This window comes from Arachis hypogaea, chromosome 14 (assembly GCF_003086295.3).
Source record: "Arachis hypogaea cultivar Tifrunner chromosome 14, arahy.Tifrunner.gnm2.J5K5, whole genome shotgun sequence".
In the NCBI taxonomy this organism is placed as follows: Eukaryota; Viridiplantae; Streptophyta; class Magnoliopsida; order Fabales; family Fabaceae; genus Arachis; species Arachis hypogaea.
The window spans coordinates 28,169,274-28,241,362 of record NC_092049.1 but is presented as its reverse complement, the minus strand read 5'-3'; the positions used below and the strand labels follow the sequence as shown (position 1 = coordinate 28,241,362).

The 72,089-nt window shown below is 35.0% G+C and overlaps 2 protein-coding genes, 1 long non-coding RNA gene and 1 other non-coding gene across 16 annotated transcripts; 2 read left to right on the top strand and 2 right to left on the bottom strand.

Annotated features, from left to right (window-relative positions):
• Positions 1–38,410: 38,410 nt before the first annotated feature.
• On the bottom strand, positions 38,411–38,518 carry LOC112746641 (small nucleolar RNA R71). The gene has a single exon (XR_003174512.1). It is a non-coding gene; the product is annotated as a small nucleolar RNA R71 (small nucleolar RNA).
• Positions 38,519–42,264: 3,746 nt separating this feature from the next.
• LOC112741877 (uncharacterized) lies at positions 42,265–49,500 on the top strand. 13 transcript variants are annotated; one of them, XR_011870836.1, is made up of 12 exons: positions 42,265–42,729; positions 42,897–43,057; positions 43,493–43,515; positions 44,909–44,979; positions 45,100–45,256; positions 46,748–46,830; positions 46,914–47,026; positions 47,543–47,661; positions 47,743–47,809; positions 48,000–48,232; positions 48,823–48,954; positions 49,158–49,500. It is a non-coding gene; the product is annotated as an uncharacterized lncRNA (long non-coding RNA). The 13 variants fall into 13 exon arrangements; XR_011870833.1 differs by lacking the exon at positions 44,909–44,979 and adding an exon at positions 44,569–44,623; XR_011870838.1 differs by having other exon boundaries at positions 43,476–43,515.
• Positions 49,501–66,293: 16,793 nt separating this feature from the next.
• LOC112741876 (uncharacterized) lies at positions 66,294–69,399 on the top strand. The gene is made up of 8 exons (XM_025791043.3): positions 66,294–66,823; positions 66,896–67,005; positions 67,468–67,679; positions 67,767–67,858; positions 68,119–68,221; positions 68,367–68,509; positions 68,705–68,809; positions 68,893–69,399. The coding sequence occupies exons 1-7, from the start codon at positions 66,614–66,616 to the stop codon at positions 68,807–68,809; spliced, it is 975 nt and encodes a 324-aa protein (XP_025646828.1). The 5' UTR covers positions 66,294–66,613; the 3' UTR covers positions 68,893–69,399.
• A 1,253-nt stretch (positions 69,400–70,652) lies between these two features.
• Positions 70,653–71,449, bottom strand: LOC112742460 (protein ALP1-like). The gene is made up of 3 exons (XM_025791696.1): positions 71,434–71,449; positions 71,126–71,338; positions 70,653–70,999 (listed from the first exon to the last, which is right to left on the bottom strand). The coding sequence occupies exons 1-3, from the start codon at positions 71,447–71,449 to the stop codon at positions 70,653–70,655; spliced, it is 576 nt and encodes a 191-aa protein (XP_025647481.1).
• Positions 71,450–72,089: the final 640 nt, after the last annotated feature.

Here is a 72,089-nt window from a genome sequence, read left to right as displayed (position 1 = left end):
GTAGTCTAAGTTTGGTGGGTAGCCTTTCCAAAGTTCATAAGGGGTTTTCTTCAAAAATTTCCTTATGATTGTTCTATTCAAAATGTGGCAAGCCGTGTTAACCGCTTCAGCCCAAAGGAATTTTGGAACATTACTTTCACAAAGCATAGCTCTTGTCATCTCTTGTATGCTTCTATTTCTTCTTTCAACAACTCTATTTTGTTGTGGTGTTCTTGGACAAGAGAAGTTGTGAGATATTCCAAATTCCTCACAAAAGGATTCAAATAAATTATTTTCAAATTCAGTTCCATGATCGCTTCTTATAGAAGAGATTTTCAAATCCTTTTCATTTTGAATTTTCTTGCAAAAAGGTTCAAAGGCCTAAAAGGCTTCATTTTTGTGTGCAAGAAATAAAACCCAACCAAACCTAGTATAGTCATCCACAATTACTAAACCATAATGTTTACCACCTAGGCTTTGAGTTCTTGTTGGACCAAATAAATCAATGTGTAGCAACTCAAGTGGTCTTTTAGTAGAGATGTCTTCCTTTGGTTTAAAAGAACTTTTTGTTTGTTTTTTCCATTTGGCAAGCATCACAAGTGATGTCTTTGTCAAACTTTATCAAAGGAAGACCCCTTACTAATTCTTTCTTTACAAGTTTGTTTATTTGAAACATACTTGCATGGCCCAATCTCTTGTGCCATAACCACTTTTCAGATTCTTTATAGTGAAGACAAGCTACATTTTGATCTTTTAGTTCATCAAGAGTAAGTCCATACATATTATTAAAATGCTTGGCAACAAACATCACTTCATTTGTTTTTTCATTAACAACACAACATTCAAATCTTTTGAAAATCACTAAATATCCTAAATCACACAGCTGACTTATACTCAAAAGATTGTGCTTCAAACCACATACCAAAAGTACATCATCAATGAAAGTAGATTTTTCATTACCTACTTTTCCAACAGCAATGATTTTACCTTTACCAGCATCTCCAAAGGTCACAAAACCTCCATCATACTTATTTAGTTTGATGAAGTAAGTTGACCTCCCAGTCATGTGCCTTGAACATCCACTATCCATGTACCATATGTCCTTTTTGTTCTTGGATGCTAGGCAAATCTCATCAAGATTGTTGTTTCCAGCCATGAAGCAGTCTTTGTCATCTCCTTCAGATTCTTCTTCTTCATTTGAGTCATTCTCAAGATCCTCCCAAGCTGCCATGAGTACTCTCTTCCTTTCCTTCTTTCCTTTGTCCTCCTTTTTGAGCTTTGGACAGTTTAGCTTGAAGTGTCCAGCCTCCTTGCAATGATGGCATGTCACTTTGCTCAAGTCGATTTTGTACTCCTTTGAACTTGAACCTTTGTATTTGCCCTTGTTCTTCATCATCCTTCTAAATCTCCTAGCAAAAAACAAAAGCTCGTCATCTGAAATACCATCACTAGACTCACTCTCTTTTGGTTCTATTTGTGACTTGAGGGATATTCCCTTTTTTTTTGAGTCTGTGTTTGTGTGTGTGGCTTCATAGGCAAGGAGTTTTCCTCTCAGCTCATCATAGGTTATGGGACTTAGGTTGTTATTTTCGGTTAGGACAATAGTAGTGGTTTCCCATTCTTTTGTGGGGCTTCTAAGGAGTTTTCTCACCAAGGTTTGTTCTGCATAGTTTGTACCCATAGCATCAAGGTTGTTGATTATGATTGAGAATCTCTCAAATGCTTCATCAATGTTTTCTCCATCCTTCATGCTAAACATCTCGTACTCTTTTCGCAGCATATCAATCCTCGTTTCTTTGACTTGTTTAGTGCCTTCGTGTGTAACCTGAAGTTTTTCACAGATTTCTTTGGCTGTCTTGCATCTAGACACCTTCCGGTACTCTTCAAAGCTGATAGCACAGTGAAGAAGGTTGATTGCTTTAGCATTCAGTTCTATCTTCTTCTTGTCATCTTCATTCCATTCAACTTCTTCTTTTGGAGTCACCACTCCATCAGCACTTGTTTTTGTTGGGATCTTGGGACCGCTCACAACAATCTTTTATATGTTGTAGTCAATGAATTGGATGAAAATTCTTATCCTTTCCTTCCAGTAGGAGTAGTTCTTCCCGTTGAAAAAAGGTGGCCGGTTGTTTGACTGGCCTTCAGTGAGGGTGTAGGCAACTGTGGTTGTGCCTAAGTTGTTCGCCATTGGATCTTTGCTCCAAGCGGTTAAGCTTGATTCTTGAGACTTTAGCTCTTGATACCAATTGAAGGTTGTGGTAGGCTTAGAGAAGGGGGGTTGAATCTATGCCTTCCTTTTAAGTTGCTGTTATTATCCTTTTTAAATAAACTTTCAATTCTGATTCTGTTTGTACTCAGCAGCAGAAATTTATGAGACAATTTAGTTTTGTCTCATGAATATCAGAAAACAGAACACAGGAGAGAAGAGAAAAGATAACACCAGCATGTATCCTGGTTCGGTTGCCTTGTGCTATGCAACCTACGTCCAGTCTCCTCCACAACTATGGAAGAATTTCACTATAGTTAACAATATTACATACACCAATTTCACAGGATTGACTCAATCCTTTCACACTCAAGTTCTAACCTAACTTGACATTGGCTATGCTAATACCTAACTATTCCTCTTAGTACTAACCCAACTAAGAAAGGGATACCTTACAGGTACAAGATACATGACACTTAATCAACCTAAAGAAATTTGAAATAAACTCTAGGCTTCTCTCTCAAGTGTTTCTCTCAGCCTTTTTCCACTCATGGCTTTTTCATAATCTTTCTCACAATGCCTTTTCTCATAAGAAATTACAGAAAGATAAACTTAGAAAAGCACATTACAATCAGTAAAACACGAAGGAGATTGACTTCATCAACAGCCTCTTTGCTATGTGCAAAACCAGATTCGCAAACCTCAGATGCAGTTCTTCAGTATTGGCCAAATGCTTCTTTGAAAGAAAGCATTATCCAAGTAGAGGAACTTCTTAACAGAACACTGTTCTCACACTCTGGTTTTCTCTCCTTAGTTTCTGAATGGACAGCAAACCTCTTTTATCTCCTTGCATGTTGCTTGGTTCTTCTTCCGAGGTCAACACCTTGAGCCTTGAGCTTCACCAACCCACAGAATCACTTTTTTCTCCTTAATCCTCAGAGTAGAAACTTTCCTTCTGACTTCTTCATCTTGACCGAAAGCCATAAAGCAGCAACCATAGAGATCTTCTCATGGTCAACTTGATCTGAGCCCTTGAAAACCAACTTAGTCCCCAAGTCTTGTTTAAGACCGTAGATACATAGCAGAGAAGAACATAAATCCTCTTTCCCTTGTATCCCATTTCGGATAGAGCAGAGAATTGGGAAGAAGAGATGAAACCAAGTTGCATGTATGAGGAAAAGATTTACCTATAACCTAAGCTTGATTTGGTTTGGATTTGTTGAGATAACTTCTACCTTTCAAGCTTAGTTTCTCTTTCTTGCTTCTTTGGTGACTATCTTGGTGAAGAAACTCTTTCTCCCTTTCTCTTTTTTACTTTTCTGAAGCTGATTTGACTTGGTTAGAGAGAGATGAACGTTGCTTTTGGTTAAGCAAAAGAGAGGGATTTGCATTTCTGAAACCAGATCAGGCTTGGATCGAGTATTGGTAAGCATGGCCCGATTTGATTTCTTTGGCTTCTTTCTTTGCTTTTCCTTGGGCTCTTAATTTTGCTTTCAGCCCAATATCCTTGCTGATTGCTTTCTATTCCATTTGGGCTATTAACATTTGGCCTGCAACAATAAACAATTAGTTAACAAGAAGATATAAATAATCAACACTAATTATTTATTTTGCCCAAAAATAATGTTTGTCATCACTAATTAATTTAGTTAATTTCTTAACTCAACACACTTTATTCATAGAATTTTAGGTTTAAATGTAGTTTTCTAGAGAGAGATGTAGTTTTCTAGAATTTTAGGGTTTTTAGCTTTATTTCTTCTCCAATTCAGATTTTTCATCTTACTTTATTTTAGTTTCTATTCTACATTCTATTATTCTAGCATCTTAGTTTATCTTCTCTTGTTGATTTATTTATTTTCCAATTTAGTTTATGAACTTTTGATGTTAGATTCAATTTCTATATTAATGCAATTTATATTTTTCATGGTTATTGTTACTCTCTTTAATTGTTGGTCATTGATGCTTGCAATTGGTTGTTTAGATTTAATATTCTTTGTGTAATTTTATGATGCTTTTATTTTGTTCCTACCAAGTATTTGGTAAAATTCTTGGTAGGATTTTAAATTAGATTTTTGGTATTCTTAGCTTAAGTTGATTAATTTGGAGACTCTTGAATTGTCAAAGTCTCTTGTTGGTTGGTGATTAAAAGTTGCTAGTTGGCTTGCATTTCACTAACTCTAGTATTTTATTAGGACTTGTGAACTCAAGTTGAATTGCTCACTTGACTTACCTTCAATTGTTAGAGGTTAACTAAGTGATAGAAAAAGGCAATTACCATCACAAGTGACTATGATAATGGGGATATGAATTCCAATTATCAATCCTTGCTAGGACTTTTTATTAATTGTTAGTTTACTTCCTTGTCATTTACATTCCTTGTTCAACATTTAAAAACCCCAAAAATACTTTTCTATAACCAATAGTAACATACTTTCCTGCAATTTCTTGAGAGACGACTTGAGGTTTAAATACTTCGGTTTATTTTTTATTGGGTTTGTATTATGACAAACAATTTAAATATTGATTGAGGATTAATTGTCGGTTTAGAACTATACTTGCAACGCGTTATTTTTGTGAAAATATTTACCGATATTTTTTCTCCGTCAACAGGGATGCAAATTCCTAGGCTTTTTGCTTACACATTGAGGTATAGAAGCCAATCTTGACAAGTGCCGAGCTATACTAGAGATGAAAAGCCCTCAAACAATCAAGGAAGTAAATGTTTAACAAGGGGACTTGCTGCCTTATCTAGATTTTTACCATGTTTAGCTTCTAAATCTTCTTATTTTTTCCAAACATTGAAAAAGAAAAATAATTTCGATTGGAATGATGAATGTGAAAATACTTTTTCCAATCTAAAGGCTACCTTTTCAAAATCCCCAATCTTACAAAATCCTATTCATGGGAAAGAACTTTATCTTTACTTATCCGTTACTGACTGGGCTATAAGCTCTGTTCTTATTACAAAAGGAGAAAAAGTGCAACGACCTATTTATTTTTTAAGCAAGCCACTGCAGCATGCCGAGCTTCATTACTCAGAGATAGAGAAGCTAGCTCTCGCTTTGGTATTCTCAGCTAGATGCCTTCGACCATACTTCCAGAGTCATGTCATCAATATCCGAACTGATCAACCACTATGACAAGTTCTCAATAAACCAGAGCAAGCTGGCCGACTTATAAAATGGTCATTTGAGCTTTCCAAATTTGATATTAGATATCAAAGCAGAGGTCTAATCAAATCACAATATTTAACAGACTTTGTCGCGAAAGTTCACCACTCCCAATTCAAACAAACATTCTATGGAGTGGACTTTTTGTGTGGTTGGAGCATCGAATCTACAAGGATGTGGTGCTGGATTCCTCCTTAAAGATGGTAATGGGTTTTTCCTTGAACACTCTTTACATCTCTCTTTCAAAGCAACTAACAACCAGACAGAGTACGAAGCTCTAATTGTGGAGTTAAGGTTAGCAACTAATCTACATATCTCAGAAGTTAAGGTATATTGTGACTCTTTACTAGTCGTACAATAGGTAAACGATCTCTTTCAAGTTAAATATCCTTTATTAGAAAAATACTTGGATATTGTAAAATCCCTCATTTCTAATTTCTCTAAGTTTGAAATCCATCACATACCCAGGGAACACAATCATTGAGACGATATTTTATCTAAACCCACAAGCATATAATTACACACTTCTCTCTATCAATCTACCTTGCTCGCACCAAGTATCAATCTAACCGAGGTTTTAAGTGTCACTCAAGAAGAAGATTGGAGATGGCCTTATATCTCTCAAAACTGAAACTATCCCTCTAGGAATCAATAATGTCCAGAAATTCTGATGACATGCATCCTTCTACACTACTGAATAATCTTCTATAAAAATGGGATTTTTCTCGTCCATTGTTAAAATTTCTTTCCAGGCCAGATGCCGACCTAGCTCTAGCAGAAGACCATGAAGGAATTTATGACACACACGTGGGAGCACGAAGCCTTGACGGAGGAAAAATGTCGGTAAAGATTTTCACAAAAATATCGCGTTGCAAGTATAGTTCTAAACCGACAATTAAATCTCAAGCAACGTTTAAATTGTTTGTCACTTAAGCAAACCTAATAAAATTAATCGAAGTATTTAAATCTTGGGTCGTCTCTCAAGGAATTACAGGGAATTATGTTTATTATTGGTTATGATGTTCTTCTTTTTGGGATTTTGAAATAGGAGACAAGAAATGTAAATAATGAGAAAATAAACTAATAACTAAGAAAGATCTTAACAAGGAAAGAGAATAAGAAGTCCTATCCTCATTATCATAATCAATTATGATGGTAATTGCCTTTTGCTTTCACTTAGTTAACCTCTAACAATGAAGGAAAGTCAAGTGAGCAAAATTAACTTAACTTCACAAGTCCTAATCAAAGACTAGTTTTAGTGAATCCTAAGCCAACTAGCAATTTTCAATCACCAATCAACAACAGTATTTTGATAACTCAAGAGTCTCTAATTGATCAATCCAAGTTAAGAACATAAAAATCTAAATTAAAATCCACCCAAGAATTTCATCAAACACTTGGAAGGTACAAAATAAAAACATAAAAAATTAACAAGGAATATTAAATCTAAACAATTAATCACAAGCATCAATGACTGACAATTAAAGAAAGCAACAATAAACATAGAAAACATAAATTGTATTAAAAAAATCAAACGTAACAAGAGCTCATAAACATAAAAAATGGCGAAAAAGGGAAATTAACAAGAGAAGAAGATGAACTAAAGTGCTTAAACAAATAAAAGTAAGGGAAAACTAAATTAAAGGAAGATTGAACTGAACCTAAGGAGAATTGAAAAGGAAACCCTAAACCTAGAGAGAGGTGATAGCCTCTCTCTCTAGAAACCTACATCTAAAACCTAAAATTGTGTATGAATGAAAAGTGAATTCATTCTCCCTTCCAGCTCTACTCTGCAGCCTCTAATCTGTATTTTCGAACCTGAAACTAGGTCCAAATCAGCCCAGAAATCGCCCCCAGCAAGTTCTGTTAAGTGTAGCACATGACGCTCGTCACGCGTACGTGTCAGCCATGCGTACGCGTCACTGAACTTTCACTGGCTACACGTAGGCATCAGCCACGCGTGCACGTCATCTGGTTATGTCTTGGTCATGCGTACGCGTTGTCCATGCGTACGCGTCGCTACCAGATTCTGAAATCCTTAATTTCTTGTGTTCTTTCTACTTTTGCATGCTTCTTTTCCATTCTCTAAGTCATTCCTGCCCTATAAACTCTGAAAACGCTTAACACACATATCACGGCATCGAATGGTAATAAGAGGAGATTACAAATTTTCAATTTTAAGGCCAAAGAAGCATGTTTTCAATCATAGCACAAAATTAGGAAGGAAACTTAAAAACATGCAATTTACATGAATAAGTGTGAGAATAGTTAACAAAATATACTCAATTCAATACAAAATAAACCATAAAATAGTGGTTTATCAATCTCCCCACACTTAAACATTTGCATGTCCTCATGCTAAGTTCAAGAGAACCAAAAGAGTGAAGGGGGTGGTAGGAATTATTAAATGTAACCTATCTATATGAATGCAACTACATGCAAAAATGCTTCTACCTACTTGGTTAAAAGTAAATAAATCTTCCAAGAACAAATATGAACTGCATTCCACTAATTCAAATCTCAAAATGAAGTACAAGTAGAACTTGCAAGAAGAAAGCTCGTGAAAGCCGAGAACAAGGAATCGAGCATCGAACCCTCATTGGAAGTGTATACACTCTAATCACTCAAGTGTTTGAGGGTCGATTCTCTCAATTCTCTACTAATCTTGTTTTCTAAGGCTTGCTCTTCTTCTACCAATCAACAAAAATTTAATGCACAAATACACATATCAAGAGGTCTTTTCAAGGGTTGTAATGGGGTTAGGGTCAAGGTAGGAATGTATTTGGTTAAGTGGACTAAAATCCGAATCCTTGATTAACCTAAACTTCCCACCTAACCTAAGACATTCCATGTCATCACAATGCAAAATCTAACTACCCATTAACTATGTTTTCCACATATTCATGCATCCAAAATTTGAGTACAGTACATATGCATTGCTACCACTGTTTATTTTGGGGTATTTTGTCCCCTTTTTATTATTTTCTCCTTTTCTTTTTCTTTTTTCTCTTTTTTTTGGTTTTTCTTTTTCTTTTGTTTTTCTCAATGCATACGATTAAGATATTAAATGCATGAACATGTCCTCAATATTCTTTTCACATTTTTACAAAAAGTATAACATATCCAATTCTCAAACCAAATGTTACCATACCCAATTTTCCCACACTTAAATCATGCACTTCACTAGTCTAAGCTAACCAAGGATTCAAATTAGGGACATTATTTTCCTCTTAGTGTTAATGATGTGCTAAAATAAAGAATGAATGGGGTAAAATAGGCTCAACATTGGGTTTCAAAGGGTAATGAAAGGGTAAGCCTATATGGGTATGCGAGCTATAGTGAAACAAGGCCTCAATCACGTAAGTGCATGCATACATCAAACAATGGAAATATAGAATCAAGCAAGACAAAGATCACAATTTTAGAGAGAACAACACACACCAAAATAAAATATTGGTTGATGAGATACAACCAATCAAATAGGTTCAAAAAATCTCACTAGGTTTTGTGTGTTCGAGCTCAAAAACTATGTTTCAAAATAGATTTCTTCAAGCAAGTTCAACAAAAAAATTTAATTCAAATTAGTGAAATGCTATAAAATAGTTTCTTGGAAAAGAATTCAACCAAATAGGACTTAAATGCAAGCAACTAACTACACATGCAATCTATTATGCAATGCAACAATTAACTAACAAAGAAAATTAAAAATTGGTGTTGGAACAAGAAGTAGTTACCCACGGAAGTCGGTCTTCGACCTCCCCACACTTAAAGATTGCACCGTCCTCGGTGCATGCAAAGATGTGCAAGTGGACAGGTTACTACAACTGATGCGTTTTCTCTAAAGATTGTGCGGCGGAACTTAATTTGTTGCCCCATTTAGAAGTTATCAGTTTCTCTTCTTGGTTGCCATCCTGAAAGAAGAGAAAAAGGAAGAAGAATAACCCACAAACAAAGATATGAAAACAAATAAAATATGGGTGGGCTAATACCAATTAATAATGAGGTTCTCAACTACATGGTAGCTACAACATGCAAGTGAGAAAATAGTATAGGCGATTGGAATATGAATAGTGCAAAAATTGTAACAATGAGGGAGAGAAAGTGGGTCACGAAAGACAATATAAGTTCATATCAATGCAAAAGGAATACAAGTGTCATAAAAGATTAGCATTGACTTATAAATAATATCACCCAACAATATAAAACAAGTCACTAAGCACCAAAACAATGGAAGAAATATTTGACAGATGAGTAAGAAAATTTAACACCAATGTGAAAACAACAAATATAGAAAAGAAAAAAAGAACAAACAATAAAGTTAAAATGCAATGAATGCAAGTATGCAAATGTAATAAGTAAAAGAAAAGAAAGATAAGAAAAAATGAGAAGTGAAATTTTGAAAAGTAAGAGAAGAATAAAGTAAGAAAGGAAGAAGAAAAAGAAGAAGAAAGGAAAGAGGAAAGAAGGAGAAAGGAAAAGAAGAAGCGACGCGTAAGCGTCGTCCACGCGTACGCGTGGCTAGCAAAATGAGGATTTGATACTTACGCGTCGATCACGTATACGCGTGAAGAGCAGAAAAGAGAAGGTGACGTGTACGCGTCAGGCACGCGTACGCGTCGGTGTGAATTGTGCTCCTCGCACAACACTCGCACAGTTCCCGCGTAAGTCTCTGTTTTTTGTACTAGGGATGGCAATATGAAGACACGACACATGCGCATCTTCCACGCTCACGCATGGGAGGCAAAAAAATGCAAATGACGCGTACGCGTCAGTGACGCGCACGCGGGAGTTGGATTGTGCGCCTGACACCCCACCCGCACAGTTCTAGCATAACTCTCTGGTTTTTTTACCAGAGAGCAACATTGGCATCGACGCATACGCGTCGCCCATGCGCACCCATAGGTTGCCATTTTTTTAGAATTTTATATAATAAACTAAAAAGTTTAAACACAACTTAAACTAAATAATCCTAATTAAAATTGAAAATTCAACTTATTACTAATATAAATAAAAGAGAAAATAGGAAGAATTTACCACGGTGGGGTGTCTCCCACCTAACACTTTTAGTTAAAGTCCTTAAGTTAGACATTTGGTGAGCTCCTTGTCATGGTGGCTTGTGCTTGAACTCATCTTGAAACTTCCACCAACGCTTCGACTTCCAATAAGCTCCAACATTCCAAGTGATTTCACCAAGCCTTGATGAAGTTCTTCACAAGTTTTGAGCTCCCAAAGTTGATCCTCTTGTATGCCGGGATCCCAAATCTTGTTTCTACACCCGTCTTTAAGTGAATCATCATTGTTCCAATCGGGTGGCAAGCAATCCGAATTCTCAATGAAGTATCAAACTCTTCTTTTAGATCCAACCAATTGATCACTAGTCCAACCCTTGCATCTTGCTCTTGAAATCTCAACCTTGATGAGTCTTAATTTGCAACTCCAACCACTAAGCATCCTTCTCTTATGCTTAATTCCACAAAGCCTCCTAAGTTGGCCATCCGTTTTAAGCATACCATATGCAAGTGGGACAATAAAGCTAATAGAGATAAGTTTTACCCACTCAAATAAAGGAGTAGATGGCAACCTAGGTGGAGAAGTCTCCAACGATCTTGACAAAGCATATTCAACTCCCGTCCAACTTTGCCGAAGGACTTCCACCTCAATGTTGCTTTTAATTTCATCGGGAGAAGGCTCTTCAAACTCAAGGGGTTCATTTGCGGATGCAAATTCATTACTCGGATAGCTTGATTCATGATCATCATCATCAAGGGAACTTGCCTCTTGATCTATTCCGTCCAATTCTTCATAGGGAACATGCCTTGGAGGTTGTGCACTACCCTCCTCAACATTAATTTCAAGCTTTCTGGAGGAATACTCTACAACTCTAGATTCCCATGGAGGTTTAGCATCTCCTAAGTCTTCTACCATTTCTTCCTCTTCAACAGTTACGGCTTCCTCCAATTGTTCCAATACAAAGCCACATTCCTTATTTTTCACTGGAGTTTCTAATCTCTCCTTCATGCTACGCTCCTCATTAGATTCTCTACATACGGCCATGGGGTACTTTGAGTATCGAAGCGCAGGGAGGCTAAATTATCTACTACGTCGGTCAGGGTAGCTATGAACTCTAGTGTCGTCCTTTGCATCTCTCTTTGCCCTTGAAGAAGAACACCAAGGGTGTCATCCATTGGAGACTGGAGTGGATATGAGGGTTCATTGCTTGGGAGGAAGGGTTCATGATAGGAAGGTTGTTCATCCTGATAAGGATATGGAGATAGTGTATAGTGAGGTGGTTCTTGGGAGTAATTGCGTTGGAATTGGGGTGGTTCTATATATGGTTCATATGGCTTATAAGGTGGTTAGTATGGTAGATATGGGTTAGGGTCATATGGAAGTGTTTGATTGTAGGGGGCTTATGAGTATGGTGGTTGAGGGTTATATTGAGGAGGGGGTTCATAGGTATATGGTGGTGGTTGTTGATTGTCACAAAGAGGTCCACCATAACCATTGTCTTGGTATGCATCATGGAGTGGTTGTTGCTCATAGTACAATGGAGGATGTTGTTACCAAGAGGGTTGATCAAATCTTTGTGGCTCCTCCCATCTTTAATTGTCCCGTCTTTGATGCAAGCCTTCATTGTAATCTCCACTTCCTACAACATAATTGTAACCATACTCATAGCCAAAGGAGTGAGAATTCATGATACTGAGAGAAAATAAAAACAAATACTAACAAAAACTAATGAAAATAAACTCCTAAAACTAGCAAAAACTAACAAAGAAACAAAAAGCAAACATATTCACAATATTCACAATAACCAATAATAAGGCACACATTTGCAATTCCCCAGCAACGGCGCTAAAAACTTGATGGAGGAAAAAATGGTAAAGATTTTCACAAAAATATCGCGTTGCAAGTATAGTTCTAAACTGACAATTAAACCTCAATCAACGTTTAAATTGTTTGTCACCTAAGCAAACCCAATAAAATTAACCGAAGTATTTAAACCTCGGGTCGTCTCTCAAGGAATTGCAGGGAAGTATGTTTATTATTGGTTATGATGTTCTTTTTTTTGGGGATTTGAAATAGGAGACAAGAAATATAAATAACGAGAAAATTAACTAATAACTAAGAAAGCTCTTAACAAGGAAAGAGAATTAGAAGTCCTATCCTCATTATCATCATCAATGTGATGCTAATTGTCTTTTGCTTTCACTTAGTTAACCTCTAACAATGAAGGAAAGTCAAGTGAGCAAAATCAACTTAACTTCACAAGTCCTAATCAAAGACTATATTTAGTGAAGACTAAGCCAATCAACAACAGAATTTTGATAACTCAAGAGTCTCTAATTGATCAATCCAAGTTAAGAACATAAAAATCTAAATTAAAATCCACCCAAGCATTTCATCAAACACTTGGAAGGCACAAAATAAAAATATAGAAAATTAACAAGGAATATTAAATCTAAACAACCAATCACAAGCATCAATAACTGACAATTAAAGAGAGCAACAATAAACATAGAAAATATAAATTGTATTAAAAAAAATCAAACATAACAAGAGCTCATAAACATAAAAATGGTAAAAAAGGGAAATTAGCAAGACAAGAAGATGAACTAAAGTGCTTAAACAAATAAAAGTAAGAGAAAACTAAATTAAAGGAAGATTGAACCTAAACCTAAGGAGAAATTGAAAAAAAAAACCCTAAACCTAGAGAGAGGAGAGAGCCTCTCTCTCTAGAATCCTACATCTAAAACCTAAAATTGTGTATAAATGGAAAGTGAATTCATTCTCCCTTCCAGCTCCACTTTGCAGCCTCTAATCTCTATTTTCAGGCTTGAAACTAGGTCTAAATCAGCCCAGAAATCGCCCCCAGCGAGTTCTTTTAAGTGCAGCACGTGACACTCGTCACGCGTACACGTCACTGAACTTTCACTGGCTACACGTAGGCATCAGCCACGCGTGCGCGTCATCTGGTTATGTCTTGGTCACGCGTACGCATCGTCCATGTGTGTTCATCGCTACCAGATTCTGAAATCCTTAATTTCTTGTGTTCTTTCCACTTTTGCATGCTTTTTTTCTATCCTCTAAGGCATTCCTGCCCAATAAACTCTAAAAACACTTAACACATATATCGCGGCATCGAATGGTAATAAGAGGAGATTACAAATTAGCAATTTTAAGGCCAAAGAAGCATGTTTTCAATCATAGCACAAAATTAGGAAGGAAACTTAAAAACATGCAATTTACATGAATAAGTGTGAGAATAGTTGACAAAATCCACTCAATTCAATACAAAATAACCCATAAAATAGTGGTTTATCAAGCATATCCTCCAAAATACTCCGTGCCAGATTCTTTTAGTAGACTTTACAGCAAGATTGCAATGCTAAAGTGAAAACTTTCCCCAATTGTCAAAAACACTCTCTGATTATATACATTCCAGCAGGTCTTGCATAATTCTGAAGCAAGTTGGCTTTTTAATCAATGAGGGCTTGATATCTTCAGCCCTTTCCCATTAGCACCAGGTCAGGTAAAATTTCTAGTGGTTGCTATTGATTCTTTTTCCAAATGGATTAAGGCTCAACCCTTAGCTAAAATAACATCTCAGCAAATGATTTCCTTTGTTTGTAAATATATTATATGTTGATTTGGTATACCTCGGCACATTATCACTGACAATGGTCGCCAGTTTGTCAATCAAAAGTTCATGTCTTTTTTTGCAGAACTTAAAGATAACACAACATTTTTCTTTAGTGGAACACCAACAAACAAATGTCTTAGCAGAAGTCGCTAATAAGGTCATTCTACATGCTTTATGAAAAAAGTTAGATGATGCTAAAGGATTTTGGGCTGAGCTCATACCATAAATTATATGGGGATACAACACTTCTATTCATTAAACAAAAAAGGAAACACCTTTCTAATTAGTGTATGAATCTGAAGCCATGATTCCTCTAGAGATCTCTCAGTCATCAATCTAAACTCAATTTACTGATTCTCGTATGCAAGATACAGCTCGACAGCTTGACTTAGACACTGTTGAAGAAATTTGGGGTATAGCAAAACTATGTTACCGAGCTACGCAACAACATATAGCTCGGTGATACAACCAAAAGGTCCACCCTCGTTCCTTTCGGGTCAATGACTTAGTACTAAAAAAATGAACAAGCCAGATGACCTCCAGTACATGAAAAATTAGCAGCAAATTGGGAAGGCCCTTTCCAAGTTATTGAAATATTAGGAAACGGCGCATACCGTTTACAATCTTTAAATGGTGCAATTTTACCTAACACATGGAATATTTTCTCTTTAAAGCTTTATTATAGTTAAAAGACAGAGACATGCTTGTATTTTTCTTCCTACTCACAAGATTTTTTCAACACGGGTTTTGCTTGGAGAGGTTATAACGAGGCAAGCCTACCTGCACCTTTGTACTCGAAGGTCAATAATATTATATACTCATCTCTCCACATATCTGTGTTATCAATTGATGTATTTCTTTTCTATTTCGATCTATATCTCTCCAAGATATAACTGTCAAAACACAAATAATGACTTACGTCATACAAATTTTAATGCAAAATAAATGCTCAACGCGCATTACAATCTCATCCATTAATGATGACATTTTTGGAATCAAACTTCTTCAATCATAACTAATAGCTATCAATCAATCCTCTAAATACTTATTGATGGGTTGGAATGGGAATTTTCCAACACCTAAACTCACCGGCAAATGTACCGGGTCACATCAAGTAGTAATTACTCACTTAGAGTGAGGTCGATCCCACAGGGATTGATGGATCAAGCAACTTTAGTGGGTGATTATTTTAGTCAAGCTAACATTGAAGTGAAATTGAAGTGAAATTAAAGCAACAGAAAGTAAATTTGCAGGAATTATAAAGTGCAGAAAGTAAATTGCATTGAAGCTTAAATGACAAGGAAAGTAAAATAGCTAAAACTTAAATTGCAAGAAAAGCAAATTGCATGAAAAGTAAAGGGGGTTGGGTGCTGAAAATTAAAGAAAGCAATAGATCAAAGCTTAGAGCAATTGCAGAAAATGTAAAGTTGCAGGTAATGTAAATCAAGCTCACAGCAAGCATCAAATGTAAAGTACAGAGGAACAAGAAGATTTAAATTGCATAAAGTAAATTGGAAGCAATGAGAACAGAAAGCAATGGGAACCAAAGATCAAAATCAAACTCAATGTAAATTGAATTTTTAACTTGCAGCAAAAGGAAATTGTAGCAAAGGATTGCAGAAATTTAAATTGCAGAAGAGAGGAAATGAAAGTAGAACTCAAATCCAATTCCTCAATTCTCAGAATTATGCAGAAGAATATCAAAGATGAATTTCAGATCAAGACTTGAAACAAAATTCCTTCAATCTTAATCCAAAATTTAAAACAGAAAGTAGAAGTTGCTTGAAGCAAGAAAATGAAAACAGAAAACTAAACTCACATCCAATTCTTAGAACAATTGAGAAGAGAGGTAAAAGATGATTCTCAAACTTAGAATCAATGAAACTCTTCAATCTCAATTCAAATTCCAAGAACAAGTTGCAGCAGAAAATAAAATGAAAACTAGAGAGCAAGACTCAGATCCAATTTCAATTCTCAAATTCAAACAGAAAAATTAAAAGAGAGCTCTCTATTCTACTTGCTCCCTATTGGAGCCAGCCTTCTCATGAAATGAGAATGATGCCTTTATATAGGCTTCTTACAAAATGAAAATAAAATGAAATTGAAATTAAAAATAAATTACAATTTAAATGAAATTCCTAATCTAATTGATCCTTGTGCCTTTGAGTTAATGGGCTTTGCTTGCTTTGGATTTGAGGAAGAGTGGATCCGGATGGCCTTGGTTCAACTGGTTTGGAGGCATGGTTCAAGGTTGCTTGGTTCAAGTTGGTTGGAAAATGAACCAAGGTCACCTCCCAGGGCAATGCTCGGTTGGTGGGGTGAGCGCAGCATCCCCTTTGTTTTTGCCTTCCAATTTGCTTGACAAACTCCTTGGATAGCATCAGGATAGCGCTCAGTTAATGCCAAGAGCGCAGCATCCATGCTGCTTTGGCCTTGTCTTGTGTGCCAATTTGTTGGGCCAAATAAGGAAGGTAGCGCTCGGTTAATGCCAAGAGTGCAGCATCCCTTGTTATGTCATGAGGCTTCAGGTTCGAGCCTTGGGGGAAGCATTTTGGTGCCTTTTTCCTTGCATTTTCATGAGGAGACCCACAATAAAGCTCACAATGTTAACTTAGTGCTCTCTTTGAGAGCGCTACTTCCTAGGCTTGATGGGCTTCCCTTGGTCTCCCTCTTCGAATCCTAGTGAATGCATTTGTGCTTATTTTTGCTTGTTTTTGGTCCTTAAATATACTTTTCACTTGTGCCTCAATTTCATGCCAAATATGAATTGCCATATATCGTTGGAAAGCTCTGAATGGCAGCTTTCCAACGCAACTGGAAGCACATCAATTGGACATCTGTAGCTCAAGTTATGGCCCTTCGAAGGAGGCATGGTCATTCTTTGAGCGCCCAAGTTTAACTTAGCGAAAAATCTTGCTTCCAAGCTAAAGTTTCTTCACGATAAAGCTGTGCTCACTTAGTTAACCGAGCTTTGAGTGCTGATTGTCAAGCTTCCTTTATTTAGTCATGGGCCACGCTTTTAAAAGCGTGGCCTAAGGCTCCAAAGTGTGCTCCAACTTCAAAGTGTGCCCCAAAACTCTTTTTTTCTCCTTTTTAGCTTATTTTGTACTTTTTGCTTCTTTTTCTTCTTATTTCCTACAAAATTTATCAAATCAAAAGATCAAAAAAATATAACATTTAAGCACAAAAGTATTCAATATTTAAGCACAAATCATCAATTTCTTATATGAAAAAGCATAGAAAAACATGACATGGTGACATGTCATCACTTATCTATCAGGATCAATCAAATTTCTGAGCAATATCCAATATAACCAACCCATTTCAAAGTGGAAAAGCAAACAACTCAACAATTTCCGAAACACCCCATATGCAAGAAAGTCATATGAGTAACCAGCTACTCAAAAGCAAATATACTTTGCCAAATATACAGAGTTTTTATCATTATAAAAATAATGATAAGCAGGTTCAATCCAAAACACAAAATACAAAATAAAAATTCATACATCTAATAACATAAGCCATTATCCCAAATTTTCATCTGCTTCCTTAACTCCTTTTAAATCATCAACCAAAGCTCCATCACGAACAATTTTTCTAGGCTCCATTTGCGACAAATCTTTGTCCGAGACCAAAACTTTTGCTTGCATAACAGCACGCTTAAACCCCTCTCCAAAGGCATCCAAAATCTCAGACTGCTTACTTTTCTCCAAGTCCTTCAGTTTCACAATCACCTCAATCACATGATCTTTCATGCTAGACAAATCACTATCTTTCTTTTTCAGCAGCTTGGACTCCTTCTCTTAATTACTCTTCATAACCTTTCACTCTTTTTCTTTTTTAGCAAGTTTAGCCTTCGGATCATCAATTAGATTTTTCTTTAGATCAAACTCCTTTTTCAGCTTGTTAGGCTCTTTGGCTAACCCCAACAGTTTCTTATGTTTCACTTCCTAACTCCTACCTAAGCTGGCCAAGTGCAATCTGAGCACCTAAATCCACAAACAAACAATTATACACCATCAAATTTACTAATATACAAAAGTGACAAAGATCATACCTGCATATACTGGTCGATGGCAGCATCCCCGACTTCATTAGCTAAAGCCACATCGGTCGTTGCCTGACATGCCTCATCCGTAACGACCACAAAAGGGAAATCCTTACCCCAAATTGAAGAACCATCAATATCCTCGGCAAACCCATGAAGTCTCTTTTGATTCTCCACAAAAGCAGTAAGTTCCTTCAGTGGTATATCTTTTCCTTTCTCAGTCAAATCATCCGACAAATCAATGTCAATAAGGTCAGATTTTCTCTTCTTAAAGATAATTTTCTTCCGTCTTTGGTGGGTTTGGTTCACTTTGCCCTCTCCACCTTTCTTTATCAGGGTTCGATGACGAACCCTTCCTCTCCACATTCTTGCTCCTGAACCAAGCCCTCAAGCTTGTGGTAGAGACTCTAGGATACTTTCCTCCTAACACGCAAACAAAACAAAATCAACAAATTACTAAAAATAAATCATTCCTGACTACTATCTGTATTTATGTAAAATCTTACCCAAATAATCTACTACAGCTTGCCTATTGTCTTCTCACGAAAGCAAATCAAACACCGATATCAAATTTTTTCTATCCACAACTTCCATCGAGTATTCAATTATACACTCAATCCTCATGCTAATTTTTTCATGGCCCAAAATGTGTTGTGGCTGGGAACACCAAAATAAGGGAAACCTTTCACCCAAATTTTCATCCAAATAAAATGGAAACACATCCTCGACACTTTTCATTTTTAAAAACATTTCTTTGAACTCTTTGAATGAGGATTTATACAACTTGAAAACAGAAAACCCAGGTGTACTGTTTAAATTTACCCAACCCCCTTCTAAGCCTCTTTCGCCTGAAACATGGAGAAGAACAACTTCAACGAAGGTTTTAAATCCAAAAAATTCATCAAAATTTCAAAACATTGCAAAAAAGCCTAGCCATTTGGGTGAAGCTGTGATGGGGCATAGTTTAGTTGTTTTAACACAGTACATTCAAAATTGGTAAAAAGAAGTTTAACTCACAGTTCTTTAAGAACACAGCTATGCATGTAGAAAAATTTATAATCATTTTTCCAATGGAACACACGATCAGCCCTAGAACATAATAACAACTCAACACGAACTTCAGATCCTACCCTCACTATTTTTGTAACATCTATCTCACTAACACTCTCCTTATCTGCAAAGAGTGACCGTCGTATCTTCACATCCTCACTCACCCATTCATATGTACTATCTTCTCCTACTGTTTGTATCTTTTTTCCCTTTTCGTTATCCATTCTTATCATGAATAGGAACACAGAGTAGATGAAGAAAGCAAGATAAAGTGAAAAGAATAAAAGAAAGTACTTACCCCTTTTATTCATGTCTTTATAATTCCCCTTTAACACATTTTGATAGAAGAAAAGTTAATTTATAAAAACTATTTGGATTCCAAATTAAAAACTACATACAAAGTTAAAGAAAATGGTTGATGTCATTAATTTCATCTCTTACTTTTTATTAATTTAATTCATTACTTATTTATTGATTTTTTCTTATTTCATTTTAATAAAGTGTGTTGAACTAGGGGCTTCATACTCACAACACTCGCTGATTATAATTCATCCTCTAAAAGCTCAACCTGCTTTATCAAAATGTCACCAGGCCATGTTTAGGGGCTATGATAAGGCGGTTATAACTCGGTCAAATGTCATAACCCGGCTCCGTACGTTATAACTCGCTCAAGCGTTATAACTCGGTTCTACACATCAAAACGTATATCACAACGTTCTGATATGATATTATTCTCCTTTAATACAAATTATTCCTGAAACATAACTGTCAATATCTCATCTCACATATAAAGGAGGAAAGAGACTTTATCAAGTACATGATCATTTTTTACACATTGATTACTTGAGCGTCAGAGTGCCTTTTGCAGGTATCTCTTCCCTTTGTTCTTTCTGTACCAAGACATATCTCTTCTCAGACAAAAAGCTTGGAGTTAAGATAAGAAGCTCGGAGTTGACTGCCAAGAGGACGAGCTATACCCAGTTAATCTAAGCAAGAACAATAATAATTAATAATTATTAGAGAATCTAGTTAAAATACAGTGTATTTTATATTTTTTACTTGTTACAGTTTGATTTTATATCTCACTTTTTTTTTTATAATATTACAGTCACTATATATAAGAGTATTCCCACTAATAATACAAGAAGCTTTTGCATTGCTTCTTGTTGGCAATAATTGATAAATCAACTTGTATATTCACTACTAAACTAGAAGTATAATGAAATTGAAAGCTACAAAATTAACAAGTCAAAACTTATCTCCGAGATTTTAACTATTCAACCTATGCTGCAAGAAAGGAGATATAATATTATAGTCATCATTAACAAAGCAACAATTTGAACATATCATTGCAAGTTGTCCCCACCAAAGTTAACGCCACTTAATTTTGTTTAGGCAAGTTGATTATTATGGATTTGGTGTTAGAAATTTCTTACCACCATTAGAAGTTGATGTTGTTGTGGTTAACAATTATTATCTTCTCTGATGTTCTATGTTGTAATTGTGCTTGATGCATCTTCCTTAGCACCACAAGCTCTATTTATAGGCAAAGAGCTTTACCATGTTCCATGTTCATTTACCAATCATTTAACCACCTACCATCTAATTCATTTTATGAACAACTACTTTCAACATTTTAATTCAACAATCAATCAATCGATCGACCGCTAACCTACCTTAAATGATTGACGATCTGTTCTGTGATCGATACTGACCATTTATTCAACAGATAGACTGACCTATTCAACTGGCTGACCTTGATTGGCTGATCATCTGACCACTTGTTAACTTATTCTGATTGGCCAATCCCCGATTAATGATAGACATACCGACTACCCAGCAACATACTTCCACCCACCTTGATCAATCAACCACCAACCTTCCTCGAGTAGTTTCTGACCATTGATCGATCTTTCCTAATTGATCGACCACCGATCTATTTTGACTGAAAGACCATAAATCTACCCGAACCAAATAATTGCTGAACTACTTCGACTAACCGTCCACTAGTCTACCACTATTAACCTCTAATAGATTATCTGTCTAATGGCCTTGGCTGACCACCCGTTAGCCATCCCTAACCAACTACCAACTGATATTGGCAAATACATTCAACTAACCAATGAATAATCCTCTATTAACATATGCTGGTAGAATGACCCCGATCAACAGTCGAATAATGCTAGTTAACCGACCTCACCAAACCTATCAGATTGCTAGGCAACTCTAAAATACGTAGGCCAACTGCCATCGTCGATCCTTAGACGCCTGCCAACCGACCTTAGGCGACCTCCTTGCACTACATAAAAAAAAAGCTATGTCGGCATGCTTTTTTCTAGTCACACTTCAAAAGCATTGCCTAAAAAGGTCAATGGCTACGCTTTTATATGGGTGATATTTGATTAGAGATTTTGCTACATTTTAGATGTCAAGTTTATCAAAGCCTGACCAGAGAAAGAAATAGGCACGCTTTTGAAACGTGGCAAAATATTTTTATTATCGTCATTTTTTAAAGCATGCTGATTTCTTCTAACTCTTTCCGCACCCCAAAAAGTGTAGCCCTAAAGTTCCTACTAAAAAATTTAGATTTTCTACTATTTTTCTCCAAGACACTTTTGTGACTGTGAGTGAGAATGCAATAATGATAAATTTACTTTTATTCTCTTTAATCTAATAACAAAACCCTTATTCCCCATTCTCATAACCCTTATTCCAAGCTAAACTATATAAATTACCAAAATCAAAACCTAGGGTTCATAATATGAAAAATCACAAGCATATAGAGCTTTCTTACCTTACTCACTGTGAATTGGGACAAAATCCAACAATAACCTGTAACTAGATCACACCTAAACAACCAAAATCACAAAATCTACTCAAAACAATATACAAAAATGAAAAATATGTTAGTGCTGGAAACTGGAGCATGAATTTCAAGTTCTTACCTACTTTGTTTAGATAGAATTGAAGAGCTCGATAAGAGGTTCGCATGGCCGCAAATGGCTCGTTAATCAGAGTACCATAGCTCAAGTTATGGCTCCCGGAAGTTGATTGTGAATAGTATTTTATGAAACCCTCACTCCCTTCCTCTCATTCACGTTACTCAGCCCCTTTGGTGCTGGAAGTAGCTGTCTTGGCCACTTAAAGGTGTATTTATATATTGAGCTTGGGCCTAAATTGGGCTCGATCCGACCTGTCAACGTTTTTGGTCCGTTTGGCCCACTTTGGGCCAAAACCTTTAAGATTAGTACTTGGTTTTTAATTCTAAATGTCTTCCTAAATTTTTCTACAGTTTTTATTGCTCTCACGCAGTTCCGGACAGATTTAAGCCGGTATTTCCGGCTACTTTATCGGTACCCGTCTTTACAAAATTTTTCGCAGAAAATTACATTTTTCAAATCTCACTTCCAAATTTTAAAATTAAGACTTCTATATTTTTTACCTATTTTTGGACAATTAATTTATTATTATTTTACGTCAATTAATCAGTTAATTATTTTTAATTCTTACATCCTGCGTATGCGGCTGTTGGCATGCATACGCAGAAACCCTTTTTTGTTTCGAATGCTCGCATATGCGACATTGCCATTTTGACACTCATGCGTACGCAAGAATGGACATGCATATGCATGAACCCTGTTTTGCTGAAAATGTGATTTTTGTGTTTTTAAGCGCTTCTCTAGCTTTCTAAACCTCTGTAATTACTATTTAGGATCCCATAACTATTATTTAGGCTTTTGGGAGAAGAAAAAAACACATTAAGTGGACTTAGTTAGATAATTCTATTATGAAACTAAAGACCTTTGACTCATGCTTGTGATGTGCTGCGGATGTATATAACTTGAGTGAATTGGCAAAATGTTGAGATGATGATGAGTGAATTGGTGGAATGTTGAAATGGTGATGTATCGAGACAAATGGTAATTGAGATTGTTGGACACGATGAGAATGAGAGTGATCACTGAGATTGGATATGTTTTCTGATGTATTTGATTGGTAAGTCGCTATACGTCTGGCAAGGACGGTGGTTAATCCCGCTTGTCGAGGTTGCGGCGCTGGCATAAGGACGGTGGTTAATTCCGCTTACGTACAGATGTGAGGTCTGAGGCAGAGTATCCCACTTGCATCCTTTTGAGTCACAAGAGTGTGCCGGGCACTATATCCTTGGGGTACCAAATTTTCGTGACCAAAAGGAAACCATCCCAAGAAGATGTGTCGGGTTGGCAGTTGAACCAACAAGTGATATCACGGCCAATAGGATAGGCATTCATCATATGCATTCTTATGTGTTTGTATGCTTTTCTTACTTGTATTGTGCCAACCTGTATAACATGTTTAATTGCTAATTGAATTATCTATTGTATATGTATATTACTTTAGTTTTACTTGCTTACACTACTTGTGTTTTCTGCTGGGATTGAGGAGGGTCGGTAGGCAGTGGCGATGGGATCGCATGGAGGATAGGTTGACGAGGAATGTGGGACAGACGGTGATCTGTTAGTTTAGAAATTCCTTAAGTTAGATGACCTTTTATGGTTTAAGTTTTTATTATAAGTCGAATCTTTATATCGATTTGAAGTTCTAAGATTGCCTTTGGCTTCCCAAAACCTTATATCTTGTCTATTGGGCACTGTTACCATACTGAGAACCTCCGGTTCTCATACCATATGTTGTTGTTTTTCAGATGCAGGTCACAACTCACATCGGTAAGTTTGCGAATGGTAACAAAGTGGAGGATGGCTCTCTTTTGTATTTTGTTCATTTTGATGTAGTTATTTCTCTCACTTTTGTATTTTGTGCTTGTTGCCTTAGAGGCTTGAACTTTGAGAGATAGAATGTATCTGTTTTAACTTTTAAAATTCTGTTATATTCTGTTGTAACTAGCCGGCCTAAATTCTGTGGGCTTTGATTAGTTCTCCTTTTATTATTGTACATATATATAAGTACCTTATATCTTTTAGCTCTTTTCTTACCTTTGCGCTTTAGTTATCGTGTGTGAACGCTTTGCGCTTTTGTATCTCTATTTTCTACGTCTTTGAGCTTTTATTCCTTTATTGGGCTTCTAGTGTATTATATTTCTTGATTATATACTATTGTATGAGCCTTAGAACTGTTGTGACGTTTTGTCAGCCTTTGCTTTATGGCTAGAGGTAAGGCTTAAGGTGATAGGGTATTACAACACACGCACACATCTTTCTTCCAACCAAGTCATTTACGTTCACGCGCTACGTTTACGTTATCATTATCGACATCATCTTTGCGTATTTTCTTCTTATCGTCATTCTTTTGTTGCTGCTATTATTGCTGTTATTGTAGTAGAAGGTGAGGAGAAAGAGTTTTGAATTGTGTAGGATAACGAGTCCAAATACACCTTAATTCATTCATAAATGAACCGAAATTACATAATGGATTGCGACACAATTAACTCATAAATGAACTGAAATTACATAACAATTGCGACATAATTAACTCAGAAATGAACTGAAAATTTTCAAATGATTGTGATACATAAACTCAGTTAAAAAACAAGCACACAAACAAGATTGAATCATGAACAAAAACACATCCAAAATCAAATTTAGATCAGACAATGTCATTAATATATTTCTTTTTTTGTTGGATATTTTCTTCTTTTTTTCTTGGTTTTATTCTTCTTAAAAGAGTAAATCAAAAAGAATTTTGAGAAAATGAAGTGAGAATGTGAAGATGAAGAAGAAAAAGATGAAGAAGAAGAAGCAGTAGAAGATGAGGAGAAAGAGTTTTGAATTGAGCAGGACAACGAGTCCAAATACACCTTAATTCACTCATAAATGAATTGAATTATATAATGATTGTGACACAATTAACTCAGAAATGAACCGAAATTACATAATGAATTGCGATACAATTAACTCAAAAATGAACCGAAATTACATAATAATTGCGACATAATTAACTTAGAAATGAACCAAAATTACATACTGATTGCGACACATAAACTCAATTCGAAAATAAGCACACAAACAAGACTGAATCGTGAACAAAAACACATCAAAAATCAATTTTGGATCAGACAATAACATCACCATGGCAAAAATTTAATAATAACAATAATAATAACGACGATAATGATAACGACAATATGTATAAGAAGAAGGCGACAATGACGATAATGATGATGATAACGATGGAGGAGATGGATAAAAAGAAAGGAGGAGAAGAAATTTCAATGAGAAAATAAGAAGAAAGAGGAGGAGGAGGAGGAGGAGGAGGAGGAGGAGGAGGAGGAGGAGGTGGCGATGTTGGTGACGACGGTAATGAAAGTGAAAAATAATAAAGAAGAAGAAGAAGAAGAACACACGTGTGAATTTGAGTTAAGATTGTGTGACTCTAAATCATTAGGATGAACTTGAATGTTAAAATTGCTTGAATATAGAGAATAATTTATAATGATATAGGATGTGATACTCTACTTTTATTTTGAGTCAATTCACAAAAATTAAAAGGCAATTTACTTAAATAAAATAAATGGAGAAAGGTTTGCCCAAATACAACAATTGAGAAAGGGTTACTTGTGTGTCCTGTTACTACTTTATGTAAACAAGGTTGCGAAAACCGAACTGGTTACTAAACCGGTAGAGTGACTAGTTCAATGGTTCAAAAGTTCAATCGAAGTTTAACCGGAATTCAGCCGGTGTAATTAAATATAAAATAAAATTATTAAAAATTTAATATATAATTTTAAATATTTAAATTTAATACTTTTTAAACTAATAAAATTTAAAATTTTATAATTTTACATAATAAATTGTCCATAATTTATAATTAAAAGTTTATAAATAACTTCAAACATCAATCTTTATAACTAATAAAAATTAAAATGCACTTAAATGACAAAGAAATAATATTCAACCACAAACAATTATTCCAATTTCATAAAAATTATAAAAACAAAAAATATATCAATAGAATCAGAAAAATTAACAATAAGAATTAGAGAAAATTCTACTCCCCTCCCTTGCGAGATGCTAAAATGACATTTTCATCTCCTCTATTTTATAAATGTGCATTCTCCTCCCTTATAACTTTTAAAAAACCTCCTCTTTAATCCATTTTAAATTTTTTGTGTTAACTAATATTAACTTTATCTATTTTTTAAAAAAAAAAAATTATTTTAAAAAAAAATACCCATTAGCAAAAATTTCATTTTTTATCATTAAATTTTGCTTACCAAAATACCCTTTTAATAAATTATTTTTTATTGATTAAATTATATTTTTATTAAAATACTTTTTAAAAAATTAATAATTAAATTATTTTTTTCTAACATACCTACCCTTCAATACTTTTTTAATTATTAAATTATGATTTTACCAAAATTTTTGTTAACAATTATTTTTATTTTTACTGTTAATTTTTTATATCAATATATATTATTTTAACATTAAATAAAAAAATCTTACCACTGTTAATATATATAACAATTAATATATATTGATATTGAAAAATAATCTTACTAAAATTTTTTATTTAATGTTAAAATAATATATATAGATATAAAAAATTAATAGTAAAATATAAAAAAATTGTTAACGAAAATTTTGGTAAAATTATAATTTAATAATTAAAACTTATTGAAGGGTATTTTAGAAAAAAAATTATATAATTATTAAATTTTTTAAAAAATACAATTTAATCAATAAAAGAATAATTTATTAAAGGATATTTTGGTAAGCAAAATTTAATGATAAAAAATAAAATTTTTACTAATAGTTATTTTTTAAAAAAATAATTTATTTTTCTTAAAAAATGGATAAAGTTAACATTAGTTAACACAAAAAGTTTAAAATGGATTAAAGAAGAGATTTTTTAAAAGTTAGAAAAGAGGGGAATGTACATTTATAAAATAGAGGGGAGGACAGTGTCATTTTAACATCTTGCAGGGGAGGGGAGTATAATTTTCTCTAAGAATTATAATGTTCTACAATAGCAATATCAGATTTGTTGAATACAATTACTTGTGATGTTCTCCTTCTCATTCTCCTACAAATTTTTAAAGCACATCAATTGGGAAAATCAATACAAAAACAAAGAATAACAACAAATAAACTAAATATTCATAATCATAAATGATATAAAGCAAGAGTTATTATTATTATCATTATCCACTTACATTGAGAATTTTACCAACATTGAAACCAAAAACTTTGACAAACCCAATACAAAGAGACTTGCTTGAAATTTTCAATGCAAAATAATTTGAAACACTTTTTAGCATACTTCAAAGTTTAAAGAAGTGTATAAATTTGAACAAAAAATGTACAAGAAAGAAATGTAAGTTGTACTCCTGAAAGATGAGAAATGATGAAAAATAATTTTACCATACCACCATAAACAATTCAGATTCAGCAAAAATCAGCCACCAAAATTAACAACTCAGAATCAGAAAAACCAGCATAAACAACTCAGAATCATAAAAAATTCTAGCCTTAACAATGTTCATCAACAACGCAGCATCAGAAATATCAACGGCCAACAACTAAAAAATCAAAATAAATAAAATTAACAAAATAACCAAAAATAATTTGAGGCAATAGTGCTTACCGGCGACGAAGGAGGAAGGAAGGTGACGGCGCGGCGAAAACTCCAGAGCCGAGCAGAGAGACACATCGCAGAGAGAGAGAGAGAGAGGGAGACACAGAGAGCTCGGAGCCTCGAATAGAAAGAGAGAACTCAAAGAGAGGGATGGCCACCAACAAATCGAGCAGAGACGACGATGGAGAAGCCCTTCACAGCGGCATCGCCAACAGTTCTGAGCAAGCACTCGACGTCGAGGAGAAGAGGATCGAGAAGTGAGCAGACCTTCCACGAGCGAGGACGGCACCCAAGCCTATCTCTGCCGGCGGCGACAACACCGTCTATCGGAAGGGAAGAGCTTAGCGATGGGATGAGGCTGGGTTCCTACCGTCCTTAGGGTTTGGGTTTGTCCTGTGTGTGTGTGTGTGTGTGTGTGTGTGTGTGTGTGAGAGAGAGAGAGAGAGAGAGAGAGAGAGAGAGGGCAGGGGTGGGGTGAGGGGTTCTAATTTCTGAACGTTTGAATTTGTTTTTTACTTTTTTTTAACTGCCGATTTGACCGATTTGTATGCCAGTTTTTTGCAGGATGGTTCTTCATAGCAACCAAACCGAACAAATGATCAGTTCCCGGTTAATCCGGTCAAACCGACCGGTCCAGTTCGATTTTCAGAATAATGTTTGTAAACCAACCGTGGAATCCCTTCCACGTTTTTGAAAACACACAAACTGTGGTACTCCTTCCACGGTTTATGAATAGCTATATATCTATAACAATATATAAAACCAATACAAAGAGTTTACTTACCTAATCTATATTTTAAAGTCATTCTTCTGTCGTTTTAATTTATTCCCAACTTTTTACGTATAAAAATAGTAATACGTCTCCTTTTCTTCTCAATTTAATATAAAAAAAACAATTTTTTTATTTGATGTGTTTTTATTTTTTTATATGTCTTTACCTATTAGTGATTGAATGAAAAAATTTCATAAATATTTTGTTAACTTATTTTTTTAAATTGCTTTACAGTAATATTTTTTAAATTTTCTAAAATATTGATTATGTAGAGTATTATATTCAAAATTTGAGTACATAAATATTTACTTTGAAACTAAATTAAATTATTAATTTTGTCTACCACAATATTATTTGTTTTGCATATTGGCTAAGTTATTTGATTGGCATATATATAGGACGCAAGAAAGTTCACCTATCAAAGATTCGTTAAAAATATTAATATGTTAATTTCCTAAACTATCTAAACTATTAATTATGACTGAATTTGACATTTAATTATATAGAATACTAGATTTGACATTTATTAATTTTCTAAATTATATTATAAAAAATTAATTAATTTAATATTATTCATTTGTCACATTATTAACATATAAAAGATACAAAAAAATCTATACCTATCAATGGTAGAATGAAAAATTCTCACGCATATTTTGTTAATTTTTTTATTTGTAATCTATTTTACATCGGATAATTAAAATGGATTAAAGAGAAGGTTTTTTAAAAGTTATAAGGAAGGAGAATGTATATTTTAAAAATAGAGGGGAGGGGAGTGCCATTTTAACATCTCGCAAGGGAGGGGAGGGAAATTTTCTCTATCTTTTATTGATTATTAGTTCGACATATAACACAATAAATATAGCAATATAAGAACTTTGTAAATTGATTTTTCAAATAAACTGGGCGACCTAAGATAAGAAATTTGTTAATTGATTTTATTAACCTCTTTTTTATTTTTAATCTATTTTACATTAGACAATATTATTTTTTATTGATTATTAGATTAACATATAATATCTAAATATAACAAGATAAGAACTGTGTTATATATTTTTTATTGTTTCAACTTTTATGATTATTTTTTTTATTTTTCTATCTAAACATGGCTACTATTCATAAAGACATAAACCGTAAAAAGGGTACCACAATGTATATATTTTTTGCGTTGTTCATAAATCGTGAAAAGCGTACATTAGTTTATGTATGTTTTCAAAAAACGTGGTCCACCGTTTACATAAAGTAATAACAGGACACCTAGGTAAACCTTTTCCTCAAAATATTTGAAACATCATCATCTTGGTTGTGTCTACAAAAAAAATCTACCTTCTTATATGCCTCGTCTATAACTTGCTCAACAAAATTAGATGTTACTTCAAAATCTTATGATCGAGCAGCTAATTTGATTGCTTTAGAACATATATTCTTATACCGTGCTGTAGCATCCACTCTAGTATCACTTTGAACAACTTTTCCATCTGAGTCATGAACAATCATCTCTCTTGCTTCTCTAGTCCATCTCTTCATAATGTATTGAGCCGGAATTCGCTTCACATCCCAAACATTTAAAACTTTCAAACTATGACAACATAAGAATCCCATTGTTTCAAACATTTCACAACAACAAGAAATTATCATATCTTTCACATTGCTGGATACAATGTATTCTCCATCTTTTTCAAAAATGGCAACTTGATATTCAGATATTTGATTGTTCTCCTTACGAGAAACAATATATGCAGCAGAACTTCAATCAAACTCATTTTGAAATAAATCAAATGCACTAGGAGTATATACCTATGCAGCATACTTCAATAATGGCGAGTGAATCATCTTAAGTCTAGGAAGCTTTTGTCTTGCATTGTATTCAGCTTGTAGCTCCTTGTATCGCTTGCCACCAACAGCTCGCTCAAATTGTTTGAGAAAATGTATTATGTCTAATCTTGACTGCATAAAATCTTTCAAATCACTATTAAAACTTTCACTAAGTTGAGTACTTTGCATTCTAATAGTATACACCTTCTTCATATAGCAATGAGCCTATTTTTCCTTCACTTTATAAATACTCTTCAACCAAGAATTGTCTTCCACTTTGTATCTTTGAAGCAATGCATCTCATGCCTCTTAAAATTGAAACTGATCTTCAGAATTATACATACAAGCTTTGAAATTTCTCAAGATAAAAGAACCATCTTTCAACTTATTCCCTAAATGTCGAATAGTATTTTGCATAATATGCCAGACACATAATCCATGATATGTTTCAAGCATTTTTTCTACCAAAGCACTTGCCATAGTAGGATCTTGATCAGTGAAAATAGTTTTAGGCTTTTTTTGCATGTGAGCTTCCAAAAATTATTCAAATAACCACATAAAAGATTCTTTTGATTCGTCATACAAAAGAGAAGCGCCAAATATTACTATTTCTCGATGGTGATTAAATCCACAAAAAATACCCAATGGTCTATTTTCTTTGTTTGTGCAGTATGTAGTGTCAAATGTGATTACATCACCAAAGATAGCATAATCAATAACCATTCTTGCATCAGCCCAAAAAATATTTGTTATTTTCTCTTCATTATCTAACTGTATAGCATATTGAAATGAGGGATTATCAAGTAGTTGTCGATGAAAATACTTTAATAAACTACCTGCTTCACCATAGGTCGTTTGCTTCAAAAATAGTTCTTTTGGTCTTGTTTGGTATATCCAAGAACATCTTTACCACTAGCTTGTAAACTTGTTAGTTCATGTGTTTTCTTTGGTCTTATGCCAACTTCATCTGCCAAATCTATTTGCAATGCTTGTGCTTCTGAAATCTTTCTTTGTGATGGCATCATATGACTGGTTTCCGGAATTTGCAAAATATGATTGTGATTTAACTCAAGGTCACAAATCACATATTTTTTGATATCTCGAGCAAACTTAAGTGACATTCTTACTTGGCAACTTGTTCTAGTCTCGGCGCGAGGTTGCTTTGTTAAATGATCTCGTTTATCTGGCCTTCGTTGGCCTTCGTTTGTTAAATCATACCGTACACGTGCGCGCCATTCCCACTCTTGGCGACCCACGCGTCCGCGCCTAAGGCAAGTCTGCGTGGTTGGGGAAATCGGCGTAAAACCATATTTTACCCGAGAGTTGTGCGAGCGCGGGGATGGACTCGCACCTACGGCACAACTTGACGCACGCGTCCGCGCACTGCGCGCTTCCGCGTCCTCTCCCCTCTCGCAATGCACGCGTACGCGTGCTGCGCGCGTGCGCGTCGCTTGCGCCGCTAGCTTTCAAATTTCTCTCCTCCCTTCTCATCCTTATTCTCTTTCATTCTCCTTTACATCCTGCATCAGCATATTTTCTTTCATTGCATTTTAATTTTATTCATATTTTTATCTTCTTTTCTAATTTCCTATTTTACCATTGGTGTTAAATGTTCTTATTCAACTGTGCATCTTGAATTATTTTGGTGCTTCGTGACTTGTTTTAAACTGTTGGGTGTTATTAATTATAAGTCAATGCTAATTTTTATAATATTGGTATTCTTTTTGCATTGACATGAGCTTATACTATCTTGCATTACCCATACTCTCTTCCCCTTTGTTGCAATTTTCGCACTATTGATATGCCGTTTGCTTCTACTTTCTTCTCTCTCGCATGTTGTAGCTACCATATAATTGAGACCCTCATTATTTGGCATTAACCAACCCATGTTTTATTTGTTTTCTTATCTTTGTTTCTGGGTTACCTTTCTTCCCTTTTCTCTTCTTTCAGGATGGCCACCAGGAAGGGAACCGGAAGACGTTTACATGGGGCAACTAACAAGTCCATCTACACAATCTTTGGAGAAAAGCATCCGTTGGAGCAGCCCGTCCACTTGCACATCTTAGCATGCACCGAGGACGGTGCAATCTTTAAGTGTGGGGAGGTCGATACCGACTTCCATGGGTTAGTTATTTCCTATTTAAACACTAATATTTAATTTTCTTTGTTAAATTAGTTGTTGCATTTGCATGTTTGATTGCATGTTTGTTTGATTTCGTGCATACTTTACCAAATACTTGGTTGAAGTGATATCTTCTTTTTTTAAGACACTTTTTAGAGCATTTCACTAATTTGAATTAAAATTTTTGTTAAATTTACTTGAAAAAAAAAATATTTTTGGAACATGGTTTTAGAGCTCGAACACACAAAACTAGTGAGATTTTGAGCCTAATTGATTGGTTGCATCTTATCAACCAATATTTTAGTTTTGGTGTGTGTTGTTCTCTCTAAAATTGTGATCTTTGTCTTGCTTAATTCTATATTTCTATTATTTGATGTATGCATGCACTTACATGATTGAGGCCTTATTTCACTAAGCTTACATACCCATATGGCCTTACCTTTCATTATCCTTTGCAAACCAATTTTAAGCCTATTTTACCCCTTTTGTTCCTTACTTTAACACATCATTAAATCTAAGCAGAAAACAATAATGTCCTTAATTTGAATCCTTGGTTAGCTTGGACTAGTGAGAGTACTCACGAATTAAGTGTGGGAAAATTGGGATTGAAAATATTTGGTTTGAGAATTGGGTGTTGTATATTCTTGAGAAAATGTGAAAAAGAATGTTGAGGACATGTTTATGCATTCAATACCTTAATCATATGCATTGAAAAAAAACATAGAACAAAAGAAAAAAAATAATAAAATACAAACAAAAAAAAAGAGAAAAAGAAAAGAAAAAGAGCAAACAATAAAAAGGGGATAAAATGCCCCAAAGTAAATGATAGCAATGCATATGAGTTGTACTCAAATTCGGATGCATGAATATGTGAAAAACATAGTTAATGCATAGTTAGATTTTATATTCTAATTACATGGATTGTCTTAAGTTAGGTGGGAAGTTTAGGTTAATTAAGGATTCAGATTTTAGTCCACTTAACCAAATACAATCCTACCTTGACCCTAACCCCATTACAACCCTTAAAAGACCTCTTGATATGTGTATTTTATGCATTAAATTTTTGTTGATTGTTAGATGAAGAGCAAGCCTTAGAAAGCAAGATTAGTAGAGAACTGAGAGATCGAACTTTAAACACCTGAGCGATTAGAGTGCATACACTTCCAGTGAGGGTTCGATGCTCGATTTTTTGTTCCCCGCTTTCACGAGCTATTTTCTTTTGCAAGTTTTCTTGTACCTTATTTTATGATTTGAATTAGTGAGATCCAGTTCATATTTCTTCTTGAAATATTTGTTTACTTTTAACCAAGTATGTAGAAACATTTTCCATGTAGTTACATTCATATAGATAGGTTGCATTTCATACTTTCTACCATTCCTCTTCACTCTTATAATTTCTCTTGAGCTTAGCATGAGGACATGCTAATGTTTAAGTGTGGGGAGATATGATGCACCACTATTTTGTGATACATCTTGTACTTAACTAAGTAGATTTTATCTATTATTCTCACACATATTCATATAAATTGCATGTTTTACATTTCCCTTCCTGATTTTGTGCTATGATTGAAAACATGTTTCTTTGGTTGTAATTTAGCTAATTTTAATCCTCTCTTATTACCATTCCATGCCATGATATGTGTGTTAAGTGTTTTCAGAGATTACATGGTAGAAATGGCTTAGAGGATAGAAAGGAAGCATGCAAAAGTAGAAGGAATACAAGAAATTGAAGGAACTGCAAAGCTGTCAGCCCTGACCTCTTCGTATTTAATTGATCATAACTTAAGCTACAGAGGTCCAAATGAAGCGGTTCTAGTTGTGTTGGAAAGCTAACATCCGGGGCTTCGAAATGATATATAATTTTGCCATAGTGGCTGATGAGCGGATAATTTATACCCTTTTTGGCATTATTTTTACATAGTTTTTAGTATGATTTAGTTACTTTTTATTATATTTTTATTAGTTTTTATTCAAAAATCACATTTCTGGACTTTACTATGAGTTTTTGTATTTTTTTTTATGATTTCAAGTATTTTCTGGCTAAAATGAGGGACCTGAGCAAAAATCTGATTCAGAGGCTGAAAAGGGACTGTAGATGCTATTGGATTTTGACCCTCTTGCAGTTGAAGTGGATTTTCTGGAGCTACAAAAGCCCAATTGGCACGCTCTTAATTGCGTTGAAAAGTAGACATCCTGGGCTTTCCCGCAATATATAATAGTTTATACTTTGTCCGAGATTTGATGGCCCAAACTGGCATCCAAATCCAGCCTAAAACTTTCTGGCGTAAAACGCCCAAACTGGCACCAGAATTGGAGTTAAATGCCCAAACTAGCACCCAAGCTGGCGTTTAACTCCAGGAATAGCCTATGTACGAAAAAGCTTCAATGCTCAGCCCAAGCACACACCAGGTGGGCCCCGGAAGTGGATTTCTGCACTATCTGCACTTTGTTACTCATTTTTTGTAAACCTAAGTTACTAGTTTAGTATAAATAGCACTTTTTACTATTGTATTCAGAGACTTTATCATCGCTGGACGTTTAGTCCTTAGACATTGGAGGCTGGCCACACGGCCATGCTTAGACCTTTTTCACTTATGTATTTTCTACGGTGGAGTTTTTACACCCTATAGATTAAGGTGTGGAGCTCTGCTGTTCTTCATGAATTAATGCAAGTACTATTGTTTTTCTATTCAATTCACGCCTACTTTTTCTCCAATATATACTCTCGTACTTAATTCAGTTAAGTCAGAATGAAGGGGTGACCCGTGATAATCACCCACTATCTTCGTTACTCGCTTAGCCAAGATCCGCGTGCCTGACAACCACAAGCGGTCTACATGATGTTCAACGTAGTCATTGGATGACAGCTGGAGTATATTCTCTTGGATATCTAATACATGGACCGAGTCCGTCAGATTAGTATCTTCGTGGTATAGGCTAGAATTATTGGCAGCATCCTGGGATCCGGAAAGTCTAAACCTTGTCTGTGGTATTCTGAGTAGGATCCGAGAAGGGATGACTGTGACGAGCTTCAAACCTTGCAAATGTTGGGCACAATGACAGCGTGAAAAAGGATCAATGGATCCTATTCCGACGCTAGCGGGAACCGACAGATGATTAGCCATGCGGTAGCTGTACCTGGTATTTTTCATCCGATACGAGAAATCCGACAGTTGATTAGCCGTGCAGAGACCGTAGAGGACCATTTTCACTGAGAGGATGCTACAGCTTGCCATGGAAGGAAGTAACGCATGGTTGGAAGAAGGCAATAGGAAAGCAGAGGTTCAGAAGCAACAAAGCATCTCCATACGCTTATCTGAAATTTCCACCAGTGAATTACATAAGTAACTTTATTTTATTTTATGTTTTATTTATCCTTTAATTATTAAAACCTCATCACCATTTGAATCCGCCTGACTGAAATTTACAAGGATGACCATAGCTTGCTTCAAGCCGACAATCTCCGTGGGATCGACCCTTACTCACGTAAGGTTTATTACTTGGACGACCCAGTGCACTTGCTGGTTAGTTGTGCGGAGATGTGAAAAGTGTGAATCACAATTTTCCACACCAAGTTTTTGACGCCGTTGCCGGGGATTGTTCGAGTTTGGACAACTGACGGTTCATCTTGTTGCTTAGATTATGTAATTTTATTTTATGTTTAAGCTTTTTAAATTTTATTTTTTATTTTCGAAAAAAATATACAAAAAAATTTGAGTTTTCAAAAAATTCAAAAAAAAATGTGTTCTTCAGAATTTTTAAAAACATATTCTAGAGTTTCATAAGATATGTTGAAGCCTGGCTGGCTGTTTAGCCATGTCTAATCTTTTGGACTGAGGCTTCCACTTCTCATTGACATGCTTGTATGTTTTATGCTAAAGCTTGACTGGCTATTTGGCCATGTCTAATCTTTTGGACCAAAGCTTTCACTTAAAGCTTGGTTGGCCATCTGGCCATGTCTAATTCTTTTGGACCGAAACTTTAGACTAACATTGCATGATTCCTGGAATTCTTATTAAAAATTTTGCATCTCTTTATTTCTTTTTCCAAAATAATTTTTGAAAAATAAAAAAAAATTAATTAATAAAACCATAAAAACAAAAAATTTTGTGTTTTTTATTTGAGTCTTGTGTCAAATTTTAAGTTTGGTGTCAATTGCATGCTTTAATTTTTCTTAAATTTTTGAAAATATATGCATTGTGCTCTTCATTGATCTTCAAGTTGTTCTTGATGATTTTCCTTGTTTGATTTTTAAATTTTCTTGTTTGGTGTCTTTTCTTGTTTTTCATATGCATTTTCGAATTATTAGTGTCTAAAATTTAAAAATTTTTAAGTTTGGTGTCTTGCATATTTTTCTTTTCTTAAAAATTTTCAAAAATATGTTCTTGGTGTTCATCATGATCTTCAAAGTGTTCTTGGTGTTTATCTTGACATTCAAAGTGTTCTAGCATGTATTTTTGTTTTGATTTTAAACTTTTATGTTTTGTGTCATTTTGTATTTTTCTCTCTCCTTATTAAAATTTCAAAAATAAAAAATCATATCTTTCCCTTGTTTTACTCATAAATTTCGAAATTTTGTGTTAATTTAGTCAAAAATTTTAAATTTTAGTTGTTTCTTGTTAATCAAGTCAAAACTTCAAATTAAAAATTCTATTTTTTTCAAATCTTTTTCAAAATCAAATCTTTTTTCATTTTTCTTTCTTGTTTTTCAAAAATTTTAAGAATTAATTTTCAAAATATTTTTTTTATTTTTATTTCATATTTTCGAAATTAATGCTAACAATTAATATTTAGATTCAAAAATTTTCAAGTTGTTACTTGCCTATTAAGAAAGGTTCAATCTTTAAATTCTAGAATCATATCTTTTAGTTTCTTGTTAGTCAAGTAATCAACTTTAATTTCAAAAATCAAATCTTTTTAATTTCCTTTTCAAATCTTTTTCAAAATGAATTTTCAATCATATCTTTTTCAAAATCCTTTTCTAACTTCTTATCTTTTCAAAATTTATTTTCGAATCTTTTTCAATTAACTACTTGACTTTTTGTTTGATTTTAAAAAGTTTTCTATTTCAATCATATCTTTTTCAAAACCACCTAACTACCTTTCTCTCTCTCTAATTTTCGAAAACTACTAACCCCTTTTTCAAAATTCTTTTTAATTAACTAATTGTTTTAAATTCTAATTTTATTTTATTTCTCTTTTTAATTTTCGAATTCTAACTAATAATTAAAATAAAAACAAAAATATTTTTCTTTTCTTCTAAATTAAAATTCGAATACACTCTCTTTCTCATATCTTTCTATTTATTTTATTTATTTACTAACACTTCTCTTCTATTTATAATTCGAACCCTCTCCCCCTCTCTGTGTTCGAATTCTTCTTCTTCTCCCTTCTTCATTCTACTCTTCTATTCTTCTACTCACATAAAGGAATCTCTATACTGTGACATAGAGGATTTCTCTTCTTTTCTGTTCTCTTCTTTTTCATATGAGCAGGAACAATGATAAGAATATTCTTGTTGAAGCTGATCTTGAACCTGAAAGGACTCTAAAGAGGAAGCTAAGAGAAGCTAAAGCACAAAACTCTGGAGATGACCTAACAGAAATTTTCGAAAAAGAAGTAGAGATGGCAGCCGAAAATAACCACAATGGTGGAGATGCAAGGAAGGTGCTTGGTGACTTTACTGCACCAACTTCTAACTTCTATGGAAGAAGCATCTCAATTCCTGCAATTGGAGCAAACAACTTTGAGCTTAAGCCTCAATTAGTTTCTCTAATGCAGCAGAATTGCAAGTTTCATGGATTTTCATTGGAAGATCCTCATCAGTTCTTAGCTGAATTCTTGCAAATTTGTGACGCTGTTAAGACCAATGGGGTTAATTCTGAGGTCTACAGGCTTATGCTTTTCCCCTTTGCTATAAGAGACAGAGCTAGGATATGGTTGGAGTCACAACCTAAAGAAAGCCTAAACTCTTGGAAAAAGTTGGTCAATGCTTTCTTGGCCAAATTCTTTCCACCTCAAAAGTTGAGCAAGCTTAGAGTGGAAGTCTAAACCTTTAGACAGAAGGAAGGTGAATCCCTCTATGAAGCTTGGGAAAGATACAAGCAATTGATCAGAAGGTGTCCTTCTGACATGCTTTCAGAATGGAGCATCCTATGTATATTCTATGATGTTCTGTCTGAATTGTCCAAGATGTCATTGGACCACTCTGCTGGTGGATCTCTTCATCTGAAGAAAACGCCTGCAGATGCCCAGGAACTCATTGAGATGGTTGTAAAATAACCAGTTCATGTACACTTCTGAAAGAAATCCTGTGAATAATGGGATGACTCAGAAGAAAGAAGTTCTTGAGATGGATACTCTGAATGCCATATTGGCTCAGAACAAAATATTGACTCAGCAAGTCAATATGATTTCTCAGAGTCTGACTGAAATGCAAGCTACATCAGGCAATGCTAAAGAAGCCTCCCCTGAAGGAGAAGCTTATGACCCTGAGAATCCTACAATGGAAGAGGTGAATTACATGGGAGAATCCTATGGAAACACCTATAATCCTTCATGGAGGAATCATCCTAATTTCTCATGGAAGGATCACCAGAAGCCTAATGAAGGCTTCAATAATAATAATGGTGGAAGGAACAGGTTTGGCAATAGCAAGCCTTTTCCATCATCTTCTGAACAACAGACAGAGAATTCTAAGCAGAGCCACTCTGACTTAGCAACCATAGTCTCTGATCTATCTAAGACCACTCTCAGTTTCATGACTGAAACAAGGTCCTCCATAAGAAATTTGGAGGCACAAGTGGGTCAACTGAGTAAAAAAGAGTTACTGAAATCCCTCCTAGTACTCTCCCAAGCAATATAGAAGAGAATCCAAAGAGAGAGTGCAAAGCCATAAATACAACCAACATGGCCGAACCTAGGGAGGAAGAAAAGGCAGTGATTTCCAGTGAGGAAGACCTCAATGGACGTCCACTGGCCACTAAAGAGTTCCCCAATGAGGAACCAAAGGAATCTGAGGCTTATATAGAGACCATAGAGATTCTACTGAACTTACTATTACCTTTCATGAGCTCTGATGAGTATTCTTCCTCTGAAGAGGATGAAGATATTATTGAAGAGCAAATTGCTCAGTATCTAGGAGCAATCATGAAGCTGAATGCCAAGTTATTTGGTAATGAGACTTGGGAGGATGAACCTCCATTGCTCATCAATGAACTGAATGCTTTGGGGTAACTAAAGTTACCTCAGAAGAAACCAGATCCCGAAAAGTTCTTAATACCTTGCACCATAGGCACCATGACCTTTAAGAAGGCTCTGTGTGACCTGGGATGAGGAATAAACCTCATGTCACTCTCTGTAATGGAGAAACTAGGGATCTTTGAGGTGCAAGCTGCTAAATTCTCATTAGAATTGAAAGACAAATCAAGGAAATGGGCTTATGGAGTTGTAGAGGATGTCTTAGTGAAGGTTGAAGACCTGTACATCCCTGCTGACTTCATAATCCTAGACACTGGGAAGGATGAGGATGAATCCATTATCCTTGGAAGACCCTTCCTAGCCACAGCAAGAGCTGTGATTGATGTGGACAGAGGAGAGTTGGTCCTTCAATTGAATGGGGACTACCTTGTGTTTAAAGCTCAAGGATCTTCTTCTGTAACCATGGAGAGGAAGCATGAAAAGCTTCTCTCAATACAGAGTCAAACAGAGCCCCTACACTCAACTTCTAAGTTTGGTGTTGGGAGGCCATCATCAAGCTCTGAGTCTCTGTGAAGCTCTCTAAGAGCTCACTGTCAAGCTATTGACATTAAAGAAGTGCTTATTGGGAGGCAACCCAATGTTATTTAATTATATTTATTTATTTTCCATTGTTATTTTATGTTTTCTTTAGGTTGATGATCATGTGAAGTCATAAAAACTACTGGAGAATTAAGACAAAATGAAAAACAGCATAAAAAATAGCACACCCTGGAGGACAGGCTTACGGGCGTTTAACGCCCAGCCTGGCAGCATTCTGGGCGTTTAACGCCAGAAAAGGGTGTCTGGCTGGCGTTAAACGCCAGAAAGGGGCAGCAGACTGGCGTTTAACGCCAGGAAAGGTAGCAGAGCTGGCGTTTAACGCCAGAATTGGCACACAGCGGGTGTTTGAATGCCAGAATGGTGCAGGGAGCAGAATTTCTTGACACCTCAGGATCTGTGGACCCCACAGGATCCCCACCTACCCCACCTCTTCTTCTCTCCTCTTCACACTTTTTCATAACACTCTTCCCCAAATACCCTTGACCAATCCCATCAATAACTCTTCCCCAAATACCCTTCACCTATCAAATCTTACCCTCTTCTCCATAATCTCTTCACCACTCACATCCATCCATCATAAAACCCCACCTACCTCACCATTCAAATTCAAACCATTTCCCTCCCAAACCCTCATAACCGAATTCCCTCTCTCCCCTACCCTATAAATACCCCTCCTCACTACCTTCACTTTCACACATCACAAACAATTCTTTCCCCTTTGGCCGAAACCAACACTACTTCTATCTCCTCCATTTATTCTTCTTCTACTCCTTTCTTTCTTCTTTTGCTCGAGGACGAGCAAACCCTTTAAGTTTGGTGTGGAAAAAACTCTGCTTTTCTATTTTTCTATAACCACTAATGACACCTAAGACCAGAGAAACCTCTAGAAAGAGGAAAGGGAAGGCAATAAAAAGGAACAATTCTCATCATAATTGATAAGGATAACTAGGATAGGACGTCCAGTTTTCATACCTTGCTAAGAGCTTTATTAGTTATTAATTTAATTCTTACAATTTACTTTTCCTTGTTCCTTATTCAAAAACCCCAAAAAAAAGATACAACCTCATAACCAATAATAAATACACCTCCCTGCAATTCCTTGAGAGACGACCTGAGGTTTAAATACTTCGGTTTATTTTTATTAAGTTTGCTTTAGTGACAACCAAAGTTTTTGTACGAAAGGATTCTTTGTTAGTTTAAAAACTATACTTGCAACGAGATATTATTTGTGGATTTCTTTACTAACAAAAGTCCGTTCGTCAAAATCACAGAATTGTCAACCTTGCATTTATTTGCATACAATTGTCGAACATCAAAATCCATCATTCCACCATAATTTTTCCAGAAGCCTTTAACTTCTAGTACCGTGTCAAATTTTATGCCTAATTTTGGTATTTTTTTTCTATAATTGGCCTGAACAAAATAAATAATAAAATTCTAAATATAATTGTTATAAACATACAAAAATAAGAGTACTAAAATAGAGTACAAATATAATTGTTACAAACATACCTAGAAAAAATAATTAATATGTGTTGTGCAATTTGAGTTTTTTTCATATTTTGAGAAATCAATTGACAATCTTAAATAATATATTGAGTAAAATATTATTAAATATATTGTGGTGAAATTTAAAATTATTCAATAAAAAAATTACCTTTTCATAGTGGTATCATTGTGATTATCAACTCATTTGTTTCTTCTGATAAATCTACTATCTTAGTTTCAAGAAGCAACACCTTCATATTTGGCTTGTTCGTCTCCATTGGGGACACCATCATCGTAGTGTCCATAGATGGAACTAGCATACTCGTTTTACTTGATAATCCTGCCAACTATGTAATTACTATTTTTTTTTGGTTCAGTATCTATTGTGAACTTCAATGTTTGTTTAGTCCTCTTCGTCATTTTTTTTAACTCTGCGCGTAATCTTTATAAAATGGTGCATTTTTTCTTTTTAGTTTTTTAATAGTCAACGTTTTGATTATCTTTTAATATATTTATTTACTATTTATTTATTTATTTAAGATTATCAGAACCCTTTATATTATCAAAAGTTCATATTGGGTTACTTTTTTTTTTCTAAAGTAAATGAACAACTTGGAGGAGCCAAATCCAATCTATACAAACACAAACTAAAATACAAAAGGAAACATCACCGACGTGAAATTTCTTGGGATTCTTGAGTTTTCTCTAAGATAAAAAATAGAAAGCACGTGATTTGAGTCAAAGAGAGTGGTTTGCTTTCACATCACTCTCAGTCACTCTTTCTATTTTTCATCTTCCTTGGTGAACTCTCCAAGACGCCATCTTCTTCCTCTTTCTCCCCATTTGGAAAGCAATGTCTCGACCGGAGGAGGGTGTTCGACCAAGAGGCGCAAGATGAACGACGATAGACAGGTTCTTCCGATTCTTGAGCACTCACCTTCTGTCATCATCACCAACCCCTACGGTGCTGCCGTTACCGACTTACCAGCGCCGCATTGGGCTTCTTCTTCGGCGTGTCTGAACGAGATTATGAGCACCAGCGTGGCGAAGTAGTTTGGAAGGTTTCTCTCTGTCTCTCTCTCTTTCTCTCTCTTTCTCTCTGTCTCACATCCAAGCCCTAGCTCTTCAACCCCGTTTTTTTCCTTCTAGTTCGTATTTCTCTTTAATATTCACCAATTTCTTCCTTTATTGTTCTGACATCACCAATTGTTATGATCCCCACCCACAGTCCTAACCGTAGCTACTCGAATGCGTCGTCTGAGAGCACAATGATGGGGACGACGCCGGTGGGATTCTGGGGACTCTGAACGAGTGACGCTCTTTGGAACCTCAAGAACCTGGTTGTTACATTCTCCTCCTCCTCTGAGATCTCAACTGGCGCCACCTCATGTACGGATTTTCTCGATTCCTACTTCTGAATTTTTTATCTTTTTTTTCTTATTTAGGGTTTTCAGCTACGTTTTCTTTGGCCAGGCTTTGCGCTGTTTTATTTTATAAAAGTTAACTTATATCAAGGCTAATAATTGTCAATTGCATCCTGATTCCATTGAATGGGTTTCGTTTCTTATGGGAGTTGCTAATTCATTTAGTTCTATTTTGTGTTTGAATCCTGTATTTTGTCAATTTTCTGTTTCTTTAATAAGTTGATGTTGCGCTTTATAAACTGATAGAGCGATAGAATTATAAATGCTCTTTGCAAAACTCATCAAATTTTTTGTGGAAGGTTTTTCATTCAGCATAAAGCTGTTGAGTGATGTTTGTTGTTTTATAATGCTTCGGGTATTTTTGTCTCTTTCATTTGATGAAGATCTTGCATTGTTGCAGTGATTCCGCACAGAAGAAGAATGGTGAGTTATATATGAAGTGCTCTTTCCTTTTTTAGTTTTTGTTAAATTTGCTCTAAAACTTTTGATTTTGTTAATATTTTTATAGAAATATGAATGAAGAATATAATACGGTTCTCATCATATTCTCCTATTGTTTTCTTTAATTTCAACTTCCTCTTTGTAATTTTATTCAATTTCTTGAAATTTCATCATGATTTGGTGCTTCGGGATATGTATTTGGGAGCCATGCGTAGATGACTTTGTGGTTCCCACAATTTCATTCATTTATTGCTAGAAGTCTAGAATCATGTGATTTTGATATGAATGCGGTTTATATGTTGAATTTCATTTATGAATAATGTAGTTCTTTCAAATCATTTGTTCTACTATCTATCTGTTCAAAATCAGTTCTTTTATATATCCTATGTTTTTTCTTGATAATTGTGGTTGGATTGGGATTATTGTTATAAAGTTGTTGGTTTTGCTCATCGTCATGCTGATATCATTAGTATATATGTATTGTGGTGTTTGCGGTATGAGCTTTTTAGTTAATTTAGTTTCTCATTTTATAGTTCATTGGTCAGTTTTGAGTGGTAATTGGATAAATTTAGTTATCTTTTTTTATTCTTGGTAATTTGGATCTAATAGCTGTAATAGGACTTGATTTTTGTCAAAGTGCTAATCAAATTATAGTTAATTCAGTTTCCCATTTTATTATTCATTGGTCAGTTTTGAGTGAAAATTAGACAAATTCGGTGTTCTTTTTTTTTTTCTTAGTAATTTGGATCTAATAGTTATGATGGGAGTTGGTTTTTGTCAAAGTGCTCATCAAATCATAGTTAATTCAGTTTCTTATTTTATAGTTCACTGGTCAATCTTGAGTGGTAATTAGACAAATTTGTGTTCTTTTTTTATGTTCTTGGTAATTTGGATCTAATAGTTGTGATGGGAGTTAGTTTTTGTTAAAGTTCTCATCAAATCATGGTCAATGAAAAAAGAATGTTAAGGAAGTGGAGTTTTTTTTTATTGGACTATTGTACTCAACTCTTAATATGTGTTTATCTTCTTTTTCAGGGTGGAATAAGTTTTCTTTTGTCTTTATAATTGTTTCTCAGTCAGTTCTAGGGAGGTGAGGTTGTATTTTTATTATTATATGCTTCAAATTGTTGAAAATATAATGTGAATTCTATTCTTCTGAAGCTATGATGGGATGTTAGTTTGAATGATGTTATTTGTGATCTCATCTCATTCTTTTATACATGATTCTGATGTCAGTCAATGTTGTTGCTTCCTCATTTTATTTTATCATTTTCAAAGTTATGATGGGATGTTAGTTTTTGAATTTTTCTTCAAAAACAAAAAATGGATTGGATGCGATTAGGTGGGGAAAGTGATTCTCTTCCCTGTTTTTCAGTGTACTCTCACACGAAAAATCAGATTTTGGTGGTTTGGTGGGAGAAATGACATCATCTTCTCTAACAAATAGTACTATCTTCTATTATTCTGTCAAAAAAGTTATTTGGTCAATGAGAGTAGGTATCGTTACTTGTGACTAACTCCCCTATGTCATTTTTCTTTTCTTATTATTACTCCATGATATAAAAGAATGTGAGAAGAAGAGGAATATGAAGATTTGTGTGATTGGCAAGTAAAGGAAAGATGAACGGAAGAGGCAGACAGAGATCTGGTGTGCCCAGGAGCAACACCATCAGAGCACTTCTAATAGAATGAGTTTTTCTAACTTCTTGCTGCTCCCATTCAGGTAAATATTTCTAAGCATTTTTCTATGCTCGAGGTTATTGCCGAAGTCATTGTCTTGGATCTTAATTGTTTAGAATTAGTTTGCTTTTATTAGTTTTGCTATCCATGGTGGAACAATTCTTAATTGCTTAAATTGAGGAATGTTGTTTTGTTTTTCATAATGGTTATGCTGCACTAGCTCATTATTGTTGGGCTTGCAGTTTTGTTGTTTTGCTTTATGAATGACAATATGTTTTGGAGTCATGCACTCATGCTTAGGTGGTAGATATCCATAGATCTACTAAGGATGGAGACATACCAATTTGAATATACATATCTACTTGATATATCATCTTTGTTTGCTCTCTCTCTCTCTCTCTCTCTCTCTCTCTCTCTCTCTCTCTCTCTCTCTCTCTCTCTCCCAAACCCTACCTTCTCAACCCCGTTTTCCACCTTTTGGATCATGTTTCTCTTCAATCTTTGCCAATTTCTTCCTTCCATTATCATGCCTTATATGCTTATTTTTTTAATTTATTATTTATTGGTGTGGATATAAATTAAATTCTGTTTTTTCTTTTTAATTCAATTTCAATTTATGCTCTTTTAGTCCTTTCAAAAATATGAATGTTGCATTTATTTTAATCCAATGTTGCATTTACTTGGTTTTGTTTTTCAATTCTCAATATATAGGAAAAGGATATAGTACAAAAATGAAGGAAGTTTTGTGAATTTTAATTCGAAAACGTGTGTATTACTATTCTATGTCTCTATTTTTATTTGATGGAGAAAAAAAACAAGTTGTTTCTTGAATTGATAGTGAAGGTTAATTCAAATTGTTTTGCATTGATTTTGAATTTGGCATTGGCATGCATTATAATTGGAACTAAAATTTGAAGCTAAATATTTGTTCGGCCAGTGGTTTTCTCTTCTCATATATCTTTAATTTTTGCCCATATTTTGCTCAATAAACCTGACCTCTATTTTTTAAGAACATTTAAAAGGAGTGTTGGTTTATGCAAGAGAAGAAACTACTCAACTTTCTTAGTTGTTGAAAGTACATATCTCTCTGTTTCTCTCTAAAATCATGTTTCACTTAAGATGAAAGTCTAACTTCTTACAATGTGTTTCATTTTAGAGATAATGGGTTCTAAAATTTTTTTTGAGGGACAACTTATTTAATCTTACTCAATTTTTTTAACTATTTTATTTTTCTCCATAAAAGGGAATGAGGTTAACTTCTTACTATCTCTAAAAGTAAAGCCATGTAGATTAAGGGTCTTACATTCAATTGATTCCAATTCTGTTAAAGGATTTCCTAGGAACCTAAAGATGTTATAAGAAAGGTGAAAAAAATATTATTATTTGGCATGTGTCTTTCTTTATCTGTTGAAAAAAATTTAGCTTGGATTTTAAGGATGAGTAAGCTGATTATGATTATGCCCCAAAGTTCATATGTTAGTGGTTGACATTTTTGACATCTCTATGGTTATTTCTTTGTTTTTGTTTGTGATAGTGGTTCCGATAAAATGTCCGGATCAGGACTCTACTATTTATCAGCTCGCTTTTCATGTTGGACTCAAAGGGCATTATAGTGGGGTATGCTCATTATTTGGTAGAACAATATTTATTGTTTTGAAAGCCAAATATTTTCTTGTGTTTACTTTGTTAAAAATGCACAGAGCAATGAAGAGAAGTATTTTATTCACAATCATTTGGCATTTACTGTCAAGTATCATAGAGATTTGCTAATTGAATCTGCTAGAATTGTGAGCTTTCAGGTGAAGCCATTCAGGTTAGTATTTTTGTGATTTCTCTGCATTATAGATGTATTTCATTTATTTTGTTGTGATATGTATATAATACTCATACTGAGTTTCTGAATATGAATGTTGAAATGTAGTATATGGAGATGAATCATCATGTTTTCTAGGTTTTTTTTTATTTTGTTTCAAATAAATATAAATTTACTATATTTTTAATTGTGATATGTAAGTATATAAAGATGATGAATCATCATCATGATTTTTAGGGATTCTTTGATTTTGTTTCAAAAAATATAAATTTATTATTTTTTTAATTGTGATCTATTAGTATATGAAGATGATGAATCATTATCGTGTTTTGTAGAATTTCTTTGATTTTGTTTTCTTTTGCTTCTTATGTTGAACTATAAGTTTCGTGTTGATTTCGAGACCATTTGCATTGATTTGTGTTAGCTTAGATATTTTTTTCGGTTTGCTACAGATTTTGAGATTTCTACCGTTGTAACAATTTTCTCTTCTGTCTCCTTTTGTAATTTTTGGTGCAGTATACACTAGCAATTGATATATGGAGTATCGATTGCATGTTTATCGAAGTGCTCTTAGGAAAGCCATTTTTTCTGGAAAGAATGTTGTTCACCAGTTGGATCTGATGACAAAACCATCTGTATGACTATATTGCACTATATCTTAGTACAATTCTAAACCAAAGCTTACTGGCTTGCATCAAAATTTGAGTTGGATGCAGGTACGCAATGAGAAAACACAAAGATACCTTATTAGCATGAGGAAAAAGTAGCCTGTGTCATTTGCACGTAAGTTTACTAATGCAGACTCTTTAGCACTATGATTACTAGAGATTGCTAGCTTTTGATCCGAAAGACTGACCTATTGTTGCAAAGGTTTGTGACATTGTGCTTTATTGGTTACGTGTGCATTGAAATGTATTGAAATGTAGATCATGTATAGCAATCTATAATATATAATGATTTTTGGTGTCTTTAGGCATTGGCTGATCTTTACGTCAAGGGACTGGCTAAAGTTGAGAGAGAACCGTCTTAGCTATTGCGAGTTCCCTTTTATCCACCGGAATCAAGGCATGGTTGGCTTCAACAATCCCCAAATCACTCTCTCGAGCTCACATCCTTCTTTTACTCAATGGGTTGAAGGAGAATGAAGCTGCAACAATCCCAAAATGGAGGATTGAGCATTTGAGCGGCAACTTGCAGAATTTTGTGGTCAGTTCAAATTTGAAATTTCTATTTGCCTCCCGCTTGCTCTGTTTTCTCCCAATTTATGCACAATCTTACGGTTCTTATTTGTGTGTTGAGAGCTTTTAGAATTTTTTTCTACAATTAGGTTAACTTTACGGACATAAACCAGTTAAAATGTGTTATTATGAGCAAATTAATAACTTAAAGGTTCTAAAGGTACTTATTTAGATTATTGGATTGTTTATGTTTTAATTTTCTTTCTAGAGTCTTCTCATCATTGTTGATTTAAAAGAAGAAAAAAATCATGCAATAATTAGTTAGGCTTTTCAAATTATGGGTCAAATATATCACCATGTGTTTAAGGTGTTAACTGCTCAATTGTTTCTCATAACTCTTTTAAGTTTATAGCACCTTGAAATTAGTTTTGGACTTTTGATAGAGCAAGTTACTACACATTTTAGTATATATTTTCAGCTATCATATTATCCCTATCTATTTACTAATTGGGTTTAATCCCATTAAACTTTTATCATATTATGTGTTCTTGCTGTTGCAAAATTTTTTAACTCATTTTCCTTAATTTTTTGTTTTTTACCCAATATTTTGTTCTGAAGGAACTATGTGACTGGGTTGGATTTCATAAGCGCAATAAAAAAAGGAGAAAGAAAGCACATAAATAGCAAGATTATGAGAGAATGTTCTATTTGCATCCCAACGAAAAAGAAAATGAAGATTCTATGAACAAGGTATTGAGTGCTTGGGTATTATGTCTGAATTATTTATTTATTTATTTTTAAACGAACTGTATGTTAATTTGTTAACTGAAAGTATATAATAAGAAATTCCATAACTCATCAATAGTAATCATTATTCTATAACTCATAGTAATAGCAAGTATTATTTACCACAAGTTCAAACATTTGTATTACTTTGGCAACTATTTGTTTAGGTTGATCAAATTGACCTCTATGATCATCGTGATGTTGAGTCACATAGTCCTGAAAGGAAAAAAGGGAAAGAGAAAAAGAGAAGATTCTTTGAGAATGTGACTTGTGCTAGTATTGAGAGCTCCTGATTTCTCTTAAGGTCTCTTTTTTGCTATTTTTCAGTCTCCCAAAATAAATTCTTATACGATATGTCACTATTCCAAAATGTTGATTCCTTGATTGTAAGGTGTGAATGTTAATGATCTTTCTTTGAGAGCTTGGAGTGCCTACCTTAATTACAATTCTCAAATTGTAATTTAACGGATTCCCTTGCATGAGACAAATATTATCATTTAGTTCATTCAATTGTATTTTTTTTATCCAACTTAAATAACTGCTACGTTATTATAGTGCTCTATGACTCAAAAATAAAATTACCAAACTCACTTTCACTCTAAATCTATCAAAATTAGGTCAATAAATTACTATAAAATTCAATTGTTGTATGTTATGATTGAAAAGATAAATCGTAGCCTAACTTTAGAATTAATATCTACTGTATTAATCTCTAAAAATAAAAATTAAATTACAACCTTGAATGTATTGAAAGTTATTGTGCTTATAGATTTAGTATTTCTTTTTTAGTTGTTTGTAAACAAATATAATTTCAATTTTGTAAATATAGGTATTGTCATATTAATCTTATTTGGAACATCCTACCATACAGAGTTTTATGCTTAAGTCATAATTCAGAGATGGTTAAGTCATAATTCAGAGATGGCAAGGTATTACGACCTCTAAAACAAAAATTTAGTACGTATAGTAGTATGAATGATTGATTATAGCTAGGAGCCTTTGTAGAAAGAGGGTAAACAAAAACCGTAACTCGAAAGCGCAACACTCCGATCGATAACGTAACGAACAGGGATAAGCTAACGCGAGATTATATATATACAAGGGAGTGTCAAAAACAGGAATATCGACTCAAAATCCGGTTGCGAAGATAATCGGTCCGAACATAGTAATATATACATATAATAAAATACGGAAACCTCAAAGGAAATCCAAAGGGACACAAAAACAGAGAACCTATTCTCCAAAAATCTCCCATAAGAAGAGTCATCACAGTTTGTATTGTTTAATGGAGATAAAAGTATCTAAACAAGATATATAAACCAAAACAGAGTCCCGAGAACAAAGATCTTCGCTAATCCAGAAATCTCCAGCATGCCTCAACGAGAAGCCTCGCGTCCTGCATCTGAAAACCACAAAATCCGCATGGGTGAGAACCAGAGGTCCCCAACATGGTAACAGCTTCCACATATATAATACATAATAATAGAGGAAAGCCGAAGGCAATCCTAGAACTTCCTCCAGATAATATCAAAGCTTATAAACAAACTAAACCGTAAGTGGCAACTGACTAAAGATCCTTCAGTCTAACTAATACTTCCCTTTCCAATTCCTTGAGACCTCCCAACCACCAGCAGTAGTATAATATAGCAAACACAGTTATATCAGACAAGAGATTTACAATTAGGAACAGATAAAGCATTTACGCAATTAGCAAGTAATATGCAGTCAAATAGGCAATCTCAAACAATTCATGTAGTATGCATATGATGAATGCCTGTCCCTAGTGGCTGATGATATCATCTGTCGGTTATAGAGCCAACCCGACAAGTCCTGGTAGCTAACCTTGGACTGTCCCTCTGTCGCGCATCTCCAACTCGAGTTATACTCATCATAAACTTGATCATAATCATGATCCATATCCATCACCCTCACTGGTGGATATTTACGGGGGCGAGCTCATCCGGGCTTTCACAGTGTCCGGCCACACTTACGACATAGGGTCGAAAGAGCTTCGAGTCTCAACCCGGAGCACGTGGTGGCTAGCCACTGCTTCCTCCCAGGGAAACCCTCATCTCCGATGGTGGAAGTGCAAACATTCACAATTCATTCAACAGCATATATGCATTTATACTTAGCCATAATCATGGCTCCGCCGTAACACGGCAATAATCTAGCCATCCAGCTCACGATTAAATCCATAACCAGCCAATTCATTAACAATTATGGTCCTTCGGCCCATGGCACAACAAGCACTTCCAACGCCATCCTCCGCATCTCACATAATCATCTTTGATCCTTATTGATCATTCATTTTTCCCTTGCTTCACTCGCAAGTTACCACATTTACTAGCCCCTTGCCTCATTGCTAGGCATATTATAATGATTTAAGACATAAGTGGTGAGATCAGAGGCTTAGAAGTATGAAATTTGGCTTTTAAAAATCAAAAATCAACTTTGGGATGAAAACAGGGCCATGCGTATGCGCACTCCACGCGCACGCGTAGATGGCCACAAAACTCATCGACGCACAAGCGTCATACGCGCGAACGCGCGTGTTGAAAAATAGCCAAACGACGCGCAAGCGTCAGCCATGCGTACGCGTGGGTGTTCTTGCGCCCCAGGCACAAAACTGGCACAACTCTCGGGAAAATAGTTGGGCATTTGGTGCAGTGCATCGACGCACCTGCGCACACCACGCGCACGCATGGATGGTGCTTTCTTGAAGAATGATGCGCACGCGCCAAGTGCACCTACGCGCGGAGGGTCATTCTGCTAAAAAATTTTCTAAGTTAAAAGCTGCAGAATTTACAGATTTAACCCCCAATCTTCCGACAGACATAACTTTCTCATTTTAAATCGTTTTTCACCCGCTCTTCGAATGGCATGGACATCCCGAATCCAATTTCATTTCTAAACAGATTTAGTACAAATCAGAGATCCGTAGTCCAAGTTATGTCCCATCAAAGTATGCCCAAAAACCATATTTTCATACAAAACCATAAAGTGCCATTTTCAAAACAAGCCACTTTCAACTCTTTTCAAAATCAATCAAAACATGCCAATTTCATCCCTTTTCTTTGAAATCAATCAAAATGTAAAATCAACATCAAGCCATCCTCAACTCACACATTGACACTTTACCAAAATTCCCAAAACCACATCCAACCATTTTAACACTTCTCAATCAAATGGCTAAAGGACAAACACAATATCATATCATACATCCTTCCTCATCCCAATTTCCAATAATACCATTTCCAATCAACCATTATTATACATAATCATCATCATACTCACCATCAACATGGTACCACCCACCAATTCAACCTTAATCATTCATCAAGCATATATCACAACATGCATTTTCTCATACATCACACAACCAAGGCATCAATATTCATAATCACATATATGATCACATCATATATCTCAACCAATCAACAACATCATCAATTTAATGTCTATCTTAGGGCCTCTAGCCTAAGTATTTCCTACCACATTACATATTAGATACGAGAAACCGAAACCATACCTTAGCCGATTTCCCAAGCTCAACCGGAGCACTTCCAAACCACTTGTCCACAAGCTCTCAAGGTCTCAACACCTCTAAGAACAGATTTTATCACACAAAACCCTCTCCCAAGCTTTCCAAAATCACCAATCAAGCTCCAATATTTACATACACATAACCTAAGCCACAATCATCATACCCATACATAACATCTCAATACCCAAACATTATAGAACAACAAATTACACTAGGGTTGAGAATCTTACCACACCCAAGGTCCAAGGAGACAAGATTAACCTTCTCCTTCAAGAGAGCTGGGTCCTATAACATCAAAGAGCCCAAAATCTCAATATTTCACCCATGAAACTCGAAAACAAGGGCTGGAATTTCGAAGAGTAAAACATAGCTTACCTTAAGATTGATTGTATGGGTTTTGTAGGGTTCTCCGCGGTGAACGCGTGGCCACAAACGATGCGGCGATCAGAGCTCTAGATCAAAAGTTATGGTGGTTTGAAGATCAACCAAGGGAGAGAACTTGAGAGAGTGTTCTTCCCCCCCCCCCCCTCCAAATCAATTTCAGCGTGTGTTTGTGTGTTGTGAGGAGAGAGAGTGCTGAAAACTAGGGTTTTGGTTTAGTTTAGTTGGGCCAGGGGCCCACTTTGGGTCCGGTTGGCCCGGTTTGGTCCGTTCGATCCAATCTTAGTCCGTTTTCTATAAAATTGGTACCGAAATTTTTGTCTCAAACTCCTCTATCACATTTAGCCATAAAAATAACATTTTTTGGCTTTCTAGGATAAATTCTCATTTATGGGTTAATTAGCCATTAATTAACCGGGTCTTACATCCTACCCACCTAATTGGGAATTTCGCCCACAAAATTCGAATTCAATTACCTGAGAATAAGTGCGGATAATTCGTTCGCATCTCCGACTCAAGTTTCCAAGTGTGTTCCTCAACACCGCCTCGACTCCAAGCCACTTTGACTAATGAAACCTCTTTTTCACGTAACCGTTTGATACTAGTATCGTCAATTCTAACTGGAGCCGCTAGAAGCGTCAAATCTTCTCTTAACTGAACCAACTCAGGTTCTAATACATGGCTAGCATCAGAAGTGTACTTCCGAAGCTGTGACACGTGAAACACATCGTGCAGGTTCGAAAGATGAGGTGGTCGAGCCATCCGATACGCTACCGGTCCAATCCTCTCCAGGATCTGAAATGGACCAATGTATCGAGGATTCAACTTCTTCGCTTTAATCGCCCTACCTACTCCTGTGGTTGGAGTAACCTTCAGGAAAACATGATCTCCTTCTTCAAATTCCAAGGGCTTCCGCCTCTGATCGGCGTAACTCTTCTGGTGACTCTGCGCCGTAAGCATCCTATCTCAGATTTTCTTGACTTGTTCAGTGGTCTCAGCTATCATCTCCGGCCCCAACAAGCCTTTCTCTCCAGCTTCATACCAACATAGCGAAGATTGACATTTCCTCCCATACAATGCCTCATACGGAGCCATTCCGATGCTTGCATGGTAACTATTATTGTATGCAAACTCCACTAACGGCATATACCGATCCCAACTCACCTGTTGATCCAAAACACAAGCACTCAACATATCCTCTAGTGTTTGGATCGTCCTCTCGGATTGACCATCTGTTTGAGGATGGTACGCTGTACTCAAGCTTAATCGGGTTCCAAAAACTTTCTGAAATGCACCCCAGAACCTCGAAGTGAAACGAGGATCTCTATCAGATATTATAGTAGCAGGTACACCATGGAGTCTCACAATCTCCTTTATGTATAACCGAGCTAGCTCCTCAAGGGTGTAAGTCATCCGAATGGGCAAAAAGTGAGCTGACTTCGTCAGTCGGTCCACAATCACCCAGATAGCATCAAAACCAGTCCTAGTCCTTGGCAATCCTGACACAAAGTCCATTGCAATACTTTCCCACTTCCATTGCGGAACCTCTAAAGGTTGCAACATCCCGGAAGGTCTTTGATGTTCAATCTTTACCTTTTGACAAGTTAAGCATTTTGAAACGTATTCCGCCACATCATTCTTCATACCTGGCCACCAAAACATCGCCTTTAAATCATGGTACATCTTAGTACTTCCCGGGTGAATGGAGAATCCGCTTTTGTGTGCCTCCTTTAAGATATCTTGCCTCAAAGTGCCAACATCCGGCACAATGATCCTACCCTTGAATCTCCATAACCCATCTTTTTCTTCCGACACTCTCCACTGTTTTTCTTGCTCGATAGCCGGTAACACCTTCCATAACGCTTCATCGTTTTCATGAGCCTTTAGGAGCTCGGACTTAAAATCACTCGATATTTCTAATCGGCTCAAACACAAGGTTCCAGATACTTCTCGAGCACCAATTTTTAGACTCTCGAATTCTTTGAGCAACTTCTCTTCTTGAAGCATCATCCAAGCCGTATATAACGACTTCCGACTTAACACATCCGCCACTACATTTGCCTTTCCCGGATGGTAATTCAACTCAAAGTCGTAGTCCTTCAATAATTCCATCCACCTCCTTTGCCTCATATTCAGCTCTTTCTGATCAAAGAGATATTTCAAACTCTTGTGATCGGAGAAGACTTGGAACTTAACCCCATAGAGATAATGCCTCCACACCTTCAAGGCAAACACGACCGCAGCGAGTTCCAAATCGTGCGTAGGGTAACTAACTCATGAGGTCTCAACTGTCGTGAGGTATACGCCACCACTTTATGATGCTGCATCAGCACACATCCTAGACCCTTTAGTGAGGCATCACAGTACACCTCAAATGGTTTGTTCGGCTCAGGTAACACCAACACAGGTGCAGTGGTCAACTTTTTCTTCAATGCCTGAAAGCTTTCCTCACACTCAGAAGTCCAAACAAACGGAGTGTCTTTGCGGGTTAATTTTGTCAACGGCAAGGCTAATTGCGAAAAGCCTTTGATGAACCTTCGGTAATAGCCAGCTAAGCCCAGAAAACTTCTTATCTCAGTTACTGTGGTTGGTTGCCTCCAATCCATCACAGCTTCCACCTTAGTTGGATCTACGGCTATTCCCTTCTTACTCACCACATGACCCAAAAACTTTACCTCATCCTTCCAAAACTCACACTTAGACAGTTTCGCATAGAGTTTCTTCTCCTTTAAAATTTGCAACACGGTCCTCAAGTGTTCCGCATGCTCTTCTTCAGTCTTGGAGTAAATTAGTATGTCGTCAATGAAGACAACAACGAATTTATCCAGAAACGGACGGAACACTCTATTCATGTAATCCATGAATACCGCAGGAGCATTCGTCAACCCAAAGGACATTACAGTGTACTCGTAATGACCATAACGAGTCCTGAAAGCGGTCTTAGGGATATCCTCACCCCTCACCCTTATCTGGTGATAACCGGATCGCAAATCGATCTTGGAGAAAATCCCAGCTCCTTGTAACTGATCCATGAGATCATCAATCCTCGGCAATGGGTACTTATTCTTTATGGTGACCTTGTTCAGCTGCCTGTAATCCACACAGAGTCACATACTTCTATCTTTCTTCTTTACCAGCAACACTGGAGCACCCCACGGGGAAACACTTGGTTGGATAAAGTTCTTACCCAACAATTCCTCTAACTGAGACTTTAGCTCGGCCATCTCTAACGGTGACATTCTATAAGGAGCACTTGAGATTGGTCCCACCCCAGGCACCAATTCAATAGCAAACTCGACCTCTCGGTTAGGTGGAAATTCCTCAATATCATCGAGAAACACTTCCGGAAACTCACATACTACCAGAATCTGATCCAACCTTTGGTCATCACCCGAAACACCCGCGGTTAACAACAGGATACCCTGACATTCGATTCCAGAACAGTTCACCATCATCGAATTCAAGTAATAATTATTCACCACGACCGGCCCGTCTGTATCTTCCGGCATAAAGTACACCGACTTTGTAGAACAATCAAGCAGGACATAGTTCTCAGATAACCAGTCCAATCCCAAGATAAGATCAAAACCGATCATCGGTAAGCAGATTAAATTATGGACAAAATCACGCTGCTTGAACCTAAACGAAACTTTCGGGCATCCTAGCCTAGTTACCATGGCTTCATGGGTAGCATTATATACTTTTAGATCATAACCTAAGGTTACGATCTTCAATCCTAACTCATGGGCTTTCTCAAATGCAATGAATGAATGCGATGCTCCCGAATCAAATAAAGCATTTAAAGTTTGACCAGCCATTTCACAGTTACCTCGAATGAGTGTCTCAGATCCCTCTGCACCCCTAGCTGAGGTGGTGAACACCCGACCAGTCTGCTGCGCCTCCCCGGCACCTTGTTTCTGCTTCTCCGGACACCTTGGGAGCTTATGTCCTGCCTTTTCACAATTGTAGCACAAATCCCATCTGGCCTTGCATGGTGCTCCCGGATGGTGACTTCCACACCTAGTACAAGCTTGATCATTTTGAGGCTGCTTTCCAAACCTTTTCCCTTGGGAGTTGTTGTTGTTGGGCCTCCTAAAGGAACCTCCCCTCTTGAAAGGTGGACCTCTAGGTGCAAAACTCTTCCCTCAGTTCTGTGGAAATGATCCTTTGTGACTTTCTTTCTCAGTGGCTGCCTTCTTCACGCACTCTTCAGCAACCCTACATTTGTTCACCAACTCGGAGAAAGTCCTAATCTCCATTGGCCCCACCGAACCGAAAATATCGCTCCGGAGTCCTCCTTCGTACTTAACACACTTCCATTCCTTATATTCCACCGGAGTCCCTTGACACATACGAGAGAATCTGAATAGCTCCTCAAACTTGTCAGTATACTTAGATACGGACATAGTTCCCTGCTTCAGCTGCAACAATTCAAGCTCCTTGGCCGTCCTGGCAGAAGTCGGAAAGTACTTATAGAACTCCTCTTGGAAGACATCCCAGGTGATATAATCATCACCCTACTGCAGGAGGCGTCGGATTCCTTGCCACCAATGCGACGCTTCCCTAGTGAGCAAATAGGTAGCGAACTCCACACGCTGCCCTTCAGGTACCACCTGCGCTTGCAGTGCTCGTTTCATGGCCTGAAACCATGTATCGGCCTCAGTCGGGCTAGTGGTTCCCTTGAACTTAGGTGGATTAACCTTCAAAAAGTTTGCCAGTGTCATCGGGCCCTGAACTCCACATCCGTCATTACCATGGTTGTTCATCCGTTGACCAAGAGCCTCAACAGTGGCTTGCATAGCAGCAGCCATGTTCTCCAATGCAGTCATAAAGTTCACCGGGTCATTAGGGTTAATCTCTGGCGCACGAGCATTCATATGACCGCTCCTACGACCTCTACCACGTCCACGAGGCGCCATCTGGTTCCTATACACATCAAACAATCCATATTAAGTTGATCAGTCTCAATATCGAAAGTCTAGTGCTTCAAAGTCCCAAATGCATGCTCATGAACGTTTATGCCAATTATATCAAGCAGATATACTAATAGCACATAACACACATACAGAGAATGCACAGAAGCATAGTCAGTCCGTCCCTCAGGCTCTACAGGAACGAACTGTTCTGATACCATAATGTAACACCCTATCATACAGAGTCTTATGCTTAAGTCATAATTCAGAGATGGCAAGGTATTACGACCTCTAAAATAAAAATTTAGTACGTATAGTAGTATGAATGATTGATTATAGCTAGGAGCCTTTGTAGAAAGAGGGTAAACAAAAACCGTAACTCGAAAGCGCAACACTCCGATCGATAACATAACGAACAAGGATAAGCTAACGCGAGATTATATATATACAAGGGAGTGTCAAAAATAAGAATATCAAGACTCAAAATCCGGTTGCGAAGATAACCAGTCCGAGCATAGTAAAATATACATATAATAAAATAAGGAAACCCCAAAGGAAACCCAAAGGGACACAAAAACAGAGAACCTATTCTCCAAAAATCTCCCATAAGAGGAGTCATCACAGTTTGTATTGTTTAATGGAGATAAAAGTATCTAAACAAGATATATAATCTAAAACAGAGTCCCGAGAACAAGGATCTTCGCTAATCCAGAAGTCTCCAGAATACCTCAACGAGAAGCCTCGCGTCCTGCATCTAAAAACCACAAAATCCGCATGGGTGAGAACCAGAGGTCCCCAGCATGGTAACAGCTTCCACATATATAATACATAATAATAGAAGAAAGCCAAAGGCAATCCTAGAACTTCCTCCAGATAATATCAAAGCTTATAAACAAACTAAACTGTAAGTGGCAACTGACTAAAGATCTTTCAGTCTAACTAATACTTCCCTTTCCAATTCCTTCAGACCTCCCAACCACCAACAGTAGTATAATATAACAAACCCAGTTATATCAGACAAGAGATTTACAATTAGGAACAGATAAGGCATTTAGGCAATTAACAAGTAATATGCAGTCAAACAGGAAATCTCAAACAATTCATGTAGTATGCACATGATGAATGCCTGCCCCGAGTGGCTGATGATATCATCTGTCGGTTATAGAGCCAACCCGACAAGTCCTGGTAGCTAACCTTGGACTGTCCCTCTATCGCGCATCCCCAACTCGAGTTATACTCATCATAAACTTGATCATAATCATGATCCATATCCATCACCCTCACTGGTGGATATTTACGGGGGCGAGCTCATTCGGGCTTTCACAGTGCCCGGCCACACTTACGACATAGGGTCGAAAGAGCTTCGAGTCTCAATCTGGAGCACGTGGTGGCTAGCCACTGCTTCCTCCCAGGGAAACCCTCATCTCCGATGGTGGAAGTGCAAACATTCACAACTCATTCAACAGCATATATGCATTTATACTTAGCCATAATCATGGCTCCGCCGTAACACAGCAATAATCTAGCCATCCGGCTCACGGTTAAATCCATAACCAGCCAATTCATTAACAATTACGACTCTTCGGCCCATGGCACAACAAGCACTTCCACCGCCATCCTCCGCATCTCACATAATCATCTTTGATCCTTATTGATCATTCATGTTTTCCTTGCTTCGCTCGCAAGTTACCACATTTACTAGCCCCTTGCCTCATTGCTAGGCATATTATAATGATTTAAGACATAAGTGGTGAGATCGGAGGCTTAGAAGTATGAAATTTGACTTTTAAAACTCAAAAATCAACTTTGGGATGAAAACAGGGCCACGCGTACGCGCACTCCATGCGCACGCGTGGATGGACACAAAACTCATCGACGCGCAAGCGTCATACGCGCGAACGCGCGGGTTGAAAAATAGCCAAACGACGCGCAAGCGTCAGCCACGCGTACGCGTGGGTGTTCTTGCGCCCCAGGCACAAAACTGACACAACTCTGGCACAACTCTCGGGAAAATAGCTGGGCATTTGGTGCAGTGCATCGACGCGCCCGCGCACACCACGCACACACGTGGATGGTGCTTTCTTGAAGAACGACGCGCACGCGCCAAGTGCGCCTACGCGCGGAGGGTCATTCTGCTAAAAAATTTTCTAAGTTAAAAGTTGCAGAATTTACAGATTCGACCCCCAATCTTCCGACGGACATAACTTTCTCATTTTAAATCGTTTTCACCCGTTCTTCGAACGGCATGGACATCCCGGATCCAATTTCATTTCTAAACAGATTTGGCACAAATCATAGATCCGTAGTCCAAGTTATGTCCCGTCAAAGTATGCCCAAAAACCATGTTTTCATACAAAACCATAAAGTGCCATTTTCAAAACAAGCCACTTTCAACTCTTTTCAAAATCAATCAAAACATGCCAATTTCATCCCTTTTCTTTGAAATCAATCAAAATGTACCAAAATCAACATCAAGCCATCCTCAACTCACACATTAACACTTTACCAAAATTCTCAAAACCACATCTAACCATTTTAACACTTCTCAATCAAATGGCTAAAGGACAAACACAATATCATAGCATATATTCTTCCTCATCCCAATTTCCAATAATACCATTTCCAATCAACCATCATTATACATAATCATCATCATACTCACCATCAACATGGTACCACCCACCAATTCAACCTTAATCATTCATCAAGCATATATCACAACATGCATTTTCTCATACATCACACAACCAAGGCATTAATATTCATAATCACATATATGATCACATCATATATCTCAACCAATCAACAATATTATCAATTCAATGCCTATCTTAGGGCCTCTAGCCTAAGTATTTCTTACCACATTACATATTAGATACGAGAAACCGAAACCATACCTTAACCGATTTCCCAAGCTCAACCGGAGCACTTCCAAACCACTTGTCCACAAGCTCTCAAGGTCTCAACACCTCCAAGAACAGATTTTATCACACAAAACCCTCTCCCAAGCTTTCCAAAATCACCAATCAAGCTCTAATATTCACATACACATAACCTAAGCCACAATCATCATATCCATACACAACATCTCAATACCCAAACATCATAGAACAACAAATTACACTAGGGTTGAGAATCTTACTACACCCAAGGTCCTAGGAGACAAGATTAACCTTCTCCTTCAAGAGAGCTGGGTCCTATAACATCAAAGAGCCCAAAATCTCAACATTTCACCCATGAAACTCGAAAACAAGGACTGGAATTTCGAAGAGTAAAACGTGGCTTACCTTAAGATTGATTGTATGGGTTTTGTAGGGCTCTCCGCGGTGAACGCATGACCGCAAACGGTACGGCGATCGGAGCTCTAGATCAAAAGTTATGGTGGTTTGAAGATCAACCAAGGGAGAGAACTTGAGAGAGTGTTCTTCCCCCCCTCCAAATCAATTTCAGCGTGTGTTTGTGTGTTGTGAGGAGAGAGAGTGCTGAAAACTAGGGTTTTGGTTTAGTTTAGTTGGGTCAGGGACCCACTTTGGGTCCGGTTGGTCTGGTTTGGTCCGTTCGGTCTAATCTTGGTCCGTTTTCTATAAAATTGGTACCGAAATTCTCGTCTCAAACTCCTCTATCACATTTAGCCATAAAAATAACATTTTTTGGCTTTATAGGATAAATTCTCATTTATGGGTTAATTAGCCGTTAATTAACTGGGTCTTACATTATTCAGCAGTTTTTTTTTAAGATATTTATACACAAAAAATTTAAAAGAGTTGGTAACTATTATTCTTTTGTTTCTCTTTGCATCATAATTATTTCATCATGTATGTACCATTTATTTTAAGAGTGGTTTTTACCACTTAGTTTGATACTTTATTTAAGATCTTAAGATTGGGATTTAAAATATTTTTTCCTTAAAAATGCATAGATTTTACACTAGCCAAAAGTACTAATGTATCAAAAAAAAAAAAAAAAAAACAAAATATACTTCTTTTTATCATGTCAATGTCTTAATTTCATATTTTTCATCGATTATTTTTTTTTAATATTGGCTTGGAGGTTTCTTATCATTTCTTACTCATTTAGTAAAAGTTAAAAATAAGAGGAAATACTTTATATTTCCATTAATAGAATTAGAATTTTATCCAAAACTAAAAAGAAAAAGAAAATTATTCATAAAATGTTTTCGAAACACATTTACTTTGTTGAAGCTATCAATTTTTTTCTTAGATTCTTATGTAGTTCTTTTTAAATTATATGATTTTGTATTTATAAGTAACTTTTCAAACTAAGTTTAGAGCCAAGTCTTTTGGTATTTCTACCTCTTAAACCTACTATGTTATTACGAGAGGCCAACAGGCGAAAGGCTAATGGACTTTGTTCTAAGTGGACTCATTTTCATTAAGCTGTATATCTTATGTTGTCGTACCAATTTGAGTTTTCATAATTCTGATTTATATATTGACTAATCAGGTTTTGGATAAATTTTTTTCTTCTTAAATTTAGGGTTTAAATTGAGTATCTGATCTTTTATTTAATTTGTTTGAGTAATAGATAAAATTTGATTTTTTAAAGAGATTTACAAATAATTTAGAATTCAAATATCGAAAATTGTCTATTGATGAGTTTTACAAATAAATTATGATGGATAAATATTATTTTTGAATTTTTTTTTCAAATTTATTGGCATAAAGTCAATATATGCTATTTTATAGTTGTTATACTTCAAATGTAATTTTCTAATGTTAGTAATGTTTAATTGATAATTTATTTTGCTAGATTTTTTCTCTATATAAAGAGACTAAATATATAATAACTTAAGTTTATTATGTCAATAAAGTCATGTATTATAAACTCAAAATTATTGTTTGAAAAATATTAAAATAGTTTTGGTGGTTAACTTTATTATTTTTAAATAATATTTATATTTATTAAATTTTGAAGAGTTAGTAGTGTGAAATTTGTTTTCTTTTAAGATTTGTATTATTAATTAAGATTCTAATTATCATTTGAGTTGGTCAACTAATTTAGTTGATCAATTAATTTAGTTAAAAATTTTGTATAATAATTATATAGTAAACATAAAAAATAAAATTATAGAATTGACTTAAACAATAAAATTTATATTCGTAATTATTTTATTTTTCAATTATTAATATTAATTGTATTGTTCATATTTTTCAACAAACTTGCATGGTTGATATTGATAAGGATGAGAAGTTGAGTAATGTTACAAATCTTAAATAGTGTTCACTGTTATATTTGTTTTGTTTTCGTGAATAAATTTGAATATTGTTGATTTTCTTTAGTTGAAACACATGTGTTTTGTTTGAGTTCATAATAACATGATAATTTTTAGTTTTTATCACAATTGTGCTTTAATTTGTCTTTTTTTGTATTTGAATAAATATATACTTTAAAATTATCTTTGTTATTTTTTATTTAATTAATGTAATCAGACGGTTTACTAAGAATTTTAGGTAAATGTTGTATTAAATAAAGTAATAAACTAAAGATTTTGTATTCATTGCTTAATATGTATATATTATTTAACTAATATATTCAATTGTCAAGGCGCCGGGTGATACAAAATTAGAAAGAGGAACCTCATCCACGACAAAAATTTGGAGACGGTTATGGATGTCATTAGAGCTAAAGATGTTGAATATTTATCCAAAGTCACAAATAAAAATTGGATTGAAGACTCTATTGTATTCTTCCATGTTGGTGTGTTTAATTTTTAGAATTTACATTAAACTTTTAATTTAAGGCATTACATAATTTAATCCATTTTTTATTATGTTAATTTTATACCTATTGAAAAACATGCATTTTACTTTAGCTTATGATTTCATAATAATTCTTAGTTTTTATGTCAACTGCATTTTAATTTGCACATTTATATTTGTATAAGTATATACATTTCATAATTTTGTCCGTCATTATTAATTTAGTTTACATAATTAAATATTCTATTACATGCTTCGGTGAATATCATTTTTAATAAAAACTAAAAAACTTTCGCTCATTATTTTTCTAATATATATACATTTTGTTATGTTTTTTTTTTTTTGGTTATTTATAAACGCAAGCAGTAAAATATCCGTTCTATTTCAACTAATTGTATTTACTCATTTTAATTGAAATATTAAATTATTTATTTTTCATATCATATATAAAACCGTGCAAATGCACGGGGCTCGACTAGTTAAAGAAAATAAAGAGTTTTGGTCATAACCAGTTCGACAATACGGCTTTTTTATTGAAATAAATAAAGAAAAAAAAATTATTTCTCTGAATACACCTAGGGATATCAATGGGGCAGGGCGGGGCGGGGATGCCTCCCTGCTCCCCATTCCCGCCCTCAAATTTGCTCCCCATCCCCGCCCCATTTCCCGCCGTGGGGAAATATTGCTTCCATCCCCATTCTCCACGGGATCCCATTCTCTGCGGGGACCCCATTCCCCATCTACATAATAGTTCTAACTAATTATTAATTTTCATATGAATAGAGCTGCAAGTATCTATCTTATACAAAAACTGCAAGATTTTATACACGATGGTGACTTCTTTCGAAATAACGCAATGGGGAAACACAACGACGAGTCAAAGGATAAAGCAGTGGACGAAGTGGGAGACGCGGCAACAAAAAGGAGAATGGACACGACGGCAGAGTTACGAAAAGGAACGCCGCAAATAGAAATTACGACGCGGTAAGGGTGATGGCACGGTGAAGTGTGACGATGCGATGAGAAGGGTTATGCAAATAAAGATTAGGAGTTTTGGGTTTCTCTATATATGTGTGTGTGAGAAATGACTAAAAAACATATACGAGAGATAAACTATAAAGGATAATTCAAGGAATTCATAAATTTCGGGAAATAGCGGGGACGGGGCAGGGATCCTCGCTCGAGTCCCCGCGCCTGCTTCGGAAGAATTTTGTCCCCCATTCCCATCCCGCGGGAAAAATTCCCCACAATCGGATCCCCATTCGGGGCAGTCCCGCAGGGATCCCCGCATCTCGGAGAATTTTGCCATCCCTAAATACACCCGGCTATAAATAATTTTCAAAATGCGCAATTCCATCTCAAATCCATCACCAACAAAGTGGATATACACTCCAACTCGATTTTAGTATCCACGAAATGGGCCAAATTTCCATTTCTTGGATAGCAGCCACGAATTGAACCATAACAATAGTAGCACACGCGAAATAAAACTAGAGGAATATTGGCACCTAGTTTTTATTTTATGACAAAATCTAATTATATATATAAATTATATATAAACTACGAAGCTTTGGAATATATATATATATAAATTAAAAAGTTTAAGATAGGTAAAGTTGGATCTAACAAAAGAAACACATTTTTCACATGTTCAAAAAAAAAAAAAAAAGTATATAATATCATTTGATGAGCGCTACTTCATTGTTGGTATTTTAAATTTAACACATACTAATTTACTTTCAATAATTACTATTCGCATTTAAGTGAAAATCCAATTTAAATAAAATATTGTTAAATACTAATATTTTTCCTAAACTCAATAAATGGGATAGGCCTTGCAATGTCTCAGTAATAGCATCAGCAAAAAGAATGCATTTTATTTATTTATTTTAACAATAAAAAAATTATATTATACAATTTCTGTAATCCTATATATTTATATAGTCAATATTTAGTCAATGAATTAAAGTTCAAATGACATGGTCTCTCTATATTCATCTAAGAGGTCGCGGATCGAGTCTCCCTATCTTCGATAAAAAAATATAGTCAATATTTAAGGTTAAAGTTTGTGTTGTTTTGCTTTAGAAGATAAATAAATTATAACATCGTAAGAACAAAGATAAAAAAGGCAAGACAATTTTGGCAATTTTTATTAAAATTAATTTTGATAAAATAAATATTATTTGAATAATATTAGTTAAAATTATTTATAGATAAATAATTAATTAATTAATAAAAAAATAATATTAAATTATATTATTTTTTTAAATATATTTATTTTTTTATATTTTTTAGTATTTTTTATAATATTTTATTTTTTAGTATATTATAATTTTTTATTATTATAATAAAAATTAATATTTATTTATGAAATTAAAAATAACATATAAAAATTGATAATTTTTTAAGTATTTTTTTGTAGTAAAAAATTAATATTTATTTATTAAATTAAAAATAATATATAAAATAACATATTTTAGTACTCTTTTTATGTACTCTTAATACTCTTATTTTTAATATTTTTTTCACGTACTCTTAATAATCTTATGTTTATTATTAACTTTAATCAATTGGTCAAAATTACTGCTCAAATAACTTAATCAATTAAAATAATTATTAACCTTAATTAATCATTATTGTAATATTTTATTTTATATTGTTTAATTTTATATTATCATTGGAATTAATGGGCAGATACATCTTTATTGTTATACAATGAAAATTAGGTGCCAATATTCTTTTGCTTCCATTTCGCTTGTACCATCATTATCATGGTCAATTCGTGGTGGGCGCTATCCAGGAAATGGATATCTGGCCCATTTCGTGGACACCAAAACTGAGTTGGAATGTATATCCATTTCGTGGATCATATACCTGAGATGAAGCTGGGTATTTTGGAAATTATTTGCAGCCGTGCGTATTTAGAGAAATAATTTTTTTTTATTTATTTCAACAAAAAAGCCTCGACAATACTTTTGATAATTTTTCGAATTACGGCAAAAGCTTTGGTAGCACAAACGACAGTTGGTGTGGGTGTCGCTCGGCGCGAGCGTTGGTGAAGAATGAGCAGTTCGGGCGACGCAGAAGCAGAAGCAGAAGCAGAATACTTCAGCAAGGACTTCGAATGGGAAGAAGTAAGAGCTGACGTGGAATCTAACCCTTCGTTCCGCTACCACCTCCTTCCTTTTCAACCCTCCAAATCACAAGCAGAATCAGATGTGCGAGCATGGAAGCGATTCCATGTTCGTCATTCCTCGGGAAAGTTCTTCAAGGTTCCCCTTTCTTTCTTTCTTAATTTTTTTTTGGTCACTTTTCGTGAACTGAACTCACAACTGCATTCCCAGGAGCGACGCTATCTGCTGAAGGAGTTCCCGGAACTTGTTTCATCTGCTCCACACACTAAGCTTTTGGAAGTAGGTTGCGGCAATGGAAGCACTGCTCTTCCAATACTACGGTTCTCTTTCCTTTTTTTTCTTATTTTTCTTTTTTCTTAAAAATAGAATTATTTTACGCTAAGCTGTAATACCAATTGATTATTGAGAATTTGATAATGCATTTATAAATTATTAATCACATAATTGTGGCATTAAATCTAGATGGATGGAAATGGAATTGGCTTTCATGCCCTCAATTTCACGCATTTTTGTTGAGATACTCAATTCTCTGTGTTTTTATTTGAATTGGAAGACTAATGTACCTATTATTAGGACTTAGGAGTATAAAAACGTCGCACTTTTTATTCTTCTTCTCAACTTTATGATCATGTGAAGGGAATAGACAATGAGTTAGTTCGAATTAATTTATGAATTTGCTGATTGAAATTGAATGTAAACCTTTAAGTGGTTTGTTGCTTTGTGCTATTGGATTATTGCACCCTGCTTGGTGTTGTCGATCTTATGAGAGTTTGCCTGTGTAGGGCCAACAAAGATGTCATTGTCTATGCATGCGACTGTAGTGATGAGACTCTTGAAAAGGCCAAAGAGATTTTAGGTGCTGCCACCATTGTGGCTTTTAGTCACCGGTTTCATACATTCTATTGTGATGTTTCCACTGATGGATTCCCAAACTGGTTGGTATGCAACCCATGCCGAGATAGAGTTTTGCAAAAACCATCAATGTGCTTGTCAGGTTTGATGCTTTAACTTATTGTGGCTAATTATAGTATTTATGTGTTTCCAGCATCATATAATATCTGTTCTTTCTGCTTCTCTCTAGATGTCAAACATGATAATGGAATGCACTCTACCAATCCATTTAAATTAGAAGGATGCGAATGTTGTATTGGGGGAGTAGATTTTGTAACATTGGTATGAACTTTTCTCCTGTAAAATTTTAAATAGCGTGCATGCATTGATTTGAATGTTTCTAGATGTTTATGATTGTTTTACCTCAGTGGCTCAGTGATGCTTAGTTTTTCTAGTCCAGCTTTCTGAATTCATCCACATATGCATAAATGTTATCTCTAACTCTACAAATTAATTATTGAAATATGAGTGTGTTTAAGTTTAAATCAATGGCCTCGAACTGTATAAGTTTCTTTTTTTCATAAAATTTGATGTAATGCCAGATATTCACCCTATCAGCAATACCACTGGAAAGGATGCCAAGGTTCATCAAGGAATGCTTTGATGTGTTAAATCCTGGAGGCATGGTTTTATTTAGGGACTACGGTAACAAACAAACAAATCGATTTATTCATGTTTCTGTTTCTTTTAGGAGATAAATCTATAGTTCTGTGGTATTTCTGTAAATCTTTTTGGCATTTAGTTCTTTTGAACCCCATATGTTGCCAATGACTGACAACTAAGAAATCAGGCCTTTATGATATGACCATGCTTCGATTTGAGGAAGATAAGAGAGTTGGATTTAGGGAATACATGCGATTGGATGGAACACGGGCATATTTCTTTTGTTTGGATACTGTACGAGACCTATTTGTGGGTTCAGGCTTCACTGAGGTAAACATACCTTTAATTTTGTTTTGTTCTTTCCTTTCTGGCCACTATAAAACAAGAACTTTTGGTATTAAATATATCGGATCTATCTTTCAACCTTCCTATAGTTTTTTGGTGTCTCAAGTTTCTGAGGTGTTTCTGACATAATGTGTTCTGCTGACTTCCGCTAAATTTGATAGTCTATGAACTCTGCTGCAGCTTGAGCTTGATTATTGCTGTGTAAAATCTGTAAACCGCCAGAAAGGCAAGTGCATGCGAAGGATTTGGGTTCATGGGAAGTTTCAGAAGCCTGTACTGAATTAGGTATCAGCAATCTCTCTTTGGGCATACCTTGTTAATTCAGAAGAAAATTGCACTTGTTCAAATACATCATTGATCGGTTCCAGCTATCCTAAAGATTAAAGGGGAGACAGATGAATCATAAAGCTAGTGAAGAGCTCTTGAATTTCGGCACCATGAGAATGACATGGTTATCTGTTTCTGGAAAAGCAAATGTAGAAGATCTCTTTGGCTGCAGTGTCATGTCCAGTCTATCCATTTTCTTCTTTTTGTTTTTGGAGTGAATATGAATCCAATGTATCTTGAGGCTTTTAAGAGAATCATCAAGTTCTTAACAGAAAAAAAGATAAAGAATGATCTCGTTAATCTGCGGATGACAGTAAGATTCCTGCAAAATGTGTTAACGTGAAAGCAATAGCTGTTTTCACTTTCTAGTTTCTAGTGTTAATGTGTCGCCGGAGAATTAGAGCAGAGGTGTGGTCAATTACAATTTTCAGGTTGGGTTGGGCCATAATAAATTGGTCCCCACGAGACCCAAAATTATATGGTTCTTTAAGAAGTACATTGGGTTGTCCAAAATCAAAGTGCATCATGCACCATTTATTCGTTTCCAACCTGCCATTACAGGCTGCATTCTCCTATGTGTGGTTTAAAGATTAAATTTTATTACCAAGAATGTCATTCCTAGAAATATAATGTCTAGGAATAAGATTATTCTTATTCTTTAAAATATAAGATATCTATGTTTGGTTATAAAATTTAATGTTTTAGAATGTTATGTAATAATTTTAGGAATGAATAAATTTTTATTTGGTTGAGTTTAAATTTCTTGGTCATATTATGTAATATGTCAAAATTATCCTTACTCATTCAAATTAAAATATTAATGACTAAAAATTAAATAAAGCTAATTAAATATTATTTTTTTACATTGATTTTTTTTAATTTACAAAATATCTTTAATAATAAATTTATTAAAATATCCCTAATAATAAATATGTTTAGTTAAAATTATTATTGATTTTAATTTTTTTTAGAATTTACTAAAATATCTCTAATATCAAATATCTTTAGCTAAATTATTTATTGATTCTAATTTTTTTAAATTTATTAAAATACTCTTAATATTAAATATGTTCAAATAAAATTATTATTGATTCTATTTTTTTAAATTTATTTAAATACCCCCAATATCAAATATGTTTAACTATACTAAAATACTCCTAATATCAAATATGTTCAACTAAAGGAATATCAAATATGTTCAACTAAAATTATTATTGATTCTAATTTTTTTAAAATTTACTTAAATACCCTCAATATCAAATATGTTTAACTAAAATTATTATTGATTCTAATTTTTTTAAATTTACTAAAATACCTCCAATATCAAATATCTTTAGTTAAATTATTATTGATTCTAAATTTTACTTAATAACAATATGTTTAATTAAAATTATTAGTTTTTTACATTTTGAATTTACAAAAATACTTCTAATAAGAAATTTACTAAATACTCTTAATAAAAATGTGTTTAATTAAAATTATTATCGATTCTAATCTTTTCAAATTTACTAAAATACCCCTAATAACAAATATCCTTAATTAAAATTAACATTATCACAATTAAATTTACTAAAAAAGCATTACTATTATCCAAATGAAAGTTACAAAGAAGTCTCAAAAGTAAAAAATTACTTGCACTAATAAACATACATGCACAACTCTTATACAAGAACACAAACACATCAATAAAATGAAATCAATGTTACGACAGACAGCCTCACACATAGAAAAATGATTATAATTATCGAGCGTGAAGTCTTCTCCTCCATTGGTTCCATATTTCTTGTGCAAGTTGATCTCTTCATCTACCCCAAGCATCACTCGTCTCAATATGGTGGATCGTCTCACCATCTATTCCAAGTATATTTTGATCTTCTATCTCATCAATAGGATCCACAACCATCACTCTTCTAATATGATTATGCAAAAGGCAACAAGCAGTTATAATTCTTCCTTGAGTCTTAATAGGATAAAATGATCTTTCCCTTAAAATTTTCCATCTTGCTTTCAATACTCCAAATGCCCTTTCAATGACATTCCTAGCTTGTGAGTGTTTCATATTAAAAAACTTTTGAGCTGTACTGGGTTGATTATGTGGATTAAACTCACTCAAATGATATTTTTGTCCTCTATAAGGTGCCAAAAATCCTTCACAATTCATGTATCCAGCATCACATAAGTAGTAATGACATAGTGTGACATATAAAATTGAATAAAATTAATGAAAGATCAAATAGTTACTTTGATAATACACTAAAGTCTCAATAAAAATACCTTGGGGAATACTAAACCCATTGCGAAATAGTGCATCTCGCAATACCCTAGAATCCACAGCTGAACCCTCCCAACCCACCAGTACGTAGATAAATTGCATATCGGGAGCAACCACTCCAAGCACATTGGTTGTTATGTCACCTTTTCTGTTTCGATATCTAGACTTATCAGCCTCAAGGACATTGACTTTGATATGAGTACTATCTAAGGCTCCTAGGCAATTCTAAAATCTAAAAAAGAGATCAATTAACTCAATTCTAAAGCACACCAAGCATATTAGGTTTAATAACATTAGCAATATAAATTACCTTGAACTATTTCCATCGTTCATCCATTCTATCCTGGCTAAATGGTTGAGGTTTCTTCAGTAAGAGATTATGACATCTCAAAATAGCAAGCAATACATCATTAAATCGCCTATTAATTGTTTCTTCAGATCTCACAAATTGTCTCTTTATTACTCTAATTTTGACGTCATGTGCTATAATATGTAAAAACATGACAATCATTTCTTCCACACCCATATTCCTACTTGGTTCTAACTTTCCAACCACTTTAAGCATGTTACACAATGCATGAAAGGCACGTCTATCCATTCTTGTGTTTTCTATACATGCTAGATCGCTAAAATAAATAATCCTATCGACACTAACATCCCTTATTACTTGCTTACTGTAACTGTCATTCCATTTTCTTTTTTTTCTCAATTCCAATATAATCAAAATATAACAAATCATTAACAACTTAACCATAAGGTCATTCATTAATTCGAAATGTAAAATCAAGCAGGCAATAACTCTCATCTTCTGTTTGGGATCCATTCTATAAAAAAAAAATTAAAATATTTAGCCAAAAGACTTTACTATTTATTTATTCTATATAATAATTACTATTGATGGTTATCAGTGGCTAAGAGAAGGGGGTTGAATCTTAGCCCCCTTTTTGCTTGATAATACTTGCTGAC

Bases quoted from the DNA above. Each gene is read 5' to 3' on its own strand.
- LOC112741876 (XM_025791043.3), top strand. From the start codon at position 66,614: ATGAGCAGTTCGGGCGACGCAGAAGCAGAAGCAGAAGCAGAATACTTC. The intron at 67,680-67,766 runs GTTTGATGCTTT...GCTTCTCTCTAG, and splicing joins ACCATCAATGTGCTTGTCAG to ATGTCAAACATGATAATGGA. The intron at 67,859-68,118 runs GTATGAACTTTT...ATGTAATGCCAG, and splicing joins GAGTAGATTTTGTAACATTG to ATATTCACCCTATCAGCAAT.
- LOC112742460 (XM_025791696.1), bottom strand. The intron at 71,000-71,125 runs GTATTTTTATTG...TGAATTGTGAAG, and splicing joins TGGGTTTAGTATTCCCCAAG to GATTTTTGGCACCTTATAGA.